At 43.3% G+C, this 71,665-nt stretch overlaps 3 protein-coding genes, 1 long non-coding RNA gene, 1 other non-coding gene and 1 pseudogene across 6 annotated transcripts; 3 read left to right on the forward strand and 3 right to left on the reverse strand.

Moving 5' to 3' along the window:
* The first annotated feature begins 9,590 nt into the window (after nucleotides 1-9,590).
* LOC100281356 (ATP binding protein) lies at nucleotides 9,591-25,792 on the forward strand. Of its 2 annotated transcripts, XM_023300773.2 has the most exons (11): nucleotides 9,591-9,880; nucleotides 22,819-22,935; nucleotides 23,095-23,188; nucleotides 23,281-23,394; nucleotides 23,485-23,580; nucleotides 23,852-23,956; nucleotides 24,076-24,234; nucleotides 24,323-24,391; nucleotides 24,679-24,768; nucleotides 25,049-25,189; nucleotides 25,296-25,775. In XM_023300773.2, the coding sequence occupies exons 1-11, from the start codon at nucleotides 9,696-9,698 to the stop codon at nucleotides 25,584-25,586; spliced, it is 1,461 nt and encodes a 486-aa protein (XP_023156541.1). In that variant the 5' UTR covers nucleotides 9,591-9,695; the 3' UTR covers nucleotides 25,587-25,775. The 2 variants fall into 2 exon arrangements, with proteins under 2 accessions (XP_023156541.1, NP_001147746.1); NM_001154274.2 differs by lacking the exon at nucleotides 22,819-22,935 and having other exon boundaries at nucleotides 9,658-9,880; nucleotides 25,296-25,792.
* On the reverse strand, nucleotides 10,105-16,603 carry LOC111589928 (uncharacterized). The gene is made up of 2 exons (XR_002749013.1): nucleotides 16,491-16,603; nucleotides 10,105-10,395 (listed from the first exon to the last, which is right to left on the reverse strand). It is a non-coding gene; the product is annotated as an uncharacterized lncRNA (long non-coding RNA).
* LOC111590010 (small nucleolar RNA Z247) lies at nucleotides 17,737-17,875 on the forward strand. The gene has a single exon (XR_004852304.1). It is a non-coding gene; the product is annotated as a small nucleolar RNA Z247 (small nucleolar RNA).
* A 431-nt stretch (nucleotides 25,793-26,223) lies between the features above and the next one.
* Nucleotides 26,224-26,551, reverse strand: LOC109941471 (probable isoaspartyl peptidase/L-asparaginase 2; annotated as a pseudogene).
* A 38,435-nt stretch (nucleotides 26,552-64,986) lies between these two features.
* LOC100282841 (bifunctional polymyxin resistance arnA protein) lies at nucleotides 64,987-68,246 on the forward strand. Its single transcript, NM_001155747.1, is given in 9 exon segments — nucleotides 64,987-65,395; nucleotides 65,554-65,646; nucleotides 65,730-65,837; nucleotides 66,838-66,952; nucleotides 67,048-67,181; nucleotides 67,274-67,375; nucleotides 67,485-67,577; nucleotides 67,661-67,796; nucleotides 67,872-68,246. Coding segments are annotated over 9 exon segments (1,191 nt in total). The 5' UTR covers nucleotides 64,987-65,101; the 3' UTR covers nucleotides 67,988-68,246.
* A 1,506-nt stretch (nucleotides 68,247-69,752) lies between these two features.
* LOC103637438 (late embryogenesis abundant protein-related / LEA protein-related) lies at nucleotides 69,753-71,226 on the reverse strand. Its single transcript, XM_008659633.2, has 2 exons — nucleotides 70,747-71,226; nucleotides 69,753-70,644 (listed from the first exon to the last, which is right to left on the reverse strand). The coding sequence occupies exons 1-2, from the start codon at nucleotides 71,006-71,008 to the stop codon at nucleotides 69,908-69,910; spliced, it is 999 nt and encodes a 332-aa protein (XP_008657855.1). The 5' UTR covers nucleotides 71,009-71,226; the 3' UTR covers nucleotides 69,753-69,907.
* Nucleotides 71,227-71,665: the final 439 nt, after the last annotated feature.

A 71,665-nucleotide genomic window follows, 5' to 3' on the forward strand; every position in this document is an offset into this window, starting at 1 on the left:
GATTCTAATGGACATGAGCAATGAGAAAATGATATTTGAATGCACACTTAGTTAATTTTGGTCCAACAGCGAATCTATTCCTCACAAGGGTAGAATATGATAATTTAGATTAAATACTCATAGAGATGGGAACTAAACTTAGTTAAGAAGATGAGTTCCCATACCTTTGCTTTTACCTTTCTTCTTTTGGGTGAAGATCAACCCATGAGGCTTGTGTACTTTCCCTTCTATGCATATTTACAAGTAAGCTCAAGAGATACGTTAGCAACACAAGCACTAGTTTCCATTTAGTAATCATTTTGATAAAGAATGAGAAGTTAGATTAACAAAACATGGAAACTCTATAGCATGAACTAGATTATTCATAGATGATGTTATGCTTAATTTTAACTCATAAAACAAGCATAACTAATCCTTTGAGATTATAGGAATAAATCTAAATCATGATTTGGAAAGCGATAAATGTAGAAGAATCATATCCAATTTAAGCAATAAAACATACAACATACATTATTGGATTGATTTTCCTTGTCATGGTGGATTATGCATTTCCATAGAGAAAATTATCTCTACAAGTGAGACTACTTAAATTATTTAGATAAAAACATTAGTCTCACATTTCTAGCTATAGAGAGAATTTTTCCTTTTATAAGTGTCCTAAGTATTTGAATTCCTTACATGACACCTTATTCTTTTAAGAACATGAAATATCTCTCTATATCTAGAACATGGCAATAATAGAATAGTTAATGCAAGGACATGCCATGTGAACTTGCAACAATTTAAAAACATGTAGATTGTCATAATATAGAATTTGATAAATACGCAATCTACCATATGAGAGGAATTTCTTCAAAGAATGATGACATAATTTTAAAACATCCTTAAGTGCTTTCTATTTCTATGTGACTACACAAGACACATGACAAATTAAGATAATTGCACTTAAGAATATAAATGTTACCATCCCTTGACTTTCCTCCATGTTGTAGGCTTTGATATTCCGCACATGATAATTCTTTAATTCCTACAACATCAATATCTTCCCCGAGATGATATGGGTTTTGAATAACATGTTGAAATAACCTTGGGTCAATCTTGAATATGTAGATTATTTGAAGATTGATAGCTTGAGTTGATAAGAATTGAATTAACTCCCTCAAGCACCCCAAAGGTTCATACCATCTCCTTCTCCTACAAGGCTTGTCAAGCATATTTTGGTACCCATCGCTTGATGGGTCCGTTAAGGTTAGTAAACAAAGATCTAGGAACCCAAAAGTCCTTTGTGTTATCACTAGGTAAACTCATTACCTTTCTAGCACAAGTTGCAATTTTGGGTTGCCTAGTTACATGAAAATTAATTGACAAGCTAGGAGTGGAATTGTTACCAATGGGACAATCCTTGCATTGATGTCCCTTTCTTCGGCATGAGTAGCATAGGCGTTTTTCAAGTTTTGAAGTTTTCTTCTTTCCTTGCTTGTTGCCTGCTACATGGTTAGTAAAAACTTTCTTTTCTAACCCTATGCCTTTTTGTTTTAAATGGGGACAAGATCTAAGCAAGTGTCCCTTCTTAGAGCATTTAAAACAAAGTCTATCATCCTTGTTAATAATCAAGCCATTAATATAGGGACATGACCTAATCAAGTGCCCCATTTCAAAGCATTCACTACACCTCTTAGTGTGAAGTGTGGCTTGATCATTACCTTGGATGTTACCTTTTGTGGAGGCGTGGTTGAGGTTTTTGGAGGAGGTGTTGAATTTCATCTTTTGTTTCCTCCTCATGGCAATCCTCAAATCCTTGACATTTTCTTCAAGGGATGTAGTGCATGCCACGGTTGTTCCCGTCTCAAGCTTCTTCACCATGTGATCACGGTTATCTTGAGAAGGTTGGGCAATGCATTTCCCTTTTAGTTGTGTCAAGCTCTTCTTTAGCCTCTCATTTTCTTCTTTGAGCTTTTGATATGAATCATCATTTGTTCCTGCAGATTCTAGCTCAAAGGAAGATTTGCTTGTTGACAAACAACAAGCATTAGCACATGGTAATATAGTATCAATTTGAATACATGTGCATGAGTGAGGTTGTTGGGATTTTAAATTTTCTATCACAACCTCATGAGCAATGTTTAATATGATATGATCATCTCTAAGATTTTCATGAGAGCATAGGAGCATATCATATTTTTCTTGAAAAGCTAGATTTTCAATTTTTAGCTTTTCCACTTGGTCCTTAAGCAAGGTATTCCTATTTACTAATTGAGCGATACAATGTGAAGCGTTATCTTGCTCAATTGAAATAGTTTCATACCTTTGGACCAAATCAACATGAGAGCACTTTAGCTCCTCATGTTCTTTAGTCAACTCGTCAAAGTGTTGCATCTTTATGGAGAGAATATCTTCTAGCCTTTGACGAGCTTCGCTTTGCTCTCTCGCTCTTTCTAGAAGTTTGAGCATGACCGCCTTATCTTCTTGGCTTAGGCGAGCGTAGAGATGCACAAAGCTTCTTTCTTCCTCCTCATCCTCATTTGTGCTTCCGCTATCATTTTCATTAGCCACACAACACATGTGGGAATCGAAATGGGAAGACAAACCTTTTGGAGAGGTGGATTCATCGTTTGGTCTCCATCGTTCATTTTCTCCTTCTTCCTTGCAAGGGTTAGTATCACAAAAACTAAAGGAAGTAGAGGCATCAAATGAACTATTATGTTTGGACTCATCAAACTTGATTTTAATTCTAGTCCAAATATCATGCGCATCGGGAATGGATTCGTCATAGTTTGATATGAAGGCACGATAATCTTCTTTGCTAAGAGAATTGTTTAAGATGTCAAAAGCTAGGTAGTTTAAGCGATAACATCTTTGATCCTCCTCGGAATTAATTTTTCCATTAAAACTAGAGGGAAAAATACTCTTGTCAATAATTTGTTCTAATTGAGGATGTATGGTTCTAAAGGCATTTATCACACTAGTAGACCATGAATCATAATTAGAACAATCATCACATAATATCTCAAGAGTTACCTCCTTTTGAGTTGCGTTCGTTGGAGGAGTCTTCTTGTTCTTTTGGGATCTTCTACGAGCCATCACTTCGAGTTGTTAGACTCAAGATGAAGTGCCTACCTTTGATACCAATTGAAAGTCGCCTAGAGGGGGGGTGAATAGGCGGAACCTGAAAATTAAAACTTTATCCCCCAACTAGATCCCTTGATTAGTGGTTAGAACAAGATATACAAATATCGGAGAATAGAAACTAAGTTCTTGCTTGAAAGGAGTATTGCTAAATAATGCGGGAGAGATAAATCAATACAACTAATAAGTTATAGAATAACAAAGCAAGAACCCTTAGATGAGAAGAGCACTAGAACAAGTTCTTTCTTGCAACGTGTTGCTTCACTAAATGGAAATTTAACTTGAAGCAATACCAAATGAAATTAGCAAATAATGGTGCAAGAAAACTTAGAGCAAGGGAAAGCAAACAAATCACAAGCAATAAACACAATGGACACGGGTGATTTGTTTTACCGAGGTTCGGCCCTCGAAGGCCTAATCCCCGTTGAGGAGTCCACTTAAGGACGGGTCTTTTTCAACCCTTTCCCTCTCTCCCCCGATCACACAAGGATCGGTGAGCTCTTCTTCTTCTCAAGGATCACTCTCGATCCCACAAGGACCACCACAATCTTTGGTGTCTCTTGCTAGCTTTTACAAGCCTCCAAAACTTTGGAGGAAGTTCAATGGGAGTCAAAACTCCACGCGCAAATGAACACAAAGATGAAGCACACACTATCTCTCGATGAATCTCACAAGGCACTAGTGCTAAACTCAAATGAGTAGCTCTCTTTTGCTTGCTCTCTCTTTTGTGGCACTTGTGTTGGTTGTAGTGGTCTAAATCTTGTGTATAGGATGGATCAATGAATACATGTGGTTGGGAGGGCTTGAGTATGTCAACTAGATGACTTGGAATGTTGCTTGGGCTCCCACACCTTGAAGTGGCCGGTTGGGGTGGTATTTATAGCCCTCAACCATCCATATAGCCGTTGGGGCGCATCTGCCAGGAATTGCACTGGCGGACGGTCCGCGGCTAGGGCCCGGACGGTCCGCGACCCTCCAACGGTCGATTCTGACATCTTCAACGGATACTTCTGACAGATCAACGGCTAGATCAACGGCTATCTGCCTCGGTGACACCACGCGGACGGTCCGCCCTTGGTCCCGGACGGTCCGCGCCAGCTCTTTAATTCCTTTTGCTCAACTTGTCACCTTCGGGCTGAACCAGGTCTTCACATGCGGACTGTCCGCGAATTATAGCCGGACGGTCCGCACGTTGTAGCTGGACGGTCCGCGGTTTAGTCGGACTGTCCCTGATTTGTAGTTCCTGGTCGAAGTCAACTCGGTGTCGCGGACGGTCCGCCGCAAGGGCCCGGACGGTCCGCGTGTGGTCTCAGACGGTGCTTGCTCTTCCATCGGACGGTCCGCAGTAGAGACACATGTTTTTGCATTGGTTCTGTCCGAGGATCATCCTGGTGTCGCGGACGGTCCGCCGCAAGGGCCCGGACGGTCCGCGCTTAGTCTGTTTTTCCAAAAAGCTTCTCCTGTCCGGAATAATCTACGGTATTCCGGACAGTCGATTTAGAATAGTTGTAGATGAACCTTTGACACCTGTAGAACATATGATCTAGAGCAAACTAGTTAGTCCAATTATTTGTGTTGGGCAATTCAACCACCAAAATCATTTAGGAAAAGGTTTGACCCTATTTCCCTTTCAGCACCCGACTGAGCACACGCCAGCCACTTGTCGCAATCACAACTAAATGTATGCCGCACCATGAGCCAAATAATTACAGCCAGCCATATAAAATAATAACACTATTTTACATAGGCGTTATTACATACTAAATAATAATTAGACAAGCTAATTCCTTCTCTCATGATGTTTTTTGCTCATTCTAGTACCAATAATGTATTCTATTCCCTCCTATTGGTAGCCTCATCCACTTATACGTAAATGAAAGGCTAGGGCCTTTAATGCCTAGCGTCATTGCCCTCTAGTGCGATAGCAAGACTACGTGAACCAGCAGCAGCATGTCCCTTTCCCATAACCAGCCCACGTGATCCACTCCCTGCACACGCAAAAGCCTGTCCAGGAACAGCTCGTGCAAGCACGCCATGGCAGCACCAACACCATTTACTCGCATCCGACGGCAGGGACCAGCCCCCCCCCCCCACGCTGCCAGCCGTGAGTAGACACTTCGGGCAGGGAGCAGTCCATCAAGCTGCGTGCAAAGTGACACCTCAAGCAGAGAGGGAGCAACAGCTCGGCCACTCACAGTGCGCCGGCCAAGGTTTTTCCCAGCACGAACCACCTTTCGTCGCCTATAAATTGAGCTGGCGCGCCACCGTGATGCCTTGCACCTTTCTAGCCCATAGCCGCTACGCCACAAATAAGAACTGAGCTCGTCTCCTCCCTTCAGCTGAACAAACGACCCCGTCGATCTTCCTCCGTAGCTCGTCCCCAGCCCGAGTAAACCACAGGTGAGCATACCCCGATGTCACCCGCAGTGCCGCTCGCTGCAGCTTCCACTAAACCAACCCTTGCTCTCAATTAATCATGACCTGTAAAGTTCTGAAATCAGCCCCCAAAATACTAACCCAACAGCCGCGTAACCCCAGATAGCCACTACTCAATTATTTCTATAATTATCCAACCAGTCGACTTAAAAAAATCAATATATTAGCCGTTCCAACTCTGTTTAACCTGTTCCTTTTTCCTAAATTTGTCTAAAATAAAACTATATTTAATACAAATAAATTGTGTGATATACTAATGCATGTTTGTCTTGCGCGCGTCATCGTCAAAGCAAAACCGATTCCGGAGGAGAACCCGGAGGAGCCGGGAGACGAGGAACAAGACGCCGCGGACACGCACGTGAGCGAAGGTAAGTCTCACCGACCCCTTACTTTGATCATGTTTGCTCCTAAGTGAGGAAATAAATAAAACTTACTAGACATAGGCGTTGCATGAGATAACACACCTGATACTGAGCGAATGAGAGAAATCATGGAACTGATGCCTTGATGCATGTTGACTGCATGAATATTAATACCTTGATAATTGATGAAACTGGATCGGAATGAAACCAGAGCAGCATGGTAAGTGTTGGAGCATGCGCTACCGTGGTGGTAGACTTGCGACTGAGTTGCCGTGGTGACATCTCGGGTTTGCTAGTTTTGGTTGGTGGCTGCTCTGGTGAACCATAAGGACTATGTGTTGTGGTGCCATCTCACCTAACTTATTTCCAGTGCGACCACATGAGCTTGTATGGGAAAGCCTTAGCCTAATCCCACTGGTTGGCCTGATAGTCGTCCGAGGTGGATATGTTTTGGGTTGGAGACCTGAGTGGTCAGGACCCGGGGTTTGTGGGCGACTAGGCGAGGTGGAGCCATGGCTGGGTGTCGGCTATGACAGAACCGTCTTGGGATGGTGATGTGCATGTGGGTACAGCGTACAACCTCTGCAGAGTGTATAATCCATTCGAATGGTCCGTGTCCTCGGTATAGGACAGGTTATGGTGTGGACACTTCAACTAGTTGAGCTACCTAACTAATGAGATGGATAACGAGCAAGGATATAGTTCCAATATTGCATTGGTTAATCATGTTTATTGATCATTGCATACTAATCTGTAACTCCCTCCCTGTAAGGGCGAGGTGGGACTTGCTGAGTACCCTTGTGCTCACCCGATGTTTTTACAGAGGATCCTGATTTCGTGCCCGAGGAGTTTTGAGTAGTTCGTGCCCTATACCCAAGTTTGGTGTGGTGCCATTGCTGTAGAAGCCACCATGTGGGAAGAAGAGACTACCCTCATGTTTATCTTATCGACTATAGTTCTTCTAGTTTATGTTATTATTGTAATCAAATGTACTAAATAAAGCTCTATATGACTGTGGCACCACTTGTGTAATGTATTTCACCAGAGACTGTTTTCCTGGTGCTTAAATACATGTTTAGCTTCGGTTGTTTAGACCGGGGCGTTACATTGGGGGAGGTGATGCTGAATTATATGGTTAGAGATGGCAATGGATAAAAACCCACTAGGTATTACTATCCCATACTCATACCCACGATGAAAAAATAGTCCCGTCGGATCACCCATATCCACTGGTGGGTATGGACCCGTTGGGTCACCCGTACCCACAAAGATTAATCATCTACATTATACAAATATCAAGTATATTCATCTAAATACCATTACAAAAATTATAGCATCGTTCAAACATCTATTCAAGAACACCATAGATAATTGGATAAAGTAGCAACATTAGGATAGTAACACATAACACATTACATGTTCCATTATATGGTTATCAAATAGTTGTTAAGCCTTCTATGATATTACTGCCCAAAAGGTTGATAAATAGTCAAAAGAGATGCATGACTTAAGTCCAAGTTCATGGATTGGGGCTAAGTTTATACCGGGTATTTTATATCCACAGGTTAACGAGTATGGATGAGGGCGGAACATTCTAATACTCGTTTATCCATTGGGTGAAGGTTTTTGCCCAATAAGAGAACAATGGGTAGAACATTTAGTCCATATACATACCCTAATAGAGTAAATACCCATCGGGTATGGCGATACCCATTGCCATCTCTATATATGGTGCAGGAGGGAGTGGTGCATGAGGGAGTGGTGCAGGAGATTGGAGGTCCACTGGATGAAATCGGTTCACCCATGCCACACAAGATTCTTACCATGATGCACCTTATTCATAACAGGAGACAATAAACAACCGACGTCGTTCAGTTTCATTTTCCTGTCCAAGATGGAATCCTTAGCTCAAGTAGCTCCAGTTCTTCTAACAATCCGCCTAGACAAGACCCAATCTATAACCCTTATGTATGGCAATGGCAACCAGATTAGGGACCACCAGGCGAAGTATCAACATTGATCATGTATGTGTATGGACATCCTCCATCGCCATATTCAAAGTTGTCACATATGTATCCAGCAGGACCACAATATGGACATGGACAAGTTCCCCATCACTGGTATGCTATTTTTGCTTCATCGATAAGTATTTATTTACCGTTCTTATTTTCTCGCTAATGTATCCCATATCTTTTGTATAGAACTATCACTATAATGGATTGGAACCATATCACGATCCTTCCAATATGTCTGGGTACTATCACTATGACTCGAGTTGAATATGTGAGTATTGTGAAATAAGTCAATCTACGTGTCGTTGGAGAACTATAAAAGAACTTGTATTTGAGTATCGCAAAGTTCGATGGCTATTTGTTGTATGAGAATTGGAGTTTGTGGTTGCATATGTATGTTATTTTGGTAAAGATATGTCGTGTGGATCAATTAATATTTACTGTGCAATGTGAATTGAGCAAATTACAAATAAACCCTATCAAAATTTTCCATTTTTTTGTAAAAAACATCGAAAACCGGTCAATTAATATTTACTGTGCAATGTGAATCGAGAAAATTACGAATTAAAAGTTTGATTTGGTTTGGACAAATCGGTCGATTTACCTGTTTTGCCGGTAAACTGTCGGTTTACGAAAACCAGAGGGGGTAGTTTTTTACCCCTAAGGGCTAGGTTGGGAGTCTAAATACCGGAGAGGATTGGAGGGGCTAAAATCCACTCCTTATTCAATTTTGAATAAGAAGGGGATTTTAACCCCTCCAATCCCCTCCGGTTTTGTGGCTCCCAAACTAGCCCCAAATGGTTTAGTTAACCCTGCTCTCCACATGCATCGTGCTATTGATTGGTGTTATCGGTTGCACCTTCGACTCCGATGGCGCCCTTCGGCTGCATCAGTGGTTCCTAAACTTGTCAAGAAATGACACTTAGGTCCACAAACTTTAAAAATGTTTTTCTAGGTCCTTGAACTTGTTAAGTGACGTGACACACATCCCTAAACTTATAAAATGGTTCATCACATGTCCATTTTTGGACCATACTCACCACTGTGTTGTGCCACTTAACAAGTTTAGAGACCTAGAAATGTATTTTTCAAAGTTTGTGGACCTTAGTAACATCAGTTTAGGGATCGCACATGCATTTAACTCTATTTATAAACACCAGTAAACATTATTATTCTAAATGATTATGTTGATCGTCATGCACTAAAACACTTAATCAAATAGGTCATGGTACATTTTATTTACAACACTTTTAATGTCTATTCGCAATTTGAGAAATCTAGCGATGGGCTTGTTAGTTATGTTGATTCTGATTATGCTGGTGATTTGGATAAGATGAGGTCTCTCGCGTGTTATGTTTTCATCACCGGTGGTTGTGTTGTTAGTTAAAAAGCAAGTTTGCAGGCTATTCTTGCTCTGTCTCTTGATGAATCCAAATATATTATTATGTGTGAAGCTTGTAATAAATAAGCTACTCTATCCTTTCATACATATATGACACTGTTGACTTTTTTTTAAATTTTTTTTGACACTCGTCTTAATAAAAATAATAATGAATTCTCATTTTTTATTTGTTTTATCACTTAAGTTAGTTTAAGCTTCAAGTGGCTATGGCTTATCTCTGCACTAATCACGACGAATCACTCAGACGGAGACGGTGAGCGTCGTCGCCGCCCGATCCTTGTATCTCTTCTTTGTTATCCTCCCCGCTGGTGGACAAAAAGACCGAAGGGACCGACCGTCGGCTGCTCTCTCGTGGCCATGGCCGTGGCGGCGGCGTTCCTCTCCAGCTCCCTCCTCCCCACTACTCCCGGCTCCCACCTCACCCCATTCACTCTGCGCTCCCGTCTCCGCCTCTTCACACGGCGCGCCGTCGTGGTCAACGCCGCCGCCGCCACACTCCGCGAGGTCTGCTCCGGCCGCGTCCCGGACCACGTCCTGCAGAGGTGACCCTCAGAACCAGACCAGTCGTCAGTCATTTATTAGCTCACTCGTCGGCGGAGGCAACACCTCCAGACTCCGTTTTTTTTACAAGAGAATTACTCCATTTCTATTATATCATAACAGAAATACAAAAGTTTTTCTGATGCACATACGGCAAACAGCGACAACACCTAGTCTGGTCAGAGAATCTGATTCAGATTACATGACCAAACCGTGCAAAATGATAGGAGGGGGCAAGAGATAGTTTTCCACAGGATATATGGTCCATGACATGTAGAACAAGAAAGCGACATGCAACAAGGTTCGATGACCACAAAAGATATCTATAACTGTATTTAGATAAAAAACAGACGCTTCACAACCGCCAGCATTCTGAAACGAAGCATACACAAAGCACGTTAGTCATCCATCGCATCACCAGGACCCATGATCTGTCTCCCCACTCCAGAACTTGCAGCCCGCACCAGAAGTCTCGCTCCCTCCTGAAGAAGATCCTGCAGTTCTTTTTTGCTAAGTCCTGCCCAAGACGAGATCAAAGCACCAATGTGACAAATAATCTCATTAGGGGATTTAATCAGAATCTCATCAAAACACATTTTATTTCTGGCTTTCCATATCGCCCAACAGATAGCAGATATTAGCACAACATGCGTAATTTTATTGATCTTAAGATGGTAATGAAGCCATACAAAACATTGATCAATATTTCCAGGAATATAATTCGTGTTAAGGCATTTCGCAACCACACCCCAGATAACCTTAGCAACCGAGCATCTAAAGAAAAGGTGATCAATAGTTTCATCCTGTGAACAAAAACTGCAAGTCTGGTCACCTTTCCACTTTCTTTTAATCATGTTATCTCTGGTTAAAAGGGCTTTGTTTTCAAGTAACCACATGAAAATTTAATTTTTGGGGGGGATTTTGGCTTTCCAGATATGTTGCATGTTAGGGCCAGAGATGTTGTTTGACAAACTGTTATACATTGATTTAACCGTAAAGGTTTTCTTCCCTCCCCATTTCCACTGAACAGTATCAGGAAAATCTTGAAACTCGAAGTTCTCACAATTACCGCAAAGTGATATCCATCGAATCTCATTTTCATTATTTAGCCATCTTCTGAAGGACAGTTGCCAATTTTTTATTCTTGCATCTTTAACTAGAATAAACTTGTCATCACAAATCTCATATAATTCGGGATCAATTGTACATAAAGGCCTCTCATTTACCCAGCTGTCTAGCCAGAATCTGGACTTATCTCCACACTTAGTTGTGATTTGTCTACCTTTCAGGTAGAAAGCTCTGATTTTCATCAAGTCTTTCCATACAGGGGAGTCGAGTTTCTCACTTTTATATTGTATAAGTCTTTTCCATGGAAGTATTTCTTGACAATTGTCTTTTGCCAAAGAATCGATTCATTTTCAATCTTCCACCACCATTTACAAAGAAAGCTTATGTTTAAAGCTTCTAGATTTTTAATACCCAAACCTCCATTTTTCTTTGTGTGACAAACTTTGTTCCAATTTACCAAGTGATACTTTTTTCTCCACCACCTTGCCAAAGAAATCTTCTTCTTTTGGCATCTAGCTTTTTAATAGTGGTTTTTGGAAGAAGATACATGGACATATGATAAATAGGTGAATTAGTCAAGCAAGCATCAATAAGGGTAATTCTCCCAGCCATGGATAGACAATTTCCTTTCCATGTTTCAAGTCTCTTATCAAATTTTTCTTCAAGCCCAATCCAGTCTGCAATGCGAAGTCTACTGGGGCTCACAGGGACACCTAAGTATTTCATAGGCAAAGTACTAATCTGGCATTTGAAAAGATCAGCAAAATTCGTTGTTGTTTCCTCATCACCATTTATTACAAAAATCTCACTCTTGAGAAAGTTTATTTTCAAACCAGACATCAACTCATACATATACCGGAGCAATTTCAGATTTCTAGCTTTTTCAAAGTCATCTCCAATACAAATGATAGTGTCATCAACATATTGTAAAATTATGAGACCATTAGGGATAATGTGACTGCATAAACCAGTAAGAACATTATTCTCTTGTGCCTTAATAAGGATTCTTGCCAAACTGTTAGCAACAAAGTTAAAGAGAATAGGTGAGAGAGGGTCACCCTGTCTCACTCCCTTATGACTTTTAATATAATTACCAACTTTGTCATTGATCTTAACTCTGACAGTGCCATCACTGACAACTTTCTCCATCCAATTCATCCATTTTTCACAGAAACCTCTTTTCTCTAAACAGTGAAACATAAAGTTCCAATTGACTTTATCATAAGCTTTCTCAAAATCTAGTTTTAGAAAGATCTCTGTTTCATTTTTCCTCTTAGTTTCATGCATAACCTCATGGAGTGTCATAATTCCACTCATGATGCTCCGACCTTTTAGAAAAGCAGTCTGATGTTCATTTATAAGTTTCTGGGCAAAAGGTTCCATTCTATTAGTGAGCACCTTAGTGATAAGTCTGTATAGGCAGTTCAGGAGGCATATAGGTCTGAATTGTTGAATCTTTGCAGCATCTCTGATTTTTGGAATGAGTTATAATTCCATAATTTAGACGGCTCACATTCAGTTTTCCTTCATGAAGGTCCTGAAACATCTGCATAACATCTTCTTTTATAGTATCCCAACAACTTTGATAGAATTCAGTTGGAATGCCGTCGGGACCAGCAGCTTTGTTTTTTTTCCATTTGAAATAAGGCTTGAGTAATCTCTTTCATTGAAAAAAACTCACACAGTGTGCGATTCTCACTGTCAGAAATATGCTCAGCATTGTTCCAAATGGAGTCATCCACCTGAAAGAGGTTTCCAGGTGCTGGGCCAAAGAGATCAGCATAATAACTAGTAGCATGTTCAAGCATATGATCTTCTCCTTCAATTCTTGTACCATTGTCTTCAAAGAAGAGGATATCATTTTTCTTTTTTCTTCCACTTGCAATTCTATGGAAGAACTCATTATTTCCATCCCCTTTCAACAACCATTTTTCATGCGATCTTTGTTTCCAATAAGTTTCTTCTTTTATAATCATATCTAAATTTTCTCCCAAAAGAGACATTTTCAATTCCAGTTGGTAAGTATTTAATCCATATTGTTCTTCAAGTTTTTCCAAGTTACCAAGATCAACTTGAATCTGGGCTTTTCTCTTATTTTTCTGCCCCTTCCTGTTCCAATCCCAACCTTTCAGATATTGTTTACAGAGTTCTAATTTTTGCTGAATTTTATCAAGAGCACTCTTGGCTTTGCAAGGTTTACTCCAAATATTGTCAACAATCTTTTTAAAATCAGGATGACTCAGCCAACCCATCTCAAACTTAAAGGAGTGTTTAATATGGACTAGTTCAGGACCAGTCACTAACATAAGAGGATTGTGGTCCGAGAGTTCTCTGGGAAACTTCTTAATCTTAGCTAGAGGAAAGATAATCTCCCAGGCCTTGCTGATAAGAATTCTATCCAGTTTCACAAGTGTTGGATCACTCTGGTTATTGGACCAGGTGAATCCACCTCCAAACATATGTACCTCATGTAACTCATGGTATTGAATAAGGTCATTGAAAGCATCGGTATGTTTATGAACAGGTCCTATTTTGTTCTTTTCGTGAGAATACCGAATAATGTTAAAATCTCCACCGACAACAAATGGTTCATTGTTTTTTGTGCAGAAATGAGATAACTCTTGAAGAAAACTCAACTTATCTCTTTCATGAGCAGGGCCATAAACAATGATTATATTCCATTTGAACATATGGATTTATCCCAGAGATCTAATTGCAGCATATGCTTTCCTTGAAAGAAAGCCCCAACGTCAAACTGGTTGGTTCTAACACCAATTAGACTTCCACCAGATTTCCCAGTAGATGGGGACCATTTCCAAAGAAAATCACCATCAGGGTCAAACTTTTTAAGAACATTCTCATTAATCTCTTCGGTCATAGTCTCCATCAGACCAACAAAGGCAAGTTTATGTTGTGTTATTAAACTTCTTAAGTAAGTAGATAGACCTTTTTTTCCAAGGCCTCTACAGTTTCAAAACAATCCATTCATTGGATGTCTATTCATTTTACACCCTTGCTGGTTTGTTTTTCATTTGTGGCAGGGATTTTCCCAGCACCTTTGGTTTTCTTTCTATTTGGATCAGGATTTTCCTGACCTTTTCCAATAGGAGATATTTTAATGCCAAGTCTTTTCTCTCTCTTTTTCTTTCTAGATTGAACAATAATGAAGCCGTCTGATTCAGACCCTTCCTCATTATATAAGAAATCAGAATTGCTGCCATGATCATCTTGCATATAGGGTGCAGCCTCTTTACCCTTGTCTTTTTCTAGCTCTATTTTTTTTGAGCTAGACATTCATTTGCTATTTCCATTTCCTTAACTAAATCAATACTTTCCAAATTGTCATCTTTTAGTTTGATACCAGCCTTAAATGCTAAGTCAGCAATATCATTAAGAGAAGAAAAATCAACTTTTTGCCGGGTTGCATAGTATTTACCTTCCAAATTCCTTTTAGCAGCTATTCTTCTGTTCTTCTTCTCGATTCTGATTCCCGCGTCCTTCTTAAGTCTTTCACTAACCCTTCTATCCTCTTTTTTAGCACACATCTTTTCTTCAACCTGCTTTTTGTTTTTGGGATTCCTCATATCTTTCTCAGCTTCTTCTTTCTGATCAACCTCTTCTTGTGATCCAAACATGATCCCACTATCCTGAGTGCTTACCAGAATTTCATTCTTTTCTTCTTCGTCTTTAAATTCATCCACTATTTCTTCAATGACCACGTTGCCCTTTTTTGTGGTTTCTTTTTTATCATAAGTTGCCCTCTCATTTGCATCTTCATCCTTTTCACCAGTAGCCCATTTTTTATGTGAATTGTAGAATAGTTAACTGTTGTTGTATTGATGATAATGGGATACAATATATATAGACTCAACCCTAACCCTAATGGGTCGGCAACCCAACAGTGGTGCCGGCCCACACACACTCACACACACAGTCTAACATCCCCCCGCAGTCGCAACGGGGGCACCACACACGATGAGACTGGAGTAGAGGCCGAAGGTAGGAGCCGATGGGTTGAAATCCCCCCGCAGTCGCAGCGTTGTGATGGTACGAATGTTGCGGCTGGAGTAGAGACCGGTGTGTGCTCCAAGAAGACGATAGCCCCTAGATGTCGAGGTAGCCGAAGTCGAGGTGGTCAAGGTCGGAAGACGCGCAACAAAAGCCTGATCTTCGGAAGGGGTTGACGTTCGAGCGTCAACGATCGGCAGGACGACACAACAAAAGGGCACCGACAGGCTGACCTTCCTGCTTCTTCGACTGTCCGGGCGTCAAGGAGCTCCGCCAGGAAGGCCGACAGCAGCGCACGCGTCTACGCCGGTCATGGTGTCCGCGCCCGCGGCAGAATAGAAGAGGAAACGGCAGATCCGGCTAGGAAGGCCACGACAGCGACGGATCCAGCCGGGAAGACGCGATCCAGCCAAAGGGACGGCAGATCGAGCCGAAAAGGTCGCGGCAACGTGGATCTGGCCGGGAAGGCCGCGGCAGCGACGGATCCAGCGAAGGCGATGAAGGGGGTGGGCGGCGAGGCGGGTCCAGCCGGGCAGGGGCCTGCGCCGGACCTGGCAAGGGGTGTGAACGGTGCCGGCGACAGGAGAAGATCGAAGGGTGAGGCGCTGCTGCGCTGATCGCCATGGGAGCCAGGGAGGCCGACAACCATGGGGCAGAGAGCTCCATCCGTCCTACTGCTTGAGGAAGTGAGGGCACCAAGCAAGGCTCTTGCAGGGGAGAAAAGAAAGCAGGGACAGTGGGGAGCACCGTATGAGGAGTAGCTCGGCCAGGCTGTTGCGCCTAGCAGAGAGGAGCAGCGGCGCGCAGCCGAAGCTGGGCGAAGCACAGGAGGCCGACAGCATGCTCCAAGGAGGAAGACGACTGGGTGAAGCAGGCACGCCGACATGAGGGGCCGCGTCGGTGCTGGCCATGGGCGCGCCGGCCTAAGGAGCGGCGCCGTCGCGAGCTGGTGGCCGCGAATCCGGGGCTGGCGGCTGGGATTTGGGGGGGCGCGGAAGCAGGGAGGGGGGGGGGGGCCTGCGCAACGGCGTTGGAGTGGTGTTGGGCACCAGGCACGCAGGAGGGGCGTGCCATGGGAGCAAGGAGCACGCCGGCGCGCGCGCAGGAGGGCGGATGCCACACTAGCTGGTGGAGGGCCACCGACAGCGGATCTAGGCCGCGGCTGGTGGCTCTGCAGGTGGACACAGCCGCGACGCTGGTTGTTGAGCGCGGCCGCAGGCGCGTTGGACAACGTCGGGCTGGTCGGCTGCTGCTGGAGGAGCCGTGCCGCGAAGGAGGTGGCGGGCGTACACAGTGCACCAGTCACTCACCGCGGAGGCGGCCGTGGCGCTGCAGCTCTCGCTGGGCCTGGCGCGCCGCGTCGGGGCCGCCGCGCCAGGGCCGCCCCCGGCCGGAGGAGCCGCGCCATGGCTGCGCCCGAGCCCGCCTGGAGACGCGGCGGCGCCGGTGGCCGCGGACAGGGAGCGACGAGAGATGGTGGCCGGCTGGAGGTTGAAGGCGAACAAGGAGTGGAGCTTGGGCGCTTGCTGTGATTACCGGTGAGGTGGAGCAGGGAGTGTCGGGCTCCATGGCAGGGGCGAGCTGCTGGGCGGCCATGGCTGCTGAGCTGGAGAGGAGAGGGCACTCGACCATGCCGCGTCGATGGGAGGAGAAAGGAAGTCCTTGCATCCATGGAGGGGGCTCTGTTCAGCCACCATGGGAAGGGGTCCGGCTTGGAGGTGGTGGCCGAGGGTGCTGGAGCTCAGGTGTTGTGGCTGTGGAGCTGGGAGGCCGTCCCCGGGAGGGAAGGTAGGGCCTCCCGGGGGCAGCGATGGCAGACGGCGGCTGTGGGGGTGGGAGGGAGCCGCCGGCGGCTGCAGTGGGAGGTGGGAGGAAAACCCTAAACCTAGTCTGATACCATGTAGAATAGTTAACTGTTGTTGTATTGATAATAATGTTAGATAATATTAAGAATGTATCTGTAAAGTAAGGAAAGGGTGATGCGCCTGTGTAAAGATAGGAAAGGATCTGTTCAGTTAGGAAAGGATCTGTTCAGTTATAGATATAATCTGAGGCAATCAATCAGATCTGTTATAGATAGAATCCAATCAATCATAATCTGTTTTGATTGATTTGATTGATTGCTGGCGCCAGCCCCTTTGTAATCTGATGATGGTATTCCATCTCCTATAAATACATACAGGCGGCCTACTACGGTAGGTAACAAACGCTTCCCAACCTGGTGTTCTTTCATGGTAATCAGAGCCACCTCCTTCAAACCCTAGCCACCCCCAGCCCATAGCAGACGCCAGGAGATCTCATGGCAAGCTCATCCTTCATGGCTATACCTACACCTTTGCTAGGGCAAACTATAGCTGAGAAGCTAACCAAGTCGAACTATGCGCTCTGGAAGGCGCAGGTTCTTCCCATCCTTCGTGGCGCACAACTGCAGGGCTACATTGATGGCTCTGCCAAGGCGCCTGAAGAGCAGATCGACGTCAAGAACGGTGACAAGACAGTGAAGGAAAGCAACCCGGAGTACATCCGGTGGGCTGCCTTGGAGCAGCAGGTCCTCGGCTTCCTCATCACCTCCATGTCCAAAGAAGTCATGGGTCAGGTATCATCCTACACCACGCCCCAGGAGGTGTGGAACATGCTGGAACAGACCTATGCAGTGCAGTCCCGGGCAAGAACAGTCAACACCAGGATTGCATTGGCCATGACTCGGAAAGGTAACTTGTCAATTTCTGAGTATGTTACAAAAATGAAGGCACTTGCAGATGAGATGGCATCTGCTCGGAAGCCCATTGATGAAGAAGAACTAGTCTCCTACATCCTTGCGGGACTAGATGAAGAATACAACCCTGTGGTCTCTGCCCTTGTTGCACAGAAGGATTCTGTCTCAGTTGGGGAGGCATACTCGCAACTCCTCAATTTTGAGAGCAGGATGGCTTTGCTGTATGGAGGATCCCAGCCATCGGCTAATGTTGCTGCTCGTCGTGGTCGTGGTGGTTCTGGCCCGCGTGGCCGGGGTCGCAATGGCCGGTTTAATCCTGGTCGCAGCAGCAACAGCAATGCGCCAAGAGGGCGTGGTGGTCCAGGAGGGCACATATCTGATGGGAACACAATAACCTGTCAGGTTTGTGACAGAACTGGGCATTCTGCCCGCAAGTGCTGGTACCGATATGATGAAGACAACTATTCCAACTCAAATTCCAAGAGTGCAGCAGCAGCAATGCACAGCTATGGTGTCGATACAAATTGGTATACCGATACAGCTGCAACGGATCATCTCACGTCTCAGCTGGACAAATTGACCACTCATGAGAAGTACAAGGGGACAGATCAGATTCACACTGCAAGTGGTGCAGGTATGAACATCTGCAATGTTGGTCATGCTGTTATTGATACCCCTACTAAACCCTTGCATCTCAATAATATCTTGCACGTCCCAACAGCACAAAAAAGTCTTGTTTCTGTTCATCGTTTCTCATCTGATAATCATGCCTCACTTGAATACTTTCCAAATCATTTTTTGATTAAGGATCTGGACACGAGGAAGGTTCTTCTTCAAGGTAGATGCAGAGATGGTCTTTATCCCCTTCCATCAGACAGTTCTTGGCGGGGGGCATTTGGCGCCATCAAGTCCTCTCCATCTCTATGGCACAATCGTCTGGGTCATCCATCATTGCAGATCATTCAAAAATTAGCCAATAATAATCAGATCATATGTTCTAGTGAGTCAAGTAGCCCGTCTGTCTGTGACGCTTGTCAACAAGGCAAGAGTCACCAATTACCTTATCCAGTGTCAACAAGTGTCTCTACCAAGCCTTTACAACTCGTTTTCTCGGATGTATGGGGCCCAGCCCCCGAGTCCGTTGGTAGAAAAAAATTCTATGTCAGTTTTATAGATGATTTTAGCAAATTCAGCTGGATTTATTTGCTGAAACATAAGTCTGAAGTGTTCCAAAGATTTACTGAGTTCCAAACCATGGTTGAGCGCCTATTTGACACCAAAATTATTGCTATGCAAACAGACTGGGGAGGCGAATATCAGCGCCTAAATTCTTTCTTTACTAAACTCGGCATCATTCATTATGTGTCCTGCCCACATGCGCATCAGCAAAATGGACCTGCTGAACGCAAACATAGACATATTGTTGAAGTTGGGTTGTCTATCCTTGCTCAAGCATCCATGCCGCTTAAGTTCTGGGATGAGGCTTTTGCCACAGCTGCATACCTCATTAATCGCACCCCCACGAAACTTCTTGATTACTCTACACCTCTTGAGCAGTTGTTCAAACAGTCCCATGACTATAATTTTCTTAAAGTTTTTGGCTGTGCATGCTGGCCAAACCTGCGGCCCTATAATACTCGAAAATTGGCTTTCCGCTCTACAAGATGTGTCTTTCTAGGCTACAGCAATATGCACAAAGGATACAAGTGTCTAGAGGTCTCTACTGGTCGTGTCTACATCTCTAGGGATGTTGTGTTTGATGAGCACATTTTTCCCTTTGCTGAACTTCATGCAAATGCTGGAGCACGTCTTAGAGCACAAATTAATCTCCTGCCTTCTACCTTATTTCCTTCATCCAACCTTGACAATAGGGGCATTTTTAATACAGCTGATCACACTTTGCCTGATGTTACTGAGGCTAATGCAATTGATGATGTTGTTCCTAGTGTGGTCTCTGATGTCAGAATGCAGGAGATAGGTACTGAGCAGCTTCAAGTGCATGAACAAGAGCAGGTTCAGCCCAAGAGTGCAACAAAACAATATATGAAACCACCTATCACTACCACGTACCAGAGAAGAGAGAAGAACATATCAACTCCACCTTCAGCTGCATTACCAGAAACTGCCACAACACCTTTTTCTTCTGCTGTTCCTTCACAGGAACCTACTGCAGCTCCTTCACCATCGTTTCAAAGTGCTTCAGAATCAGAAGAACATGTGTCTCTCATGGAAGGAACTGAAAGTGCTTCAGCTGCAGGTGGTTACATAGATCTGAGACCTCGTACTCGGCTTCAGAATGGTACAATACAGCGCATCAAGTATGACTGTTTGGCTGCCACAAGTGAGCCCCAAAATTTAGCGGAGGCCTTGGGTGATGAAAACTGGAAGCATGCAATGGATGCTGAATTTGAGGCCTTGGCTAAGAACAAGACTTGGCACTTGGTTCCACCAGAAGGAATCAAAAATATTATTGATTGTAGATGGGTGTACAAGGTCAAAAAGAAGGCAGATGGTACTCTGGATAGATACAAGGCTAGATTAGTCGCTAAAGGCTTCAAGCAAAGGTACGGGATTGACTATGAGGACACATTCAGTCCAGTAGTGAAGGCGGCCACTATTCGGGTTATTCTCTCTCTAGCTGTTTCACAAGGGTGGTCACTACGACAACTTGATGTTCAGAATGCGTTTCTTCATGGCATTCTTGAGGAGGATGTATATATGAAGCAACCACCAGGTTACGAAGACAAGCTGCAGCCACACCACATTTGCAAGCTTGACAAGGCCATTTATGGTCTGAAGCAGGCACCTAGAGCCTGGTATTCCAGACTCAGTGACAAACTATTGCAGCTAGGTTTTCAAGCATCCAAAGGAGACACCTCTCTGTTCTTTTACATCAAGGAAGGTATCACCATCTTCTTGCTTGTATATGTCGATGACATAATTGTTGCAAGTTCATCTCAGGATGTTGTCTCAGCTTTGCTCAAGGATCTGAAAACTGATTTTGCACTAAAAGACCTTGGCCCACTACATTATTTTCTTGGAATAGAAGTGCAGAAGGTAGATAATGGTATTCACCTCTCGCAGAGAAAGTATGCCTCAGATGTTCTTAGTCGAGTTGGTATGATAAATTGCAAGCCTACCACTACACCACTCTCTACTTCAGAAAAATTAAGCCTTCACAATGGTGAACCCCTTGGGCCTGAAGATTCAACACGGTATAGAAGCATAGTAGGTGCCCTACAATATCTAACTTTGACTCGTCCGGATCTCAGTTTTGCAGTGAACAAAGTGTGCCAATATTTGCATTCACCTACAACAGATCACTGGACAGCAGTCAAGCGTATCTTAAGGTACCTTCGATACACTCTTCACCATGGGTTGAAGATTTCAAAGTCACCTTCTCTGCTGGTCAGTGCCTTCACTGATGCAGATTGGGCTGGAGATATTGATGACAGGCGCTCTACAGGGGGATTTGCTGTTTTTCTGGGCAGTAATTTGGTATCCTGGAGCGCTCGCAAACAACCAACCGTGTCAAGATCTAGTACTGAGGCTGAATACAAAGCTATTGCAAATGCCACTGCTGAGTTGATGTGGATTCAGTCTCTATTGAAGGAACTGAAAATTTCTTGTCCCTCTACAGCAAGAATCTGGTGTGACAATATTGGAGCTACCTATCTCACAGCCAATCCAGTCTTTCATGGTCGTGTTAAGCATGTTGAAATTGACTTCCATTTTGTGCGTGAAAGAGTGGCAAGGAAGCTCCTGGATGTGAGAGTGATTTCTACAAATGACCAGATAGCAGATGGTTTTACAAAAGCTCTGACAAAGAAGAAGATGGATCTGTTCAGAGACAATCTTAACTTATGCAAGTTATGATTGAGGGGGGATGTTAGATAATATTAAGAATGTATCTGTAAAGTAAGGAAAGGGTGATGCGCCTGTGTAAAGATAGGAAAGGATCTGTTCAGTTAGGAAAGGATCTGTTCAGTTATAGATATAATCTGAGGCAATCAATCAGATCTGTTATAGATAGAATCCAATCAATCATAATCTGTTTTGATTGATTTGATTGATTGCTGGCGCCAGCCCCTTTGTAATCTGATGATGGTATTCCATCTCCTATAAATACATACAGGCGGCCTACTACGGTAGGTAACAAACGCTTCCCAACCTGGTGTTCTTTCAAATAATGGGATACAATATATATAGACTCAACCCTAACCCTAATGGGCCGGCAGCCCAACAGTGGTGCCGGCCCACACACACTCACACACACAGTTTAACATGTATCATACATTCCAATGTTCATACCTGCAGCAAACAATTCCTCCCCTAAAAGGTCACTTGTATCCTCTTCTTCAATGTCTGTAATTTGAACTCTTCCTTCTTTAGTCAAATTCTCTTCAGTTGAGATATCTTGAATGATATCCTTTCCTTTATTCAGATTCCACATGTTTTTCTCAGCTGGTGGAGCAGGGGGAGCCTTCATATATCTATGCTGCATGGGCTGGCCATTTTTTCCTTTTTGCTGATTATTGTTATACCCTTCTTGAGTCTTGCCTTTGTTTTTCCCTTCACTCCAGGGGTTTCCTTCAAACTTTGTTCTCTTAGCATTGTTCTGATCTTGATCATCAATTTTGATGCCACTACCACGATTGTCATGGGGATCCTCTTCCTGAATTTCCCTTTCAAAGTGAAAATCATATATAAAGAGACCCAAAGAACTCTCAACCGTGCATGGAACAACACTGACATCTCTGCAGGCAATCCTTACCCTTACATATTCATTTCTCACACGGGTTTTTTCATCAATTTCAACTACCTTTCCCACTAATCCACCCACTTTAGCAATGGTTTTTATAGATCTCTGCTCAATTGGGATACCTCTGATTCTAAACCAACCTCTTTGTAAACAGCTTTTGGCACTGACAGCTGGAGACCAAGGATCGATAGTTATTTGAGCTTTTGCCGTTCGCATCCCCAGTGGCCTAAAGTATCCCAGGTCTTTAATCATTTTAGGGTCTGGAAACCTCATTAAAAACTTGTTTTCACCAATGGATCTGGCAGTCCACCTCCAAACGTTTTTTCCAACTAGATTTACAAACTCCTGCTCAATCTGTTTTTCCCCAACTGTCCCTTGAACCACAGAGATCACCGCAATACTAGACCGCTCCATTATCATTCTAGTATCAATGCTTTCCTCAATATAAAAGAAACTTTGATCTTCAACTTGAGCCGCACACAATTCAGGACCCAGATTCCAGGGTAAGCATTTTTTACAATCAAAAACAGTATGATCATCACAACCACATGTTTCACATGAAAAACGATGGCGACAATCTCTCGTCAAGTGATTTTTTTAGACTCCGTTTTTTTATATATACAAAAAAAATATTGATTCAAGCATTAGAAATTTGGTTTCAGGGCTGAGGAGATTGGCTATGTCGTGCCCACCGAGATGCAGGAGCAATCCCTGCCGCTTCTGCTGTCCGGCCAGGATTGCATTCTCCACGCGCAGGTGGTCCTTTCTTGCTCGTTTCTTTCCTAGTCCAAGGGTTCGTGTTTGTTCGATACCGCTGGCGTGTCATCGCATTTCACATTTCACTGTAGACAGGCTCCGGGAAGACGCTGGCCTACCTCTTGTCCATCTTCTCCACCATCGACTTCAGCAGGTCCTCGGTGCAAGCGCTGGTTGTCGTCCCCACGAGGGAGCTCGGCATGCAGGTGATTGGCTTTGCCGGCTCGATTGCTTTCTCACTGCACCCCGTCTGTCTGATCTCTGATGTGGTGTCTCTCTAACTGTGGTGCTCCAAGGTTACCAAGGTCGCTAGACTACTCGCAGCCAAGGCGTGCACCGTCATGGCTTTGCTTGATGGCGGTACGCTCAAGAGGCAAAAGAGCTGGGTCAAGGTAATAGCACTGACCCTCTATTGCTGGATTTGTGTCGATGCCTAATTATTTTATTTACTTGGGACCAGTTTGATAGGAAGTGACTATTCAATGGTTAGTTGTTCCAGATCTATCCCATGCCTTCAATGTATATTTATGTTGTTAGGATATTGGCGCTTGTAGCGGAATTCACCTATGACATTGACATCATGTAGAGAGGGTAGTGCTATCTAAGTTTTTCCTTTTCTCCCTTGCCACATGTTTTGTGATAGAATTGTTGATAAATTTACAGGCAGAGCCCCCCGCGATAATTGTAGCTACTGTGGCAAGCTTGTGTCAAATGGTCGAGAGGCGCGCATTCAGTCTTCAATCCATGAGAGTGTTAGTTATTGATGAGGTGAGATCATCACTCCACTTTCTTAAATCTTGAATCAAATTACTGTCAGAGTTTGCTCTGCTCGCTGATGCTCTGTAATTATAATTTGCCAAGGGTGCTAACCATGTTTTTCTCCATAGGTCGATTTTATTTTCGGGTCATCAAAGCAAGTCAGCTCTCTTCGCAAAATATTAACCTCCTATTCAGCAGCTTCCAGTCGTCAAACCATATTTGCAAGCGCATCGATCCCTCAGCACAATCGCTTTCTGCATGATTGCGTACAGCATAAATGGACCAAGGTTGTACGAACTTCTTCTACTGAACAAATTGTTGTTTGTTTTTGTACTTCAAAGAAGGCTAATGCTTTTTCCCCTTATCATGGTATAGGGTGATGTGGTTCATGTTCATGTCCACCCTGTACAGCCCATGCCTTCGCACCTGTGTCACAAATATGTGGTGAGCATATCAAATTCTCATTGTTGTGAAGTATACTAATGTTCTTCTTGATAACTAATTCTGGGTTGCATGGCACTAATTGATAGGCCGCACGTCACATTTCTTCTCAACCAATCCAATGCATATAGAGGAAACCCTCTAATCCAATGCATACAGAGGAAACCCTCTCTGCCCCAGTTTTTCTCTTCTTTCCCAAAATAAGCTCGCGGCCTACCTTCTTTCTCCTGAGAATTCATTTCGATCTCTGTCTGAATATTGGTAACTATGACAACACAATCAATGTGCAGATCTGCACCAAGAAGGAAAGGATGCATGTTTTACTATCGTTGCTTGAGAGGGACGCACCGAAGTCTGCAATCATATTTGTTGCTGGGCAGGTACTGTTGTGCATGATGTTCTTTGATATTTTCAGTTTCCACAGTTGCTGTGCTCTGACTAGTACACCCAATTCATAAGCTTTTAGATGTTGGAAACTTTGACGCTTATAAGTAAAAAAAAAAAAACAAAAAAACAAAACTGTTTTGTTCACTAATAGAGGAGCATCTATCTATTCATCACCTAGTTCTGAGCAGTTATGTTGATGGTGAATGAATCTTTAAGTCGTTAACTGAACCTCATCCTCAACTCTGCATTCTGTTTTGTAACTCCTGAACCTAGTCTGAGAGATCAAAGAAGGCTGGAAATCCTCCTTCAACCATGGTGGTCTCTGATTTCTTGAGAAATGAATACAAGGGAAGCCTTGATGTGATGCTGCTGGAAGAAGATATGAACTTCAATGCTCGAGCTGCCTCGTTCTCCGTAAGACTGAGCTCCTCCGAGGATTCTAGTTCCTTGTCTGAATCACCCCCACAACATACACAACATCTTCATTTCTCTGTATTATTGTCTATGAGGATTCCTGCAGGAAGTGAAGGGAAGAGGATTCCTGCTGGTCTCAACCGACATAGCGAGCAGAGGGTTTGACCTTCCTCAAACCAGCCACGTATACAACCTGGATCTTCCTAAGACGGCAACCGACTATTTGCACCGTGCTGGAAGAACAGGGAGGCAACCATTCTCCAGGTTAGAATTGGAATGCTGCGTGACAACCCTTATAACAGAGGAAGAGCACTTCGTTCTACGGAGATTTCAGAATGAGCTCAAGTTCCACACCCAAGAGGAAGAGCTGCCCCTCATGAATTGCTTTCCAGGATAGAGATACTTGCTTGTTTCATCGTCTCGTCATCCTATGAATGAATTATTCCATCTCTCTAGGTGGGCCGTCGACATTCCCACGTGAATCGCATGCTTGTGTCAGTGTCACGTCTTTTCTCGTGTTGTACAGCAGCCGATGACAAATAAATGAAAATGTTTTGCAACTTTGCGTTGCTTTGCTTTGCTTTGATGTAAGTGTGAACTGAGCTGATTCCTCTATTTTCAGGATGTATTTAAATATCTACTAGTTAGTGCCCGTGCGTTGCGACGGTACACGAACACCGCTGATAAAAGCATTAGTAGTAATTAATTTTAGATCACTTCTAAGGTGTGCTCTCTTGACAGGAGGAAAAGGAGGAAAGATTCATTCATTTTTATTCATCAATTAGAACAAAGTAGAAGAAGCAATTAAACACCATACATGTTCATATATTAAACCCATATATTATCTAATAGCTACACCTGTGGTCAACAAGATGTTATTAATCAATTACGAGACTTCCTATGGATACACGATGTGTCAATACTAATAGGCCATTTTTTCCTCAAAAACAATGATATAGGGATATGCTATTTTGTAAACATTAGTAAAGATTTGTAAATAGTTTATATTGGCTAATTATTGATAATAGTTGTCTTCAGATATTCTGCATCGTGCCCCTGACATAGTAGTCGACGGCCTGCTGCAAGGGTAGGCCTTTGTACTCCATGGCAGTGGCCACGTCCCACTTGAGCGTGCACGACATGGCGCACGCGTCGCATGTGTATGTGCCGAACCTGATCAGCGGTGAATCCCCAATGCGCCTGAGCATCTTGCTCATCAACCGTCTGTGGACATGGCCGCCGCACACCCCAACGTCTCCGATGCGTACACACTGATGGGCAACCCGTTCATCACCATGCCCGCCTTGTGTACGTTGTCGTTGTCCACGCTATTCGCGTTGCACTTGTCCATTCCCATTGGTGGGATGAGGTAGTCGAACTGTGCGAGCGCGAAAAGTAGGAAAAAAAAGAACAACCATGGTTAGTTCACTGTTGAATCGATTCTTCTTTTTTTGGTAAGCATACAACTGAGATGAGAAATAAAAATAGTGATGTATGAGATGAGTGAACAAGAAGAAACCGGGATGTTGCCGCCTGCTGGCCTCCTTGGCGAGCTTGAGCATGCTGAAGGTAGTCGAACTGCAGGAGGGCAAACAGAAGGAAAAAAGAACCATGGTTAGTTCTTTACTGGATCGATTCTTCATTTTTTGGTAAACATACAACTAAGATAAGAAATAAATGGAACAATGTATGAGACGGGTGAACAAGAACGAACCATGATTTAATAAAATAGTTAGTTGCCTCTTGTGTTACTACGTTTCTATATTCACAATACTTATAATATCTATCCTTTATAGAACATACACAGATATGAGCTCTTACAGTTTCAGGATCACTCAAGTCTCCCAAGTGTACACCGGAGAAGTTTGAGAAAAGTCCCGATGATGAAGGTGGAGAGAACTCATAGATTATGCGGTACAGTGACATTGGTGGGACGAACTCCATCAACGTAATTAAGCTCCTGAAGCACAAGAAGAAAAGGAAAATTAAGTCAGTGTAGTTTTATTTTCCAATTTGTACAACCACAACCATCTTAAAAAGTCTTTCTCAATAAAACTGTGGGTGATACCGTCTTACCAACAATGGTGACAAATGTAACCAGCAAGAACACATAAAGTAATGATATGTGAAGGAAGTAGAAATAGATAATATATATTTGGAAACAGCTCGGCCCCATTCGGCAGCATAGGAACAGTTCCAAGCCAGGAACTGTTTCAGGCTTGGATTTAGTGCATCCGGCTCTTTCACTCTTTGTTGTCTAGAATTAATCCAATTGGAACACTTTTTCCTAGAACCTTCTTCTCCTTGTTCGGCAGCCTAGGATTGGAAAAGGTTGGTTGAGAAAAATATGAGTTACAAGCTTACAACTTCAGACATGTGATAGCCAAACCTGAATCAACCAAAAGCATGTATGAACAAATGCAAAGAACCATCTTGATAGCGAACTTACAAACACAAAGAATAATCAACCAAAGGCATGTCTTACTGCTGCTTTATAAGCTTTCTCAAATTACAGTCTTGCTACCAAAATAAGAACCATACATTGTATACAACAAGAAGCTCTAGTAAATGGCAGAGTAGTAGTAGAAGTAGCCAAAGATGGAGAGCGTCCGGAGGTGTGGCAGACCGCGCAGTGAGGCGGGGTCGAGCCTGGCCCCAGGTCTACAGGGCAGGGTGGCGACGTCAGGGCCCAGGTGGAGGCGGGTGGCGCGGAGCACGTGCACGTCGTCGGGCGCGAGCTCGCACTGCAGGCTCGGCCACAACGTGTCGGTGCAGGGCCGCGGGTGGAGCTGCGGCCACGCCGGGTCACCGAGGAGCTCCCGGAAGATGGTCGCCTGCTTTGCCCCTGGCAGCTCCAGCGTCGACGCGTCCCCTCCAGGGATTGCGGGTGACGGGGTCGTAGCTGGGAGGGTGACAAGGGCGCGATGGGGAGCGGAGCAGAGGGGGAGGATGTCGGGGGAGGGGGCAGAATCGTGCACCGTGAATGCCTACACTGTAGTCTTAAGTAGTAGTAGAAATATTGTTTAAAAAGCTTTTAGAAAATAATTAAATTCGATTGAAGCAGGTCACTATCTTGTTTACTAGTATAGTGCTGTAAGCACTTGCTATTTTCTCTATTCTATAGCTGTAATCTATATATTGTGTTTCTATTATGTTGTTAAGTCTAAATTTTCTTATTTTAATGCAATTAGCAACTCTTCTGTCAAACCATATTTATAAAACCTTGTTCGGTGAGTTGCAAATGGGTAATCCGAGTGAGATCCTGGTTCCTTTCGTATGGTCCAAGTGTGGGGTCTGCTAGGGAACCGTCCTCATATTCTTAGGCACCGACTCATATAGTTGTCAATTCCGTTCGATCGAACTCAACGACTCGCTGCCTCTCTCTGCGATAAACCATGAGTCAGACATTCCCAGGTCTCGAACACAAGCTAGTGACGTCCTTCGCGCTTTGCGCATTAAGGTCCTGCCCGCTAGTGTGCCCGTCACTTGCATGCCCCTCGCTCTAGATTTCACTGAGGTGGTCGCGAGCCCTTGCGTCATGGCCTTTCGAACCCCAGAATTCGCAGCAATCATGTTGCAGGGTTTTTGACCCCCCTAAAGGAAATAGTAGGAGTCTGAGCAGGGGTGGACCTAGTCCGAAATCCGAGTGGGGGCCTAAATAGAGACATACTAATTAACGGTCTTTTATAGCTACAGTAAATAAGACAGCAAGTCTACTGAAACTAGAAATTTGAGTGGGGGTTGTGCCCCCACTGGCCGTAACGTCGGTCCACCCCTGAGTCTGAGGCCTTACCAGGATGGACCTTGTGAACACTTGTTCAGCCTCCTTAGGTGGGGTGTTCTGGTCGGTGGCTCAGACAACTTTTTGTTCCCTTTTGTTCTCCAAGGTCCTCGGTTCCATGGACAAGAGAAAAGACAAAGATTTGTTAGCACGATCAAGTTCATAAGAAAGGTGTAGAAGATACAAAAATTAAGGTGCGAAGAGGTTGGCGATCTCCCTTCTTTCTTAGTTTCGTTTGTACAGACCCAGACGATTGTTCTAGGGTCGGGGTTTTAGAATCGGTCTAGGGCGAGAAAACTTCGCCGTGAATCGAGTTGTCCCAGCTATTTGATGTTCTTGGCATCAGTCGATGCTTTTCTCTTCTCATTGCTCAGCTCAATGACCCATAACTTGAGGCGGCGTTCGCCAGCTAACCAGTCCACGGAAGGGGGCGAGTTCTTCGTCAGCTAGCGGTGGTCCCATCCTAGGACTCACGACATTTGTTCGAGCAGGGGATGACAAGCCTGCTACCTCTAACCTTGTATATCACGGTTAGTCATACTGTGTCGTCGATTGGGTCGACGATGGGTAGGGACCGACCTTGCATTGTTCGAGTTTTTGGCGTTCCCTCGAGATGCACTAACCGCGCTTCCTGAATGTCGGCGAGCAATAGGTCCTGGCAAGGCAAAAGGTCCTGTCCCTGCGACCTTTCGTCTTTCCGGGGTTCGGGTCCTCTTCCGGACAGTGTCGTCTTGTGCAGAAATTCTCTGAGTAACTCACAATTCTTATAGGCATGTCATACTAAGCGCTAATGGTTCAAACATGGGGATTCAAGGAGTCTTTCAAAGTGGTCGGGGGTTTCCCCGGTTGAAGGCCCCCTTCCCGTCTGGCTTATCGTAGCCGCTAACACATTGGCGCACTATTGTCGGCCTCTTTTCCCTTCTGTGTCAAAGCGGTTGTCGATGCCTTTGTTCGACCCTTTGTTACGCCCAACCTTCCGTTTGCGATGACCGCATATGGCCCTCACTGCGACATCTCTTGACACATGACCAATTGTGATGCCGAAAAGCCCCTTTGTCGTTCGCGGGGTCTTTTGTCCTAGATTATGCACCATGTGTTTAGTTGGTGGTCCCCAAAACAAAGGCGTCGACAACGTCGGCATCCTCGAGGTTGGCCAGCTGGTTGCATTGCCGCGAAAAGCGCATGATGTAGTCCCTCAAGGCCTCATTCGATTTCTAGCCACAATCGTTAAAGTTCCATGAGTTTCCTTGGTGGACGTACTTGCCTTGGAAATTTCCGACGAAAATCTTTTCTAGGTCCGCCCAGCCCTAGATGCAACCAGGGCTGAGGTTTTCGAGCTAGGTCTGCGCTAAATTTGCTAGATGCATGGATTCTTGACTCGGGGAACTCGCTTAAGAGCGCTGCAGCGACCGCAATGTTCCGACGCGTACGAGGGAACCGCGGTGGTTCGACCATGCCGTAGGTCGGATGGTGTGGGGTGCGAGCTGATTCGATGCACGTTTGCCAAACACCTCGATGCAACTTCCCTATTCGCCATTGAGGCAACAATCATTTCCTAGCGAGGGGAACGCGACTGCTCCGGGCAGGGTCCCATCCTGGCTGCAATCCCTGGCATGGCAGTTCGAGTTGAGATGGGGCTGATGTCGCGGTGCGCACCACGATGTCGGTGAGGGTCCCCTCAAGGTCCCTTGAGAGCAAGGAGGGGTCCCCGATCGATGAGATCATGAGGCATTTCTAGGTCAAAACGTGGGTAGTCCCATTTGTGGGAAAACTAGGTCTACCTCCCGGTCTTGACAGTGGGGAGCTAAACGACTATTTCTGACCGGGGCCTGATGCCACCATTGTCAAGGCGGAGATGGTCGAGGCTTCCAACAAGGTCAAGTGACTCTCCCGTCAGGGGGTCAGGGCTTCCAGGGCCCCATTTGTTTTCTTCGTTGCCTATGGCATCGTCGGAGTTCCTAGAGCGTTCAGTCGCTCTAGGAGCTAGTGTTGTGTCAACGTCGCTTCCAGCCATCCAGAGCTTGGAGAATCTCGTCGTGAAACGTGCAACACCCCTATCTAGCGCGCAACTGTCGGTGTTTCGTACCTTGCCCCGACAAGTAAATTTATTGTGTGTGTTTCGGGCTCCGGAGGATGTGCATGAAGGGCACAATATTTATATTGGTTCGGGTAGAGCGTCCATACTTCCAGTCATCGGTGGCTTACGCTACCAGCACCATTGATGATCAAACTCGTAGTAGGGGTTACAAGCATTCGAGAGAGGGTGGAGAGGCTAAAAGTCGCCTAGAGGGGGGTAAATAGGCAAATCTGAAATTTATAAACTTTAAGCACAACTACAAGCCAGGGTTAGCGTTGAAATATAATCGAGTCCGAAAGAGAGAGCGAAAACAAATCACAAGCAAATAAGAGCGGATGACACAGTGATTTGTTTTACCGAGGTTCGGTTCTTGCAAACCTACTCCCCGTTGAGGTGGTCACAAAGACCGGGTCTCTTTCAACCCTTTCCCTCTCTCAAACGGTCACCTAGACCGAGTGAGCTTTTCTCTTTAATCAAACGGGACACTTAGTCCACTACAAGGACCACCACAACTTGGTGTCTCTTGCTTTGATTACAATTGAGTTGAGAACAGGAAAGGGGAAGAAGAAAAGCGATCCAAGAACAAGAGCTCAAATTAACACGGCAAAACTCTCTCTTCTAGTCACTAATTGCTTTGAGTGGAATTGGGACTTGGAGAGATTTTGATTCACTCTATTTGTGTCTTGTATTAAATGCACTAGCTCTTGTATTGAATGTGTTGGCTGAAAACTTGGATGCCTTGAAGTGTTGGTGGTTGGGGGTATTTATAGCCCCAACCACCAAAGTGGCTGTTGGGGAAGACTGCTGTCGAATGGCGCACCGGACAGTCCGGTGCGCCACCGGACACTGTCCGGTGCACCAGCCACGTCACCCAACCGTTAGGGTTCGATCGTTGGAGCTCTGACAAGTGGGGCCACCGGACAGTCCGGTGGTGCACCGGACATGTCCTGTTCACTGTCCGGTGCGCCATTTGTGCCTGCTCTGACTTCTGCGCGTGCTGTCCGCGCACTATAGCTCACTGTTCACCTTTTGCAGACGACCGTTGGCGCTATAGCCGTTACTCCGCTTGGCACACCGGACAGTCCGGTGAATTATAGCTGAGTGGCAATTTCAGAAACCCGAAGCTAGCAAGTTGGAGTTGATCCACTCTGGTGCACCGGATATTGTCCGGTGCGCCAGACCAGGGCAGCCTTCGGTTTTCTTTGCTCCTTTTTATTTGAACCCTTTCTTGGACTTTTTATTGGTTTGTGTTGAACCTTTGGCACCTGTAGAACGTATATTCTAGAGCAAACTAATTAGTCCAATTATTTGTGTTGGGCAATTCAACCACCAAAATCATTTAGGAAAAGGTTTGACCCAATTTCCCTTTCAATCTCCCCCTTTTGGTGATTGATGCCAACACAAACCAAAGCAAATATATAAGTGCAAAATTGAACTAGTTTGCATAAGATAAGTGCAAAGGTTATTTGAATTAAACCAATATACATTTCATAAGATATGCATGGATTGCTTTTTCTTTAAACATTTTGGACCACACTTGCACCACTTGTTTTGTTTTTGCAAATTCTTTTCAAAGTCTTTTTGCAAATAGTCAAAGGTATATGAATAAGATTTCGAGAAGCATTTTCAAGATTTGAAATTTTCTCCCCCCCGTTTCAAATGCTTTTCCTTTAAACAAAACTCCCCCTTAATGAAATTCTCCTCTTAGTGTTCAAGAGGGTTTTAGATATTAATTTTGAAAGGGGTCATACCAATTTGAAATTATATAAAAAATAAGATACCAATTGAAAAAATTTCTTTAATACAAATTGAAAGACTACATTTTTTAAATTGGTGGTGGTGCGGTCCTTTTTGCTTTGGGCTAATACTTTCTCCCCCTTTGGCATGAATCGCCAAAAATGGATACTTGTGAGTGAAATATAAGCCCTTTTACTTTCTCTCCCCCTTTGGCAAACAATATATGAGTGAAGATTATACCAAATTGGAGAGCGGTGTGGAGTGACGGCGAAGGATGAATAATTCGACGGAGTGGAGTGGAAGCCTTGTCTTCGCCAAAGAACTCCATTTCCCTTTCAATCTATGGCTTAGCATGAAATGCACTTGAAAAACACATTAGTCATAGCAAATGAAAGAGATATGCTCAAAGGTATATAAATGAGCTATGTGTGCAAAATATCAATCAAAATTGCTAGAATCAAGAATATTTAGCTCATGCTTAAGTTTGGTAAAAGTTTTCTCATTTAATGGCTTGGTAAAGATATCAGCTAATTGTTCTTTGGTGCTAACATATGCAATCTCGATATCCCCCCTTTGTTGGTGATCCCTCAAAAAGTGATACCGAATGGCTATGTGCTTAGTGCGGCTGTGTTCAACGGGATTATCCTCCATGCGGATTGCACTCTCATTATCACATAGGAGAGGAACTTTGGTTAATTTGTAACCATAGTCCCTAAGGGTTTGCCTCATCCAAAGCAATTGCGCGCAACAATGGCCTGCGGCAATGTACTCGGCTTCGGCGGTAGAAAGAGCTACGAAATTTTGTTTCTTTGAAGCCCAAGACACCAAGGATCTTCCCAAGAACTGACAAGTCCCTGATGTGCTCTTTCTATCAATCTTGCACCCTTCCCAATCAGCATCTGAATATCCAATTAAATCAAAAGTGGATCCCTTAGGGTACCAAAGACCAAACTTAGGAGTATGAACTAAATATCTCAAGATTTGTTTTATGGCCCTAAGGTGAACTTCCTTAGGATCGGCTTGGAATCTTGCACACATGCATACGGAAAGCATAATATCCGATCAAGATGCACATAAATAAAGTAGAGATCCTATCATCGACCGGTATACCTTTTGATCTACGGATTTACCTCCCGTGTCGAGGTCGAGATGCCCATTGGTTCCCATGGGTGTCTTGATGGGCTTGGCATCCTTCATCCCAAACTTGGTAAGAATGTCTTGAATGTACTTCGTTTGGCTAATGAAGGTGCCCTCTTGGAGTTGCTTGACTTGAAATCCTAGAAAATACTTCAACTCCCCCATCATAGACATCTCAAATTTTTGTACCATTATCCTACTAAACTCTTCACAAGTAGATTTGTTAGTAGACCCAAATATGATATCGTCAACATAAATTTGGCATACAAACAAATTCTTTGCAATAGTTTTAGTAAAGAGAGTAGGATCGGCTTTTCCGACTTTGAAGCCATTGGTGATAAGAAAATCTCTTAGGCATTCATACCATGCTCTTGGGGCTTGCTTGAGCCCATAAAGCGCCTTAGAGAGTTTATAGACATGGTTAGGGTACTCACTATCTTCAAAGCCGGGAGGTTGCTCAACATAGACCTCCTCCTTGATTGGTCCATTGAGGAAGGCACTCTTCACGTCCATTTGATAAAGCTTGAAGCCATGGTAAGTAGCATAGGCAAGTAATATACGAATTGACTCAAGCCTAGCTACGGGTGCATAGGTTTCACCGAAATCCAAACCTTCGACTTGTGAATATCCCTTGGCCACAAGTCGGGCTTTGTTCCTTGTCACCACACCATGCTCATCTTGTTTGTTGCGGAAGACCCACTTGGTTCCTACAACGTTTTGGTTAGGACGTGGAACTAAATGCCATACCTCATTCCTAATGAAGTTGTTGAGTTCCTCTTGCATTGCCAACACCTAGTCTGAATCCCTTAATGTGTCTTCCACCCTGTATGGCTCAATAGAAGAAACAAAGGAGTAATGTTCACAAAATGAGCAACACGAGATCGAGTGGTTACCCCCTTTTGAATATCGCCGAGGATAGTGTTCACGGGGTGATCTCGTTGTATTGCTTGGTGGACTCTTGGGTGTGGCAGTCTTGGACCCTCATCATCTTCCTTGTCTTTATCATTAGCATCTCCCCCTTGATCATTGTCCTCCTCTTGAGGTGGCTCCTCTTGATCTTCATTTTCATCATCTTGAGCTTGATCCTCATATTGAGTTGGTGGAGATGCTTGCATGGAGGAAGATGGTTGATCTTGTGCTTGTGGAGGCTCTTCGGATTCCTTAGGACACACATCCCCAATGGACATGTTCCTTAGTGCGACGCATGGAGCCTTTTCATCATCTAGCTCCTCAAGATCAACTTGCTCTACTTGAGAGCCATTAGTCTCATCAAACACAATGTCACAAGAAACTTCAACTAGTCCAGTGGACTTGTTAAAGACTCTATATGCCCTTGTGTTTGAGTAATAACCAAGTAAAAAACCTTCTACAGCCTTAGGAGCAAATTTAGATTTTCTACCTCTTTTAACAAGAATAAAACATTTGCTACCAAAGACTCTAAAATATGATACATTGGGCTTTTTACCGGTTAGGAGTTCATATGATGTCTTCTTGAGGATTCGATGAAGGTAGAGACAATTGATGGTGTAGCAAGCGGTGTTGATTGCTTCCTCCCAAAACCGGTCCGAAGTCTTGTACTCATCAAGCATGGTCCTCGCCATATCAAGTAGAGTTCTATTCTTCCTCTCCACTACACCATTTGTTGTGGCGTGTAGGGAGAAGAGAACTCATGCTTGATGCCCTCATCCTCAAGAAAGCCTTCTATTTGTGAGTTCTTGAACTCCGTCCCGTTGTCGCTTCTAATCTTTTTGATTCTCAATCCGAACTCATTTTGAGTCCGTCTGAAGAATCCCTTCAATGTTTCTTGGGTTTGTGATTTTTAGTGCAAAAGAACACCCAAGTGAAGCGAGAATAATCATCCACAATAACTAGACAATACTTACTCCCGTCGATGCTTATGTAAGCAATCGGGCCGAATAGGTCCATGTGGAGTAGCTCAAGTGGCCTGTCAGTCATCATGATGTTCTTGTGTGGATGATGAACACCAACTTGCTTCCCTGCTTGACATGCGCTACAAACCCTGTCTTTCTCAAAATGAACATTGGTTAGTCCCAAAATGTGCTCTCCCTTTAGAAGCTTCTGAAGATTCTTCATCCCAACATGGGCTAGTCGGCGATGCCAGAGCCAACCCATGTTAGTCTTAGCAATTAATCAAGTGTCGAGTTCAGCTCTATTAAAATCAACTAAGTATAGCTACTGAATCATCACTTCTTCTAAAGACAGTAACACCTATATCCGTAAAAAGACAATTGTAGCCCATTTTGCATAATTGAGAAACTGAAAGCAAGTTATAATCTAAAGAATCTACAAGAAAAACATTAGAAATAGAATGGTCAGGTGATATAGCAATTTTACCAAGTCCTTTGACCAAACCTTGATTTCCATCCTCGAATGTGATAGCTCGTTGAGAATCATGGTTTTTCTCATAGGCTGAGAACATCCTTTTCTCCCCAGTCATGTGGTTTGTGCACCCGCTATCAACGATCCAACTTGAGCCCCCGGATGCATAAACCTACAAAACAAATTTAGGCCTTGTTCTTAGGTACCCAAACAGTCTTGGGTCCTTTCACATTAGAAACAAGCACCTTGGGTACCCAAAAACAAGTCTTTGAGCCCTTGTGTTTGGCCCCAACATATTTGGCAACTACTTTACCTGATTTGTTAGTTAAAACATATGATGCATCAAAAGTCTTAAATGAAATGTTATGTTCATTTGATGCTATAGGAGATTTCTTTTTAGGCAATTTAACATGGGTTGATTTCCTAGAGCTAGATGCCTCACTCTTATACATAAAAGCATGATGAGAGCCAGAGTGAACTTCCTAGAATGAATTCTCCTAATTTTGTGTTCGAGATAACCGACAGGGTATAAAATGTAACCCTTGTTATCCTGAACCATGGGAGCCTTACCCTTAAAAAATTAGACAATTTCTTAGGGGCATTAAGCTTGACATTGTCTCCCTTTTGGAAGCCAATGCCATCCTTAATACCTGGGCGTCTCCCACTATAGAGCATGCTTCTAGCAAATTTAAATTTTTCATTTTCTAAGTCATGCTCATTAATCTTAGCACTAAGTTGAGCTATGTGATCATTTTGTTGTTTAATTAAGGCTAGGTGATCATGAATAGCATCAACATTAATATCTCTACATCTAGTACAAATAGTAACATGCTCAATGGTAGATGTAGAGGGTTTGCAAACATTTAATTCATCAATCTTAGCATGTAACAACACATTTTCATTTCTAAGATTGGAAATAACATCATTGCAAACATTTAAATCTTTAGCCTTAGCAATTAATTTTTCATTCTCAATTTTAAGACTAGAGAGAGATGCATTCAATTTGTCAATCTTAGTAATCAAACTAGCATTATCATTTCTAAGACTAACAATTGAATCATCACAAACATCTAACTTCTCAACCTTAGCAATTAATTTGGCATTTTCATTTCTAAGGTTTGAGATAACATCATGGCAAGTGCTTAGCTCACTAGTCAATTTTTCACACTTTTCTACTTCCTGAGCATAAGCATTTTTAACCTTAACATGCTTCTTATTTTCTTTAACTAGCTGAATGCCCGTGCGTTGCAACAGGAATATATAATAACAGTATATTACGATAACTTATATACAAAATGTGTGTTATACCGTTATGAGAAAATGTTTCATAATCAATTTGTGATTCTGGCCATACATAAATTTTGTTATTTATAATCTATCTGTTTCACCACTACATTGCAACCATCAGTATCATGCAGACTTCGATATATGTCACGATTTGCATGGTATCATCATTGGAGAGCACGTTCCACACATACCGGAAGAAATTCCCTCATACATCGTTAGTCATCAGGCACGTACCACCATACGCTTTTGCTTAAACAAAAAGGCAAGTGTGTGTTTGTGAAGAGAATTAAAGGCAAGCCGGCACAAAAGCTACCCCAATGGTGGCGAGGATGACGAACTGGTCATTGTTGTTGGTCCTCCTCTACGTCACCTCTGGCGCCAAGATGACGCCACAGTCCTCGATATAGTAGTCGTCGAACGCGCGCGATATACCGAGTACTGATGACTCTTGGCTAGGCTGTAAAACGAAGTGCATCCCGGGCTCATCAGCAAGGTAGTACCCCTGACCGTTGCACCACCGGATGCGCTACTCCTCTACATACATCGTGTTCGAGGACAGTCATACAACGTCAACAACGACCATCATTTCAGTGCACAAGAATTCATGGCCAGTCAGTAGCGACTTACGTGGTAGGTTGGGCTTCAGGTGGACGACGTGATGGCGTCGTCGTCGAATGCGGTGCCCAGAACAACCCGAGAGTCGCCGACGTTGGCGACGACCATGAGGTCCCCCTGCTTGATGATGGATAGCGCGGAGCAGCCGCTCTGCACCACGTCCAAGCGGCGGCTGCGCTAGAGCTTGTCGTACATAGCGGCACATGCGGCCACGTAGGACTGTTTCTAGAGGTCGAACTGACAGTCGCCAAGTTTCTTCTTGTCGTCGATGAGCGACCCCAACGCGAGTGCCTCCTGCTAATGATGTTTGTTCGAGGTTTTCAAGTAAGAAACATGGATTCATGTTTGGCGTTGGTTTATAAAAATGACTCACAAGTCAGATCCATGGAAACATATTATGAAGAATAAATGTCACACATGCAAAAAAGTAATTTAAGTTGAAAACATTATTCAAACAAAAGAAATTGCATGCAAGGCTCTTCTTTAAATACTACTCCCTCCATCCAAAAATATAATTCAAGAATCTCGGTGATACTTATCTACTACTACGCATTGTGCAAGGGTAGCAGGTGGGCTTGGGGAGAGATGTAGTAGATGTGTTTTCTGTGATAGATGCAGACATTAACACACATGTGGTGTAGTGGTAGCTACTGCTAGCATTTGCTTAAGAGGTTGTGGGTTCGAATCCCCTTGGGGCCATGTGTATTTTTTAATTTTAGCTAGGCGTCGTTTGTACGGGGGAATGAGAATGAGAATGAGCTTTGCGGGGAGGGGGAATGAGAATGATAGATATATAGAATGGTGGCAGAATATGGGAATGGACTATGCGCGGGGAGGAGGGAATCGGAAAGACAGAACACGGAATGGGCAGAACATGTGAAAGGGAATTAGGCTTACACCTATTTCCTAATAGATTTTGGTGGTTGAATTGCCCAACACAAATAGTTGGACTAACTAGTTTGCTCTAGTCTATAAGATCTACAGGTGCCAAAAGTTCACAACAAGTCAATAAAAAGACCAAAGTTGGGTTCAAAGATAGAGAGCTAAAGGCATCCTGAAAGGCTCCCTGGTCTGGCGCACCGGACTGTCCGGTGTGCCACCGGACAGTGTCCGGTGCACCAGGGGACTTTAAGCTGAACTCTTCACCTTCGGGAAAATCCAGAGGCGCTCCGCTATAATTCACTGGACTGTCCGGTGTACACTAGACAGTGTCCGGTGCTCCAAGGGAGAGCGTCTCTGAACTCGCTGAATTCGGGAATCCGCTCCGCTAAAATTCACCAGACTGTCCGGTGTGCCAGCGGAGCAACGACTACTTCGCGCCAACGGTCACCTGCAGACGCATTTAATGCGCGCCAGGGCGCGCAGAAGTCAGGCACGCGCGAGCCGGCGCACCGGACACTCTACAGTGCATGTCCGGTGCGCCACCGGACATCCAGGCGGGCCCAGAAGTCAGAGCTCCAACGGACGGAACCCAACGGCCGGGTGACGTGTGTAGGGTCGAGATGGCGGACTAGAGGGGGGGTGAATAGTCCTTTCTAAAACTAATTATAATGGCTAACACAAATAAATACGGAATTAAAACTATTTTGGTTTAGCCAATACTATACTCCTCTAACTATTACAAACACCTGACAAAAGATTCTAATTGAAACAACTAAGGTGCAAAGATAGTGAAAGAGCTCTCCCATACAAATCTAGTTAGCAACGACATATAAATTATGCAAATGTAATTTTAAGCATAACGATAGCTCCTAAACATACTAGTAAGCAAAGAGTACAAAGCACAAGCACTACTAGAGAGAAACAACTACTTAGCTACACAAGCTGAGTAAAACAGATTAGCTACACAAGCTAAGAACAAGTGAGCAACTATTTTATTATAGGTATAACTAGATATACAAGAGCATACACGAGCAACAAATACTCACTAGCATAAGTATATGAACAAGTAAATACAAGCTAGTGAGGAAAGTTGCAAACCAATGGGAAGATGATGACACGTGGCACAATGATTTTTTCCCGTGGTGTCGATGACTTGCCGGTCACCCCTAGTCCACGTTGAGGTAGATTCAAAGCTCCCAACCGCTCCTCTATCAAGTCTCCACTTGATCTCTTGAGCTGGATTGGTCAATGAACCCTCAAACCTCGATTCCACTAGAGTTGCTTTTCACCGCTCCGGCGAGGCAAGCACAACGCCTCTCACAATCACCACCGCGGCCTCTTCACAATCTCCTTTGAAGAGCTCACGGGGAACCACCACCAAGCCGTCTAGGAGGCGGCAACCTCCAAGATTAACAAGCCAACGACCTCACTTGATGATCTCCCTAGTGCCTCAAAGATCAACAACTTGATGCAATGCACTAGATGGCTCTCAATCTCACTAGAATGCAATCCCAACCAATATGAGTGAGAGAGAGGGAGAGGAAGGGCTTCAATATGCTCACAAGTGTTCCAAATGGCCTCCTTTTCCCTTTCAACTCGGGCAACACAAGTATATATAGCCCCCTCTCCAAAACTAGCCGTTATGGGCCAATTTCACCTTTTCTGCGCACATGCAGACGGTCTGCAATACAAGCCCGGACCGTCCGCACAAGAATCCCAACGGTTATAAAAATGTCAGAGCATTCAAAAATGACTTGCGGACGGTCTGCCCCTCAAGGTCGGACGATCCGCGATACATAAAACTGAGCCAAAACGATGTTTTGCTGACTCTGCTCATTTGCTGAAATTTGTACTGTGGACGGTCCGCACCTGGACCCCGGACGGTCCGCAATACAAAATCTTTGTACTGTGGACGGTCCGCACCTGGACCCTGGACGGTCCGCAATACAAAATATTTGTAATGTGGACGGTCCGCACTCAGGCCCCGGACGGTCCGCAGTTCAAAAAATAAAACCAACACAGAACTACTCGAGTTCTGTCCAAACACCAATCCTTCAACTACGGACGGTCCGCCACCTGGGACCAGACGGTCCGCAGTACAAAAACTTCACAAAACACAGAAACTCCGTGTTTCTGTCCATCATCTCAAGTTAGACCTGCGGACGGTCCGCCATGCTGGCCCGGACAGTCCGCGGTACCTCAATTCAGCCCACATTCAAGAAATCGCTTTTGAATAAGTTTTATTACACGAACCAAAGCGTTGTTAGCCCTCATGCAAATGCACCAACTATATGAGCAATGAGGCACTAAAGACATGTCAAGTAAGATAATTGACCCCTCTTGATAGTACGGCTATCTAGCCTACTAACCCGGTCAATTATCAACCTCTAAGCACCTTTTGACCGGTAAAACAAAAACCTATTGTTATACCTTTGCCTTGAGCATTCAATTCCATCTCCTTAAATGATGAATAATGGGCATCCATAAGTATAGCCAACCATGATACCTTTTACCATTTGTCCATAGCATGAAGTTCCTCCACCATCATCATCAAGCTACTTGATCAATAGCCCAGATCAACACATGGCTTGATAATTCTATAATGATATGATCCACTCCATGTTATCACATGGCCTTCTTGGTTCATCAATCTCAACATAGCTTGCTCTTCACCATTGCTTTATGTCCATCGGTGCTAAGTCCTTGCTCTTGCTTCACCGCCACGCGGTCCCTCACACATGAGCCTTTGACTTGCCCTTCACACTAGCCACTTGGTCCATCGAAGCCAAGCCATATCTTTTGATATTCTCCATATAGCCACATGACACCATGTCATGTCTTCATATGCAATGAGATCCTTTATCACACTAGTTGAGCATCTCAATATCACCAAGCCACATCACCACCATGGCTAAAATAACTCACACTAGTGTACCTGTGGACTAATCACCTGTGTATCTCAACATAAACACTTATTAGTCCATATAAGTTGTCAATCAATTACCAAAACCAAACAGGGTCTCACAATCTCCCCCTTTTTGGTAATTGATGACAACTCTACAAAGATTTGTCATTTTTGTTCTTTTTCCAAGCTAGCTTTTCACAGTGTAAATTGCTAGTTTGGCAAAGTTCTTATGTTCCTTATCCAACTTTAAGCTCATTTCTTAAGATTTGGATAAGCACCATAAAAACGGTTTGGTAGTGATATCCTCGCCTACATGTGTGCTTGGATGGTTTGGTTTCAAGCTTACACACATGCAAAGATATGAAAATTGAGGGGACAATATCACTACCATATGATGCTAAAGTATACAAAATAGAAATGTACCTTTGTAGCGTGTTTACTACTTTTCATTTCATCCTTAGCATCATCTTGCTAGAAACAAGTGAAACTAGATACCACATGAGATCATAATAAATAGGGTTCTAGTTACTCCTTTCACACTAAGACTAGGCTTATAAATATCACTAAACCAATCATCATCCATGTCTTAGTTCTAGCAACCACTTACACACAAGTATGTAGGAATATAAGACAAATGTGATGCAAGCATGCAATGTAGTGCACAAACAAATGCATCAAACATATATTCACGAGCTTGCTCCCCCTACTTGTGTGCATCTCTTGTTCAATAAAATATCATACCATTATACTTTGCTCTTGATCCATTCGTATTCATTCTAACTCAATTGATCAAAAGCTCCCCCTGAGTTCATGTCCAATTTTCTCTTGTGCATATTTCCATATCTTTGTTCCAACTTGCACATTTGCATATCTTTGTTCCAACTTCTCCCCCTTTGTCATTAATTACCATAAAAGGGTTGTTCTAAGGCTCTGGGAAAATGTACTTGTGAATATTATACCAACTTGAAAGTACTCAATAAGTTTTTGATGGACACCATATGCATGATAAAATCCTTGACATCACTTGCATGAACTTATTTTAGGAGAGAGTTGCTCTCTTGAGTTGATGATCACTTAAGGTTGTGGATCACTTGAAGTCTTGTACTACTCAAAGGATATCAATTGTATGATTGATCTAGAAACCACTTAGTGAATACCAATTGAAGGAATAATATTGGCCTGGACATTTCTCTATAGATATTGATGCCACTTGAAGGTTTTGATATTCATTTGCATTGGTATCTTCTTCATAAGTCATCCTCATGAGCAGCTCAATATGTGACTTAACCAAATAGATTTGCTTAAGCTTCCAAGTTCGGGTTGAACCCTCTTTAAGCTTCTTCACACGCATTACGCGGTTATCTTATCGAGGTTGTTCTTGTAGCTTGTTGCAATCCAAAATAGATTAAGTACATGGGTTCACTTTGCTCATGAACAAACTCATATGCTACCACTAGTTTCAATCAACAAAAATAACCAATAGTGGTAGAACATGAATTTAAATCTTTTATTTAATATGCATGATACTTATTAAGTATGTACTATATGTACTAACCGCATACTAGTAGGGATGATATGATCATGCACATCACAATGATACCTTTGCTATGTTGGAGTAGAGAATAGTCAGGATTCTTTTGATTTAGCTCTCCAATAGCAATGTGAAATCCAATTGAATAGCTTGGTGAAGACCAATTATTAATAAGAAATCCATTCTTCACTAGTATGAAGTTGAGAACCCATTTAAGATCAAGTGCACAATTTGAATGTTGTAGTTCACATGCATTTGTTCCTTCAATACCACTTGTATGTGAGAGAATTATGAATTTGCACGGAATATAGGAATATCACTTGTAAGGATGATACCACTTGTTGAGATATTGGTCCAAAAAATTCTTTTGTTTATGCAAGACTGCTACTCACGGACGGTCCGCAGTGGGAGCTCGGACGGTCCGTGTCCTGATCTCTCGGACTGTCCGTGGCCTAGGACCGGACGGTTCGAGACCTGGAACTTGCACTCCATTGAGCTGACTGTTAATTTCTCAATAGTTGAATTTTAAAATAGGATCATTGGTCATTTATGAACTTTATGACTGCACCAAGCATTAGCATTCAACCATATATAAATAATTTGCATGAAAGCACATGATTTGAGTATAAGTGATCATGAATTGATGTCAAACCAGAAATACTTGGAAAATACTCAAAATCAATCCATGTTTGAAACATCAATCATATATGCTTGATTTGCCTTTGAATGTGTTGCTTGTTCTCTTTCCTGATCAATCTTTTGATTGCTCCAAATAAGTACCACTTTGCCTCTAGCAATCCTTTTCTTACTTTTTGGTGAGGAGTAACCAATTTGAACATATGGAATCTCTTTTCACTGAATTTCATGAACAAGCTCAAAAGAGATGTCGTTAGTAATACACACACCGCTTTCCCTTTTATAACACTTTGAATATATAAAGTAGGCAGTTACTTAAACAAGGAAACCTTATTATATGAACTAAAATTCTCTTAATCTTCAATGCTTAATTTTAACAAATTAAACATGCATGATAAATTGATTAAGTTCAAAGGCTAATTTTAAATCATATCATGGTGAGTATTTAATGTAGAAGAAATAAATCCAAATGTACAAGAGAGAATACATCACATAGTTTTGGATTGTTCTTCTTTATACGTTTAATTTCATAGTCCATTTGAGAAACTCATTCTCATGCTGTGAAACTACATAGATCACTTAGGTAAAAAAATTAGTTTCACAACTCTAGTCATATAGAGAATTCCCCTTTAGATAAGTGCTTAAGAATTTGAATTTCTTACTTAGCACCTTATTCATTCACGAACACGGGGTTTTTTCCCTTTTATGTCTAGATCATGGCAATAATAGAGTAATCAAATTGAAATGTGCCAAGAAATACTTACAACCAATTTAAGCATTTGGATTGCCATATGTAAGAAAGAAGATTATGCAATCGGTTATATGATAACCTCAACTTTGATCATCTTTGGTCTTGATCTTCAACTTGGAGTACCAAGATAAGTGCCAAAATATTTCTCAACAAATATCCTTGTACCCCTTCACTTTCCATGATTATAGATCAATTCAAAACCAAACTATGGTCTCTCAAACAACTTATGTGATTTATCCTATATGAGAGCCTTCCAATCAAAGTGACTTTCAATATTTCAAATACTTGTCACTTATGACAGATTCTGTATACTCCAAAGAAACATCCATAAATTTTGATGTACAGATCCTATGACCACGAAAATTGGTGAAGATGTGCTTTAATAAGTCTGCTAACAGCTGTAAAAAGTTGAGACTCATTTGACTTCATATGTGCTGCCAGCCACAACATCTCCCACAATAGGTACATGCTGAAAACTGCTGTGTTTGTGCTGACAAGATTGACTTAATCAAGAAGTTTCACTTATCCAATGATTATGAAATTTGCACAGACTTTGCTATCATATGCATAGAGCAAGTAAACTGAATTTCAAGCCAATCCAAATAGATTTGATCACTCAAACATGGTTATGAGCACAGCCTTGTCAGATTTTCAATATTGGCCAGATTTCAGTATATTGAGTTATTCTTCTTCAAGTTGAATCAAATCTGAAATGAACTACTTTCAAAAGACAAGTATCCATTTAAACCACTTACTTAATGAAGTCTCTTGAATTTATTCAACACAAATCAATCCAAACTTGATTATTTAGCAAGTTGTCCATTCAATCATCTTATAACAAGCAACATATGCATATATATCCAATTCAATCAACTCATATGCATTCAAATGAATTTGATCAACAAATATTATACTTTATATACCTCATGATCATCCAATAGCAAGTTTGAACTTAACTTATTTGCAATCCATTCATAATTTAACCAACTTGAATAAAGCACTTGTATTTGGTAGAATTTGGACTTCACTTATTATTGACTTGGCATTGGGATAGAATTTTATTAGTCTTCAACACTTAATTCAACATATGATGATTAAATGAATATTATCGAATCAAGCCTCCAACGCCCAAGGTACCTGTTCATGATCATCCACGTTTTGATGGTACCCAAACTAAGTTGGGTCCTCTTAAGTTAGGAGCAACATACTTAGGCATTGCCTTTGTATGAATAGCGGGATGTTTTGCAATTGCAACAAATGAGGTGCCATTGCCATCCTTTCTAAGCATAATATTCTTATGAATTAAAATAGGCTTCGAATTGTTACCTAAGGGACATGAATTTGCCATGTGTCCCCTTTCCCGACATGTGTAGCAAGTTCTCTTTGTTTGAGCCTTCTCTTTCTTTCTCAAATTTTGCTTCACATTGTCTTGCCTCTTCTCATTTGCTTGAGCCTTCTTCTCAAGATTGTTGGGACACCTTGAGGCAAAGTGACCCATATCATCACACATGTAGCACTTGATTTGAGCCAAATCATCCTTCTTCTTTTGATTTGTGATCATCATGTCATATTGATTATATATTGAATGCCTTCTTCTTTCTCTTCTTGTTTTCCCCACATCACCATTATATTCATGGTTAATCTTGATTTGCTTTTGGGGATTCTTCTTTTGCTCAACTCGTGACTTTGGTTGAGGCTTCACTAGTTTCTTGGTTGGGCACATTGAGGTGAGGTGACCCCAAGTGTGGCACTTGAAGCACTTGTCATGCTTTAGCCTCCATTCTTCCTTCTTCAACTTGAGCTTCCTTTTATTGGGGCATGCCTTTGCAAGATGACCCATCTCATGGCATTTATAGCACATGAAGTGAAATATATTATTTCCTTTTAATTTCAATTTCCTGCCTTTGATATTGCTCTTGTTGAAACCAAGGCCACTCTTGTCATCATATCTTATTTGATTTTTCATTATAAGATCATGACTAACTTTTGATTTATGCCACCTCTCAAACATGTTGCTTGAATTCTTCACTTTGTTTTTGAGCTTATTATTTTCCTTCAAAAGGTTAGTTCCACAAGACAAGGAAGAATAATAATAATCTATAGTTGAAGAACATGACATAGCTAATAAATCATCACAAGAGGTGGATACATGCTTCTTGTCTTCATCACATGGATTAGCAACATTTTTCAATTGATCATATAATTCATGGGATGAATTCTCACTGGTTTTATTTTCTTTACTAGAAAATTCGTTAGTGAGAAAAGCATGCTCTTGTATCAAATTTTCATGAGCAACACTAAGTTCCTCATGACTCAATTTTAGCTCCTCATGTGAACAAGTAACAACATAAAGTAGATGCTTTTGTTGTTCACATGAATACTTTAGAAATGAGTTTTCATTTTCCAAGTTTCTTGTTTTATCTTTCTCAATTTCTAAAGCAATGTTCATGCTTGCAAGTATACCAACAAGCTCATCATATGAATATGAATGATTAGTCACATTAGCATTATATACCTTCGTATTACCTTGTGACATGAAGCAATGTGATGTAATGGATGGGCTTGTAGTAGCAATATCATCATCCGAGCATGAACAATCACCATAATCATCAAGTATGCTTGAGATAGAACAATCATTTGCATTACTTGAGTTTGAGGCAACACAATCATGATTATCAAGTGAACTTGTGGTGTGTCTTTCATCATCATCACTTGACCATAAGGTGGAGCAATCTTTCACAACCACCGTGTTGTGGATGTGCTCAACATCCTCGCTAGAGATCCTCCCATATATGTCATCAAGATATGTCCAAATATCATGAGTGGTCTCCATATACATAATTTCCTTAAACACCTTATCACTTATCCATTGATATAAAATGTTAGTAGCTCGGTGTTCAAGATGTAAGCATTTCTTTTTGGCTTGGGTGAGATCTTTTGTGTTCTCATCAAAGGGTTTATCAAAGCCTACACTTATGATCCACCACAATTTTGCATCAATTGTATGAAAATAATGACTCATGCAAGTTTTCCACTGTGCAAAATGTGTGCCATCAAAAATATGTGGTTCACAAGTAACCTCTAGCCCTTTAGTCGCCATCCAGCTTACTCTCGGGTCGGTTAAGACCACCAAATGAGAGAACCAGGCTCTGATACCACTTGTAGGGTCGAGATGGCGGACTAGAGGGGGGTGAATAGTCCTTTCTAAAACTAATTATAATGGCTAACACAAATAAATACGGAATTAAAACTATTTTGGTTTAGCCAATACTATACTCCTCTAACTATTACAAACACCTGACAAAAGATTCTAATTGAAACAACTAAGGTGCAAAGATAGTGAAAGAGCTCTCCCATACAAATCTAGTTAGCAACGACATATAAATTATGCAAATGTAATTTTAAGCATAACGATAGCTCCTAAACATACTAGTAAGCAAAGAGTACAAAGCACAAGCACTACTAGAGAGAAACAACTACTTAGCTACACAAGCTGAGTAAAACAGATTAGCTACACAAGCTAAGAACAAGTGAGCAACTATTTTATTATAGGTATAACTAGATATACAAGAGCATACACGAGCAACAAATACTCACTAGCATAAGTATATGAACAAGTAAATACAAGCTAGTGAGGAAAGTTGCAAACCAATGGGAAGATGATGACACGTGGCACAATGATTTTTTCCCGTGGTGTCGATGACTTGCCGGTCACCCCTAGTCCACGTTGAGGTAGATTCAAAGCTCCCAACCGCTCCTCTATCAAGTCTCCACTTGATCTCTTGAGCTGGATTGGTCAATGAACCCTCAAACCTCGATTCCACTAGAGTTGCTTTTCACCGCTCCGGCGAGGCAAGCACAACGCCTCTCACAATCACCACCGCGGCCTCTTCACAATCTCCTTTGAAGAGCTCACGGGGAACCACCACCAAGCCGTCTAGGAGGCGGCAACCTCCAAGAGTAACAAGCCAACGACCTCACTTGATGATCTCCCTAGTGCCTCAAAGATCAACAACTTGATGCAATGCACTAGATGGCTCTCAATCTCACTAGAATGCAATCCCAACCAATATGAGTGAGAGAGAGGGAGAGGAAGGGCTTCAATATGCTCACAAGTGTTCCAAATGGCCTCCTTTTCCCTTTCAACTCGGGCAACACAAGTATATATAGCCCCCTCTCCAAAACTAGCCGTTATGGGCCAATTTCACCTTTTCTGCGCACATGCGGACGGTCTGCAATACAAGCCCGGACCGTCCGCACAAGAATCCCAACGGCTATAAACGGTTATAAAAATGTCAGAGCATTCAAAAATGACTTGCGGACGGTCTGCCCCTCAAGGTCGGACGGTCCGCGATACATAAAACTGAGCCAAAACGATGTTTTGCTGACTCTGCTCATTTGCTGAAATTTGTACTGTGGACGGTCCGCACCTGGACCCCGGACGGTCCGCAATACAAAATCTTTGTACTGTGGACGGTCCGCACCTGGACCCTGGACGGTCCGCAATACAAAATATTTGTAATGTGGACGGTCCGCACTCAGGCCCCGGACGGTCCGCAGTTCAAAAAATAAAACCAACACAGAACTACTCGAGTTCTGTCCAAACACCAATCCTTCAACTACGGACGGTCCGCCACCTGGGACCAGACGGTCCGCAGTACAAAAACTTCACAAAACACAGAAACTCCGTGTTTCTGTCCATCATCTCAAGTTAGACCTGCGGACGGTCCGCCATGCTGGCCCGAACAGTCCGCGGTACCTCAATTCAGCCCACATTCAAGAAATCGCTTTTGAATAAGTTTTATTACACGAACCAAAGCGTTGTTAGCCCTCATGCAAATGCACCAACTATATGAGCAATGAGGCACTAAAGACATGTCAAGTAAGATAATTGACCCCTCTTGATAGTACGGCTATCTAGCCTACTAACCCGGTCAATTATCAACCTCTAAGCACCTTTTGACCGGTAAAACAAAAACCTATTGTTATACCTTTGCCTTGAGCATTCAATTCCATCTCCTTAAATGATGAATAATGGGCATCCATAAGTATAGCCAACCATGATACCTTTTACCATTTGTCCATAGCATGAAGTTCCTCCACCATCATCATCAAGCTACTTGATCAATAGCCCAGATCAACACATGGCTTGATAATTCTATAATGATATGATCCACTCCATGTTATCACATGGCCTTCTTGGTTCATCAATCTCAACATAGCTTGCTCTTCACCATTGCTTTATGTCCATCGGTGCTAAGTCCTTGCTCTTGCTTCACCGCCACGCGGTCCCTCACACATGAGCCTTTGACTTGCCCTTCACACTAGCCACTTGGTCCATCAAAGCCAAGCCATATCTTTTGATATTTTCCATATAGCCACATGACACCATGTCATGTCTTCATATGCAATGAGATCCTTTATCACACTAGTTGAGCATCTCAATATCACCAAGCCACATCACCACCATGGCTAAAATAACTCACACTAGTGTACCTGTGGACTAATCACCTGTGTATCTCAACATAAACACTTATTAGTCCATATAAGTTGTCAATCAATTACCAAAACCAAACAGGGTCTCACAACGTGGCTGGCGCACCGGACAGTGTCCGGTGTGCACCGGACTGTCCGGTGCACCATAGGCCAGTAGACTTCTCCAACGGCCATATTTTGATTGATGGCTATAAATACCACCCCAACCGGCCACTTCAAGGTGTGGGAGTCCAAGCAACATTCCAAGTCATCTAGTTGACATACTCAAGCCCTCCCAACCACATATATTCATTGATCCATCCTATACACAAGATTTAGACCACTACAACCAACACAAGTGCCACAAAAGAGAGAGCTAGCAAGAGAGAGCTACTCATTCGAGTTTAGCACTAGTGCCTTGTGAGATTCATTGAGAGATAGTGTGTGCTACATCTTTGTGTTCATTTGCGCGTGGAGTTTTGACTCCCATCGAACTTCCTCCAAAGTTTTGGAGGCTTGTAAAAGCTAGCAAGAGACACCAAAGAGTGTGGTGGTCCTTGCGGGATCGAGAGTGATCCTTGAGAAGAAGAAGAGCTCGCCGATCCTTGGGTGATCGGTGGAGAGAGGGAAAGGGTTGAAAAAGACTCGTCCTTAAGTGGACTCCTCAACGGGGACTAGGCCTTCGAGGGCCGAACCTCGGTAAAACAAATCACCCGTGTCATTTGTGTTTATTGCTTGTGATTTGTTTGTTTTCCCTTCTCTACGTTTTCTTGCGCTATTCTTTACTAATATCATTTTGTGTTGCTTCAAGTTAAATTCTCATTTAGTGAAGCAACACTTCGCAAGAAAGAAACTTGACTCATTGCTCTTCTCATCTAAGCCTTCTTGCTTTACTATCCTTATATCTAGTAGTTGTATTGATTATCAATTCAGCATTATTTCAAAGCAACATTCTTTACAAGCAAAGGACTTAGCTTTTGTACTCCAATAATTGTTTATCTTGTTCTAACCACTAATCAAGGGATCTAGTTGGGGGATAAAGTTTTAATTTCAGGTCTCGCCTATCCACCCCCCCTCTAGGCGACTTTCAATTGGTATCAGAGCTAGACACTTCATCTTGAGTCTAACAACTCGAAGTGATGGCTCGTAGAAGATCCCAAAAGAACAAGAAGACCCAAGAGAACTCAACTCGGAAGGAGGTAACTCTTGAGATTTTATTTGATGATTGTTCTAACTATGATTCATGGTCATCTAGTGTACTAAATGCTTTTAGAACTCTAGATCCTCGATTAGAACAAATTATAAACAAGAGTATCATTCCCTCTGATTATGATGCTTCCGAGGAAGATCAAAGATGTATACGTTTAAACCATCTAGCTATTGACATCTTAGGTAATTCTCTTAGCGAAGAAGATTATCATGCCTTCATTACAAATTATGATGAACATATTCCTGATGCGCATGATATTTGGACTAGAATTAAAAATAAATTTGATGAGTCCAAATATGATAGTTCATGTAGTACTTCTACTTCCTTTGGTATTTGTGATACTAACCCTTGCAAGGAAGAAGAAGAAAATGAACGATGGAGACCAAACGATGAATCCACCTCTCCAAAAGGTTTGTCTTCCCATTTCGATTCCCACATGTGTTGTGTGGCTAATGAAAATGATAGCGGAAGCACAAACGAGGGTGAGGAGGAAGAAGGAAGCTCCGTGCAACTCTACGCTCGCCTAAGCCAAGAAGATAAGGCGGTCATGCTTAAACTCCTAGAAAGAGCGAAAGAGGAAAGCAAAGCTCATCAAATGTTAGAAGATATTCTCTCCATCAAAATGCAACACTTTGACGAGTTGACTAAAGAACATGAGGAGCTAAAGTGCTCTCATGTTGATTTGGTCCAAAGGTATCAAACTATTTCAATTGAGCAAGATAACTCTTTACATTGTATTGCTCAATTAGTAAATAGGAATGCCTTGCTTAAGGACCAAGTAGAAAAGCTAAAAGTTGAAAATCTAGCTTTTCAAGAAAAATATGATATGCTCCTATGCTCTCATGAAAATCTTATGGATGATCATATCATATTAAATATTGCTCATGAGGTTGTGATAGAAAACTTAAAATCCCAACAACCTCAATCATGCACATGTATTCAAATAGAAACTATATTACCATGTGCTAAGGCTTGTTGTCCGTCGACAAGCAAATCTTCCTTTGAGCTAGAATTTGCAGGAACAAATGATGATACATATCAAAAGCTCAAAGAAGAAAATGAGAGGCTAAAGATGAGCTTGACACAACTTAAAGGGAAGTGCATTGCTCAACCTTCTCAAGATAACCGTGATCACATGGTGAAGAAGCTTGAGATAGGAACAACCGTGGCATGCATTAAATCCCTTAAAGAAAATGTCAAGAACTTGAGGATTGCCAAGGAGAGGAAGGAACAAAGAAAGGAAATCAACACCTCCTCGAAAAGCCTCAACCATGCCTCCATGAAAGGTAACATCCAAGGTAATGATCAAGCCACACTTCACACTAAGAAAAATAAGAAGTGTAGTGAATGCTTTGAAGAGGGACACTTGATTAGATCATGTCCCTATATTAAAAATGGCTTGATTATTAACAAGGATGATAAACTTTGCTTTATATGCTCAAAGAAGGGACACTTAGTTAAATCTTATCCCTATTTAAAGCAAAAAGGCATGATGTTAGAAAAGAAAGTTTTCACTAACCAAGTAGCAGGCAACAAACAAGGAAAGAAGAAATCTTCAAAACTTGAAAAGCGCCTATGCTACACATGCCGAAAGAAGGGACATCAATGCAAGGATTGTCCCAATGGTAACAATCTCACTCCTAACTTGTCAATTGATTCTCATGTAACTGGGCAACCCAAAATTGCAACCTGTGCTAGAAAGGTAATGAGTTTACCAAGCGCTAAGGACTTTTGGGTTCCTAGATCTTTGTTTACTAACCTTAACGGACCCATCAAGCGATGGGTACCAAAACGTGCTTGACAAGCTTTGTAGGAGGAGGAGATGATATGAAGCCTTGGGGTGCTTGAGGGAGTTAATTCAATTCTTATTAACTCAAGCTATCAATCTTCAAATGATCTATATATTCAAGATTGACCCAAAGTTATTTCAATTTATTATATTCAAAACTCATATCATCTCGGGAAGATATTAAGGTTGTAGGAAATAAAGAATCATCATGTGCGGAAAATCAAGGCCTACAACATGGAGGAATGTCAAAGGATGGTGACACTTATGCTTTTAAGTGCAAGTATCTTAAATTATCATTTCTTATGTGTCTTATGTAGTCACATAGAAAAAGGAAGCACTTAAGGTCTTTTTAATTATGTCACCATTCTTTGAAGAAATTCCTCTCATATGGTAGATTGCATATTCATCATTTCTATATTATGGCAATCTACATGCTTTAAATTGTTGCAAGTTCCCATAGCATTTTTTTTACTTTAATTATCCTATTATTGCCATGATCTAGATATAGAAAAAGATTCCATGTTCTTAAAAGAATAAGGTGTCATATAAGGAATTCAAATCCTAAGGACACTTAAAAAAGGGAATCTTTCTTTATGTCTAGAATAGTGAGACTAATGTTTTTATCTAAGTAACCTAAGTAGTCTCACATTTAGAGAATAAGTTTCTCTATGGAAATATGTAATCCATCATGACAAGGAAAATCAATCCAATAATTTATGTTGTATGTCTTATTGCTTAAATTGGATATGATTCTTCTACATTTATCACTCTCCATGTTATGGATTAGATTTATTCCCATAGTCTCAAGAATTTAACCATGCTTGTTTTATGAGTTAAAACTAAGCATACTTATTGGAATAATCTAGTTCATATTATAAAGTTTCCATGCTTTAGTAATCCACTTTTCATTCTTTATTAAAAATAATTGCAAAGAGGGAAACTAGTGCTTGTGTTACTAATAACATATCTCTTGAGCATATTTATGAAAATCTACAAGATAGTATGCTCAACTCATTAAAAGACACAAGCATCAATGGGTATTACTCCTTGCCCAAAAGAAGAAAGGTAAAAAGCAAAGGTATGGGAACTCATCCTCTTAATCAAATATAGTTCCCTTCGATGGTTATTTACTCTAAATTATCATTTTTTAGAATAGATTCTTTATTGGACTAAATTTGTCTAGATGCGCATTAAATCACATTCTCATAAATGCACTTGTCCATTAAAATCTAATCCATGCCTTTGCTATATTAGTTTTCATATTGATATGACTCTAAGTTATGATATTAAAATTCAATATGAAGAAATAAACTTCCTATGATTAATCAAAAATGTTTAAAAGGTGCATATTCCTCTTTTCTAATGATGTGCACTAATAATAAGGATTTTACTTCATGTCTGTGTGACTTGTGGATGATGAATTGTGTATATTAATTATCTAAATAAATCATCCTTCATCATATACTCCCTCGCGCTATTAACATCTCTCTTGAGTATTTTCAATAAGTTTGGAAGGAAAAAGAGACAACTACAAAGGGAGGACACTCAAATGAAAAGGGAAGAACATCAAGGACAACAACACCTACTTGGACAATAAGGTCTTCACAACAATCAATGGTGTGGTTGTAAGCATTATAAATCCTTTTTATTATGAGATTATCAGGCTTAAGTTGTTTATTGCAAATTTTATAAGCCTCGATCAAGGTGTATAATGGGTCTCCCTTTATGTCTTTAAAAGTGAATGCATCGAAATCAATTCTTTCAATTACTTGACGCATATCTTTAGGGGGAGTCCATTCTTATATTTTGATTATGTTGAGACTATTGCTTTATCCTAGTAATTTCATATAGTCTCTTGTATGAGAATAATGTTTCTCATATAGTATGCTACTACACATCAATCCAACTTGTTAAAACATTGTCGCTTTTATCAAGGATTGTTGCTTTCATTGCTAAAGTAGCATGCTTACTGGATTCTCCTATAATAAGCTTATTTGTTAATCTAATGCTCATATTGTTCTTTTGATCACATCTGTTATTTGTTTGATCATTGAATAACTTCTATTAACACTTATACTTCTTAGTGCCTTATATAAAATCAATCAATATCTCTTGATATGCACTAAGTTGAAAGGAGAATTCATGTTGCCATTATACAATTTGTGATCCATTTAATTTAATCTAACATTAACTTGGAAAAGGATCACTAGTTGTAGAACTCTCTCTTGTGCAAAATATTTCCATATATTGTCTTGAGTATAGGTCTTAAGCAACTAAGACTAAGGACAATGCACAATGAAGAGAGCGTCTCTATGTGAAGGTACAAAAGGGTAAAACTACTTCCTTTCATTCAAACTTGTACCTAAATCTTCCTTTTCTATACTTTCTTTACATGTCTTGTATAAAAGGAAGAGAAAGCATGTTCATGCATTTTTCCCTGCTTCATACCTAGTTTAACCTCTCAAACATTTCATTCCTGCATTTATGCATCTTTGTTAAAACTGGATGAAGTAATCTTATTGTCAAAGAGCTTAAAGCTTAACCTTGTAACGAGGATAAGCTGCCTTTGTTCCAAAGGTGGATGGTCCTTAAGCCTCTTTGAAATCCTTAAGGGAAAATGCTTAAGATGTTTATAACATGCTTTCATAAGTGCATAAACTGTCATGAGCATCACACTTATACTAGGACACAATGCACTTCACATTCTGTATGGTATAGATATGTTCTCATTAACCTCATTATGTGCAATTGGCATTTCAAGGCCAAAATATGTATTCCTGTCAAGGCACATATTTAGGGGGAGCAATCTATATTATATAGAACTATGATCATGCTTAATTGATATATCTCCTGATCATATCTCTTTATGACTACGATTAATGTGCTTTCAAGTGATCTTTATGCTAAGTCGTAGATTGAAAGGGAAATGGAGTCTTCGGCGAAGACAAGGCTTCCACTCAACTCTATCGGTACTATTTATCCTTCGCCATCACTCCACACTAGCTCTCCACATTGGTATAATCTTTCACTCATATATTATTTGCCAAAGGGGGAGTCAACTTATAGAACAAGGGCTTGCTTTTCACTCAAAATATCCGTTTTTGGCGATTCATGCCAAAGGGAGAGAAAGTATTAGCCCAAAGCAAAAGGACCGCACCACCACCAATTTTCAAAATTTAGAAGGTCTTGAAATGATGAATTTTCAATTGGTATAGTCTTTCAATTTGGTTTTAAAGAAGTATTTTCAAATTGGTATCTTACTTGTGATATAATTTCAAATTGGTATACCCTCTTCAAAATTAATATCAAAACCCTCTTGAACACTAAGAGGAGGATTTCATTAAGGGGGAGTTTTGTTTAGTCAAAGAAAAAGCATTTGAAACAGGGGGAGAAAATTTCAAATCTAGTAAATGCTTCTCAAAATTCTTATTCATTTATCTTTGACTATTTGCAAAAGAACTTTGAAAAGATTTTCCAAAACTTTGCAAAAACAAAACATGTGGTGCAAGCGTGGTCCAAAATAGTGAAAATATAAAGAAACAATCCATGCATATCTTATAAAAATATTTATTGGCTCAATTCTAAGTAACCTTTGCACTAATATTATGCAAACTAGTTCAATTATGCACTTCTATACTTGCTTTGGTTTGTGTTGGCATCAATCACCAAAAAGGAGGAGATTGAAAGGGAATTAGGCTTACACCTATTTCCTAATAGATTTTGGTGGTTGAATTGCCCAACACAAATAATTGGACTAAATAGTTTGCTCTAGTCTATAAGATCTACAGGTGCCAAAAGTTCACAACAAGTCAATAAAAAAGACCAAAGTTGGGTTCAAAGATAGAGAGCTAAAGGCATCCTGAAAGGCTCCCTGGTCTGGCGCACCAGACAGTGTCCGGTGCACCACCGAACAGTGTCCGGTGCACCAGGGGACTTCAAGCTGAACTCTTCACCTTCGGAAAAATCCAGAGGCACTCCGCTATAATTCACCGGACTGTCCGGTGTACACCGGACAGTGTCCGGTGCTCCAAGGGAGAGCGTCTCTGAACTCGCTGGCTTCGGGAATCCGCTCCGCTAAAATTCACTGGACTGTCCGGTGTGCCAGCGGAGCAACGACTACTTCGCGCCAACGGTCACCTGCAGACGCATTTAATGCGCGCCAGGGCGCGCAGAAGTCAGGCACGCGCGAGCCGGCGCACCGGACACTCTACAGTGCATGTCCGGTGCGCCACCGGACATCCAGGCGGGCCCAGAAGTCAGAGCTCCAACGGTCGGAACCCAACGGCCGGGTGACGTGGCTGGCGCACCGGACAGTGTCCGGTGTGCACCGGACTGTCCGGTGCACCATACGCCAGTAGACTTCTCCAACGGCCATATTTTGATTGATGGCTATAAATACCACCCCAACCGGCCACTTCAAGGTGTGGGAGTCCAAGCAACATTCCAAGTCATCTAGTTGACATACTCAAGCCCTCCCAACCACATATATTCATTGATCCATCCTATACACAAGATTTAGACCACTACAACCAACACAAGTGCCACAAAAGAGAGAGCTAGCAAGAGAGAGCTACTCATTCGAGTTTAGCACTAGTGCCTTGTGAGATTCATTGAGAGATAGTGTGTGCTACATCTTTGTGTTCATTTGCGCGTGGAGTTTTGACTCCCATCGAACTTCCTCCAAAGTTTTGGAGGCTTGTAAAAGCTAGCAAGAGACACCAAAGAGTGTGGTGGTCCTTGCGGGATCGAGAGTGATCCTTGAGAAGAAGAAGAGCTCGCCGATCCTTGGGTGATCGGTGGAGAGAGGGAAAGGGTTGAAAAAGACCCGTCCTTAAGTGGACTCCTCAACGGGGACTAGGCCTTCGAGGGCCGAACCTCGGTAAAACAAATCACCCGTGTCATTTGTGTTTATTGCTTGTGATTTGTTTGTTTTCCCTTCTCTACGTTTTCTTGCGCTATTCTTTGCTAATATCATTTTGTGTTGCTTCAAGTTAAATTCTCATTTAGTGAAGCAACACTTCGCAAGAAAGAAACTTGACTCATTGCTCTTCTCATCTAAGCCTTCTTGCTTTACTATCCTTATATCTAGTAGTTGTATTGATTATCAATTCAGCATTATTTCAAAGCAACATTCTTTACAAGCAAAGGACTTAGCTTTTGTACTCCAATAATTGTTTATCTTGTTCTAACCACTAATCAAGGGATCTAGTTGGGGGATAAAGTTTTAATTTCAGGTTTCGCCTATCCACCCCCCCTCTAGGCGACTTTCAACAGGGAATGGCAGAACGCGGAATGGCCGACTACTATTACAGCCTTAATAAGTAGTACAGATTAGGAAGTCCTCTTGGCTATCCAAAACTTCATCCTTCTCATGAATAGCTCCTATTAATTCATTTTTTTCTTTTTTGTTGCATGTTTAGGTTGGCAAAAAGAGCAAGCAAATTATCCTCATCATAACTAGAGTTATCCTCATCACTAAATGTTGCATATTTAGTGGAGGCTCTAGATTTTACCTTCTTTTTGTCGTCCCTTGCCATGAGGCACTTGTGGCCGACGTTGGGGAAGAGGAGACCTTTGTTGATGGTGATGTTGGCGGCGTCCTCGTTGGAGGAGGAGTCGGTGGAGCTCTCATCGGAGTCCCACTCCCGACAAACATGGGCATCGCCGCCCTTCTTCTTGTAATACTTCTTCTTCTCCTTCCTTCTTCCCTTCTTGTCGTCGCCCCTGTCACTATCACTTGATAATGGACATTTTGCTATAAAGTGACCGGGCTTACCACACTTGTAGCAAACATTCTTGGAGCGAGGCTTGTAGTCCTTCCCCCTCCTTTGCTTGAGGATTTAGCGAAAGCTTTTGATGATTAAAGTCATCTCCTCATTGTCGAGCTTGGAGGCGTCGATGGGGAGCCTACTTGATGTAGACTCTTCTTTCTTCTCCGTCGCTTTGAATGCGACGGGTTGCACCTCGGGTGTGGAGGTGGCGCCTCGCTCAATGATTTGTTTGGAGTCTTTGATCATCAATTCAAAGCTCACAAACTTTCCTATCACTTCCTCAGGAGACATTAGTTTATATCTAGGATCACCACGAATTAATTGAACTTGAGTAGGGTTAAGAAAAACGAGTGATCTAAGAATAACCTTGACCATTTCATGGTCATCCCATTTGGTGCTCTCGAGGTTGCGCACTTGGTTCACCAAGGTCTTGAGCCGGTTGTACATCGCTTGTGGCTCCTCCCCTTGATGAAGCATGAAGCGACCAAGCTCCCCCTCGATCGTTTCCCGCTTGGTGATTTTGGTCACCTCATCTCCTTCGTGCGAGGTCTTGAGCACGTCCCAAATTTCTTTGGCACTCTTCAACCCTTGCACCTTATTATACTCCTCTCGACTTAGAGAGGCGAGGAGTATAGTAGTGGCTTGGGAGTTGAAGTGCCGGATTTGGGCTACCTCGTCCGAGTCATAGCCTTCATCCCCTACGGATGGTTCCTGCGCACTAAATTCAACAATGTCCCAAATGCTAGCGTGGAGTGAGGTTAGATGGTGCCTCATTTTATCACTCCACATACAATAATCTTCACCGTAAAAAACCGGTGGTTTGCTTAGTGGGACGGAAAGTAAAGGAGTGCGTTTGGAAATGCGAGGATAGCGTAAGGGGATCTTACTAAACTTCTTGCGCTCATGGCGCTTAGAAGTGACGGACAGCGTGTCGGAGCCGGAGGTGGAAGGTGATGAAGAATCAGTCTCGTAGTAGACCACTTTCTTCATTTTCTTTTTCTTGTCGCCACTCCGGTGCGACTTGACACGGGGAGGTGATTTCTCCCTCTTCTTGTTGCCGGACTCCCCCGATGGAGCCTTCCCGTGGCTTCTGGTGGGCTTGTCGCTGGTCACCATCTCCTTCTTGGCGTGAGCTCCCAACATCACTTCGAGCGGTTAGGCTCTTAATGAAGCACCGGGCTCTGATACCAATTGAAAGTCGCCTAGAGGGGGTGAATAGGCAAATCTGAAATTTATAAACTTTAAGCACAACTACAAGTCAGGGTTAGCGTTAGAAATATAATCGAGTCCGAAAGAGAGGGTGAAAACAAATCACAAGCAACTAAGAGCGGATGACACGGTGATTTGTTTTACCGAGGTTCGGTTCTTGCAAACCTACTCCTCGTTGAGGTGGTCACAAAGACTGGGTCTCTTTCAACCCTTTCGCTCTCTCAAACGGTCACCTAGACCGAGTGAGCTTTTCTCTTCAATCAAACGGGACACTTAGTCCACTACAAGGACCACCACAACTTGGTGTCTCTTGCTTTGATTACAACTGAGTTGAGAACAGGAAAGGGGAAGAAGAAAAGCGATCCAAGAACAAGAGCTCAAATTAACACGGCAAAACTCTCTCTTCTAGTCACTAATTGCTTTGAGTGGAGTTGGGACTTGGAGAGATTTTGATTCACTCTATTTGTGTCTTGTATTGAATGCACTAGCTCTTGTATTGAATGTGTTGGCTGAAAACTTGGATGCCTTGAAGTTATAGGTGTACATTTGGGCCGGGCCTGATGGGCCGACCCAAAGCACGGAAAAAAAGCACGACCCAGGCACGGCACGGCCCGAAATAATTTAGTGCCGGGCCGGCACGGCCCGTTATATCGGGCCGGGTTTGGGCCGAGGTCACGACCCATGGGCGGGCACGAGCACGGCCCGTTTAAGGCAGGCACGAAAAGGCCCATATAGAGGCACGAAAAAGGCCCATATATTTATTAAAACCACACTTCATTCCACACTTTCATATACTTGATAAAGAACACAAAGCTAGAGATAATGCTAGTTAGATGTTTTTTTATATCTTTGAATTAGAGTGTGTTATGTAATTTTACTTTTGTTATGAACATTAGACAATAAACTGAACTTACAAACTTTGTATAGAGCTGATTATACTCTTTTTCCTTCTAACAAAATAATTTATAAACGAGGTAGTCATTGCATAGCTGTGGTAACTTTAATACAAATATTAAGTTTGATTTTGTTCAAATTTATTTGTCTTATCTTTTATTTGTTTTATTATTTTTTTGAATTTAGGGCTCTAATGTGAATTTCGGGCCAAAAAATGAATTTCGAGCCCTAATGTGAATTTTGGGCCAAAAATTGAATTTCGGGCTTTTATAATTTCGGGCCGCCCAAAATAAGCCCGGCACGTTTAAGCAATTACGGGCCGGGCCGTGGGCCGAGGGCTAGGCCCATGGGCCGGCCCGGCACGGCCCGAAATTCAAACAATACGGGCCTTTTCGGGCTTGGGCCGGGTCGGGCCGGGCGGCCCGAATGTACGCCTATACTTGAAGTGTTGGTGGTTGGGGTATTTATAGCCCCAACCACCAAAGTGGCCGTTGGGGAAGGCTGCTGTCCGGTGCGCCAGCCACGTCATCCAACCGTTAGGGTTCGACCGTTGGAGCTCTGACAAGTGGGGCCACCGGACAATCTGGTGGTGCACCGAACAGGTCATGTTCACTGTCCGGTGCGCCATCTGCGCCTGCTCTGACTTCTGCGCGCGCTGTCCGCGCACTGTAGCTCACTGTTCACCTTTTGCAGACGACCGTTGGCGCTGTAGCCGTTACTCCGCTTGGCACACCGGACAGTCCGGTGCTACACCGGACAGTTCGATGAATTATAGCGGAGTGGCAATTTCAGAAACCCGAAGCTAGCAAGTTGGAGTTGATCCACCCTGGTGCACCGGACACTGTCCGGTGCGCCGGACCAGGGCAGCCTTTGGTTTTCTTTGCTCCTTTTTATTTGAACCCTTTCTTGAACTTTTTATTGGTTTGTGTTGAACCTTTGACACCTGTAGAACTTATATTCTAGAGCGAACTAGTTAGTCCAATTATTTGTGTTGGGCAATTCAACCACCAAAATCATTTAGGAAAAGGTTTGACCCAATTTCCCTTTCAGAGGCTCCCAAGTCTCTTTATCGGGGTGGAAGTGGAGCTTAGAAGCTACTGGGTGGAGTCCTAGCTAAGTCTTGGCATGGTGGGGCTCCGGTCTCATGGTGCTCATCGGTGTGCCTCCTCCCGTTCGTCCTTGTAGGTTCGTGTCCACCTGAAGGCGCTCGATTATCTAAGATCTCTCTCCTTTCGATCATGTCTGATCCCTCCTCTTTTGCCCTAAGGCAAGCCTCCCCTTTTGTAGGCTGGGAGAAAGATTGGCTAGCGGTGGCTTCCATGGGAAGGAGTCGCAAGGCAAGGGTAAAACCAGTGTTTTACCCTAGGTGGAGTCACGCGTACTCGTGGGGCCTGGGGCTGCCTAGTTGTCTCGTATTTGCCATCGTGGACGACGTGGGGTGGCGATGGTCCCATGCATCATCATTATGGCTATACCGACCCCTGGCCTCTGTAGCATGGGGCTTGCGTAGCCCGTCGTGTAGTGCCCTACAGGAGGTCTGCGTACTCAGGCCTAATCCGATAGGCCATAAGTGCACCAACAGACCGACGATGCAGGGGCCATTAATGCATCACGTTCCAAGGGCTTCGTAGGTCATGAATGCTATGCGGCCCGAGGTGCTCGTAGGTCATGAGTGGGAAGTGGACGGGCGCTGCGTTGTGGCTCGGTGCCAGGTGTGGTTAAGTGCGGTCGACTAATTATGGCGAGTCAGTCTGCGAGCGGACGTGGAATCCACTCGAGTAGTTCCCTTCCGAGAGTTGAAGTCGGAAACTAAGTTTTCATAATCTAAAAATGTTCGTTGTGATTTCAGTGAACAAATTAAGTAAAACTATTATTATTCATACATATTTTAAATAATTTTTGTTAGAAATTTTAATTTTTCTAAAATTACTCATCATTTTTTTTGTAAAAACAACGAAATAAAAAAGAGCATGATATTTTTTTGCCAAAAAATCAGTTTTTTTTTTAAAAATAAAATTCTATCTTGGCCCAAAAATAAATTTCGCTAAAAAAATCTAAAATTACTCATCACTTTTTTTTGTAAAAGCAACGAAATCCAAAAAAGAACATGATTTTTTTTGCCAAAAAATCAGTTTTTTTTAAAAATGAAATTCTATCTTGGCCCAAAAATATAATTCGCTAGAAAAATCCGTTTCGATGATTAAGTGATAGTTTGGAATCTCCAATTTTTCGTGAGATTTCTATTTTACTAATAAAAAGGACTATTTTTGGAAAATAAAAATTCCTTAAACGGGTCCCGAATCTTTACACTCTACTATACTTAAAACACCAGTTTTAATAGTCGTCTTGCGTCATCTTTTTACAAAAAAGTCTCTATATTTCTTCTAAATCAACTCAGCGTAAAATATTAAAAAGCGGTGCAGGAAGTGGGGTTCAAACCCACACCCTGGTGGAAGACACTGGGCGAAGCTATCTAACTAGTAGAACATAATGCTCACGTGTTTATAATATTGAATATAAATTGTACATATGTATATATGATTTTTTTATAAAATAAAAAATAATCGTGTCGGGCCGGACCGAGGCTACAGCCCAAGCACCACACGACGCTCATACCGGGTTGACCTAGGCACTATTAAATGGGTCGTGCCTTGGACCGGCTCGCCACACACGACTCATTTGGCCATCTATACATCCGCATGATAATGATGATCCTCGGCTCAGTTGTCACCACCTCGTTCGTCATTCTATTTCTTTTCTCTCTCCCCTCATGCCTCCACCTCCGCGCGTCACCCCATTCTCGGCAAAGGGCGTATGAGCAGGCGCCTCCTCCCGTATTCGCCCGACACTAGCCCCGACACCGACGCGCGCAGTGGCTATTGCACGTCCACGAGGACGTTTCACATCATGCGCGCACCATCGTTTTCACCGTCGCCGGACGTCCCATTCGTCTTCTCGGCCTTCGCCCTGTTCTTCCTCCCCAACGTGCTGCCCCCTCCTACGGTCGTAGCCGCGAGCCGACCGACGCTCGTCAACGTGGATACGAGGCGAGTCGGTCATGCTCCTGGCCTTTCTTTGTGCGTGCCGTCGAGGATGACATGGTGGCGCCTGCCACACTTAGGTTATTTTAGCGATGAGAAGTTCAGGTCTGAGATATTGGACAACTAAGGCCCATAACGTGGCAGCAGTCGGCATATGCTACGGAGTTGGTGGTGGTGTTGTGTCGCTTCGGCGAGTCCAGGCTGGGAAGACACTCGCATTCTCTCGTCTTTCTCGACTGACGTCTGGTGTGGGTGCCTCTTGGTTTGGAGCTTCTCCGGCTGGTCTTATTTCTCCGCTTGCGTGCTCTCTCCCTATATATCTAGCGGTATATGCTTAGGTCTTCGTCGTGTCTTTCTCCGGCAACGAATAGGTATGTCCGCCTCTTCCCTTCCCCTGCTGCTCTACGAAACCTTGGAAGTGGGGGAGGCGAGGTACGAGGGTATCTGATTTACTGCCTGTGGTACCCATGCGTTTAGAGACAACCAATAAAAAATCTTGATATTTTTTGGTAGATAATTTACGTAGTTATTGTTGTGACCCGTCGTAACGTACGGTTAACCAACTAATTAGCCAAAAAAAAGATTAACGCTGGTGAGAAGGCTGTGATTGATTGGAGATACCAATCTTGTAGATATATAAACCAGCTACAACAGACATCAGATTCCTTTCTCCGGGCACACCATACTGTTCTTGCTACTTCTAGATAGAGGAACAAGAGAGAGAAGGCCACCGACATCGCCTCTTAACCCGACAAGCCCCATTGCCCAGGAGAACCCCGTGCCGGGGAGCGAGCCGCGCGCATTCCCCGTCCCGTGCCACCGGACCAGGGGAAGGAGGACACACATGTCGTCGTCTCTCTCTCCAGCGGCGGCAGCCGCGCCCCTGGATCTGGACGGCAACTCCGTCGCGCCCCTCACCATCTGCATGATTGGTGCCGGCGGCTTCATCGGCTCCCACCTCTGCGAGAAGCTCATGGCCGAGACGCGCCATGTCGTCCTCGCCGTCGACGTATACTGCGATAAGATCCGCCACCTCGTCGACCCCGCGCCGCCGCACCTCGCGGGGCGCATCTCCTTCCACCGCCTCAACATCAAGAATGACTCCAGGCTCGAGGGCCTCATCAAGATGGCCGATCTGGTGAGAGCCTGCTGCCACCATATTTCGGGACCCAGATTTCATCTCATCAGTTATACTAGTATAATTCAATATGCACTTGGTACCCAAAAAGTTCTGCTCCCACTCAAGAATTCCTTCCCTTCCCATCTCCTGCTGCTGCTTGGGTGGTGGATCTGAAGACCATCAACCTGGCGGCTATCTGCACGCCGGCGGACTACAACACGCGCCCCCTCGACACCATCTACAGCAACTTCATCGATGCACTCCCAGTGGTCGGCCCTTGATCTTTTTTTTTCGCATTTCCTACTACAGCTGACATGGCTGATGACCGTTTCCTTCCTTCCCTTCTTTTCAGGTCAAGTACTGCTCCGAGAACAGCAAGCGTCTCATCCACTTCTCCACGTGCGAGGTCTATGGCAAGACCATCGGCAGCTTCCTCCCCAAAGACCACCCGCTCCGCAAGGTGACGTGATTTTTCTTTCTATCCACTCAACCCCCCTCCAAAGTCACATTCTGGCCACGCTTGTCAGACCGTTCTTTTTAGTTTTGGTTTTCATCGGTCAGTCATTAAACAAAAAGGATTGCAGATACGGTGCAAATTGTGCTGTTTAACTATAATAATTGTGCCTGTCCTTACAGTACGGCTCTCCTGTAGTACGGTCCTTGTCTCAAGATTGGGATAGGTTTGGTGTTAGTTGGGGAGGGATTTTCTAATCAAGCCTCCTTTGGTTGATGGCATGCTCTTGTCATGCTCAGTTATTGTCATGATTATTATAACACACTATGGCTCGACTGCATATGCTAGTTCAGGAGGCCTTGTGTTGCTATTCCCTCCAACTCTGTAGATTGTCCAGTACCGTTTATTTTTCTTTCCACCTTCCAGATGTTCGTATATTGTTCAAAGTTTCAAGCTATGCCATGCTTATGCGTGTTGGTCTGTTGCTGCACGTCCCCTTGCAAATATAATTAGGAAAAAAACATACCGTCTTCAGGAACTATCCTTCCCGATTAGAATTTTCTAAACAGTAAGCTGCTTCTGTAGTTCTGTTGATGCCGCATCATTTATGAATGGCAACCCTCAAGGGTCAGTGTTTGTTTAGCTGCCACCTGCCAGCTTTGTTTTGATTCTGATTATTTTCCCAGTAAGGAGTCCGCTCTCTGCATTCAGTTATATGGGAATGGTTTAGTTGGCACTCTATGGTGTTCATCTGCTTTTCTTAAGACTATTGATTGTACCCATCTGATTACTAATTGGAACTGTAATGCATCATCAATGTTGGATAAAAGGATGGATTCTGAACCTTTCCACAACTTCGTGTGGTATGCTGTAGAAGAAACAATCGTTTTAAACCATTTTGCAGTGCTTTACAGCAGGATAAGATATTGATGTTTTTAGGCATGCCAGAATTATTTGGCGACATTTGTCCAGTGCTGATGTTTGTGTCTTTTTATCTTTCAAACAGGAACCTGAATTTTATGTTCTGAAAGAAGATGAGTCACCCTGTATTTTTGGTCCAATCGTGAAACAACGATGGTCCTATGCTTGCGCGAAGCAACTTATTGAGAGACTTATATTTGGTCAGTAGAGTAAAATTTTGCACTGTGCCGCTGATGGCCTTCTTGTTCTAACACTTCTTTTATGTTTTTGTCATTTTGATTTGAGTATCTGCCAGCTGAGGGTGCAGAAAATGGCCTTGAATTCACAATCGTGAGACCTTTTAATTGGATTGGGCCAAGGATGGATTTCATTCCTGGTGTCGATGGTCCTAGTGAGGGTGTACCCCGGGTGCTGGCTTGCTTCAGTAACGTATGTGCACTTGTTTTTTTATTTATTTTCTGAGTATGGTTGGCTTAATTTTGCACCATAGCATTCTTCTGAGAAGATGCATGGTTTTGCAGAATCTGCTCCGCCGAGAGCCTTTGAAGCTTGTCGATGGGGGCCAGTCTCAGAGAACCTTTGTATACATCAAGGATGCCATCGAAGCTGTTGTGCTGATGATTGTATGTTACTGCCTGCCTTTTTATCATCTCTGCCTCCTTGTTCTCATATGCCCCTGATTCATCGAGGCTGAAATCGTGTTTTTTCTGTCTGTTGTGAACTGCGGAAAAGGAAAATCCTGCTCGAGCCAATGGTCACATCTTCAATGTTGGGAATCCTGACAATGAGGTTACGGTTAGGGAGTTGGCCCAAATGATGACAGAGGTATTGCCATTAGATTTATATGACATGACGCCGTCAAGTAATGGTCGGGTGTTACCAGTTTCTGTTGTTTTTGTGCCGCGCAGGTCTATGCAAACGTCTCAGGAGAGGCGCCGCTGGATGAGCCTATGATCGACGTGAGTTCGAGTCAGTTCTACGGTGAAGGATACGATGACAGTGATAAGAGAATTCCTGACATGACTATAATCAACAAGCAGCTAGGTATGATGTGCATGGTGGTCTGTGGGTATGCTTGTTTTCCCTAACTAATGGTCAGATGCCTACTGGATTATGTAGGTTGGAACCCAAAGACACCTCTCAAGGATCTGCTGGAGACAACATTGACGTACCAGCACAAGACATACAAAGAAGCTGTGAAGAGGCAAATGTCGCAGGCTTCAGCAACAAGTTAAGTTGGCGCTGGCTGGGGACGGCTCCTCGTTTAGAGCCCTAGTCGCAGCAGCTGTTTCGCAAGTCAGAATACATATACGCCGGTAATCGTTCTGTTTGAGGCCCTAGACGCGCCCATGTTTTGTCTGCTACCAAGGGATGTTATCCTATTGTGATATAACTACTACCTGTGTTTGGTTGCTCCTAGTTTTTTTTCTTGCAATTATATGTATTTATATTGAAAAACTATATATTATTTAAAATACAATTAAAAACAAACAAGCAATATATATTGTGTACAAAGAATGAACAACCAATATAAACCTTGCTTGCAATCTGAACAGGGCGAGAGGAAACAAAATAAAGAAATGCTGGCTGTGGGGTTCGAAACCCACGCGCAGGTTGGACTGCAGAGGATAGACTAGCTCCAGCAAGAGACCCTAAAAGGTTCTGGACCCTAAATATAGAGGATCAAATGATTTTCTATGCTCTTCAGCAGCGTTCTCTAAACGGTTCTCTAAATTTAGAGGACACTACTGAATTCTTTATATATAGAGTTTCTTTAAACGGTCCTCTATCTATTTGAATACTTTAAATAACCGGTTTAGCAAAACTAAAACATGTACAATATATTTGAGAGTATGACAAATATGTATGTACAAAAAATAAAAATAAAAAATGACTCTAATATAGATATTTGAGTATAGAGGACGTGATTTAGAGGACGTTGTTGGAGAGAAAGAAGATATAGAGGATTCAATCTTTTAGAGGTGATTATAAAAGATGGATATAGAGGACTATCAGCACGATATACAGGGTTTTCCTCGGGCAAACCAGCTGCATTTTGGTTTTCTCGGATCTGTACTATCAGCACGATATACAGGTAAGAGGTTGTCAGGTGGACGCTCAGCCTGCCCTCTGAGTTCCCTGGCAACCTTTTCATATAGGAGCATGAACATGAGGATTGCAACACATTTTTTTTAATAAACATATTTAGTGGCCACATGCATGCTAAGTATGTCCACTACATGGGACCAACATACTTAATTTTAAGTACATCGGCCTCGACATACTAATTTGCTTAAGAACGCCGAACTTAATTTGTCCGTTAGGAACTGACATATTTAAATTAAAACATCGGTCTATTAAAGTAAAACGTCGACGCTCTGTGTACGTATTCCTGTAGTGCAATAGCATTTGAGATAGTGCAGAAGTGAGCATGGGTCTTCACTTGCAATCTATGGGCATGTTTGGTTGTTGCCTCACTTGCAATATTTTGCCACGACTAAATTTAGACAGTTTTGACTGACTTTGGCACATGTTTGATTTGTAGCCACAGTAGTTGTTGGCAAGATTTTTCTCCTATTACATATGTCCCACTCATCAATCACTTATAAATGTACGGTAAAATTTTCTTAGACATGTCAAAATGTGGCACTTAAGGTTTGTTTGGTTTGTGACTAACTATGCTTCACTTTGTCTAAGATTAGTCGTTCGAATTAAATAACTAACATTCGACAGAAAAGTTAGACAAAGTATGACAAATTAGGTATCAAACCAAACTTACCCTCTTAATTTGAACGTATAACCTTGGCATACGTGGCAAAAGTGTGCTGCATTTTTTTGGCACCTGAAGTATATACCAAACAGACCCTATAAGTTGCATGTAATCGAGAAGCTAGATTGAAGAATAAGAGAAGTAACACATGTGATTAAGAGACCTACCCTATACGTACAGAGCAGCAGCATCTGATTAATTGTCAAACAAATTCGACTGTAATTTTGATGAATGTGTAAGTTGTAAAAGCATGATATTGAGTCGATTGTTATGATAAAACTGAAAACTACTATGCTGACAGAAAACAAATACAAAATGTATATATTATTGTCATATAAGCGCGTCGTACGTGTGACGGTGCTCGTTGCATCGACGCCGACTAACTTTAATAGGCCCCGGCAGAGGCGAGCATGGAGATGCCGGCACGACGGTCGTCGCCGAACTTTGCGACGGTGCAGTCGGTGGCGAAGATATCCGAGGAGAGGTACTCGGCCGCGCCGCCCATGACAGGAATCTTAGAGCTCACGCTGAGGCGGCTGACGTAGTCGGAGCGGTAGGTCTGCCCGAGCACGCCGTGCACGTCGTCGGTGAGCCCGAAGAACCTGAACCCCAGGTCCAGGTGCGCGAGCCTGTCGTCCTCCGTCACGCCGTAGGCGTGGATGCGGGAGTCCTCCTCGCTGACGGGCACGACGTTGGCCACGACGTCCAGCACCCCCTCCAGACGCACCCTCACGCCGTTGGCTGCGGCCGTCCTCGTGACGGTGAGCGCAGGCGCCGCGGCGGGCCGCCACGCGGCGCCGGTGTGCGCCGGAATGGCCACGGCCTCGCCGTCGAAGGCCAGCTCGAGGCGATCGACGTCGCTGTCCCACCTGGCGGTCGTCTTCTGGGCGCCCACGTAGAGGCGGTGGTCGGCGAGGAAGCGGATGCCCAGCGCCTGGATCCAGGTGAAGTCGCGGCTCGTGGCCGGGTTGTGGTTGCCGATGAAGTGCGCGTTGATGTGGAGGCCAGCGTCGGTGAAGACGCAGAAGTCCCGGTCCCTGCTGCCGTGGAAGTAGAAGGTGTTGCCGTCGCCGCCCGTGAAGCGCGGGTCGCCGCACGACATGCCAGGGTAGAAGTCGCAAACTTGCATGCATCGGAAATGGATGGAAACAAAGCAAAGCGGCTAGCTGTTTCACTTTGGACTTGAATCTGGACGGCGCGTGTATGTGTGTGTAGGTCACGTACTGCAGTAGGTCTTGCAGCCGGGGCAGACGACGATGCACTGGTCGGGGCAGCGGGACTCGCACTTCACCATGCAGCCTGGCTGCTTCGTCCTGGGGTCCGGGCACGTCAGCTCCTGGTTCCTCTTGTACCTTCCCTGGGTGAGCACGCGGTAGTTGGATGGCAGCGGGCGCAAGCCGCGCGCCGCAGGATCAGCTTTCTGGGTGGCCGCCGCCGCCGCGCACATAGCAGCCAGCAACTGCAGAAGCAGACGGGCAGGAGCCATGGCGTCCGTCGACGTACGAGGAGGTAGCTGTGCAGGGCAGGGTTGCTGTATTTATGTAGCTACCACCACTACGCGCGCGGCAGCAGCACTGCCGCCGCCGGCCAGATAACAAAAACGGCCGGGTCAACTGGGCGAGATGGTATATAGAAATGGAGGGAGTCCCGGCGGATCAGTGGACGCCGCCGGGGTCGTCGTGGTGGACGCGTGGCACGCAGACACAGCTGCGGCTGCGAGACGAAACGACGAGTCGACGCGGCGTGCAGGAACGAAATGATAGATAGATAGGCGACCGGCAGGGTCTTTGCCGTGATAGCTCGCCACCATAGCGCGAGTCCGGCGCCGCCGCCGCCGCCGTGCGCGGCGCGCCCGTTGTGGGTCGGTCGGCACCGTACTTGGCAGCATACGTGTAGGGAGCTTGCAATAACGTCGTCTCATGGCGAATTGTCGATGACGCAAAGCGCCGCGCGGGCATATTGTATGTGCGAGTTGGGCATATATATAGTACGTTGCGTAGCATGCCGCCCTTGGCACCCGCGACGCGCACCGCAAGGCAAGGATGAGTCCCCCTCGGCCACCGCCAGCGCTGACGTCGCATACCCCTTTGGGCCGGCGGAGGTCGACGTCGGCGAACTGATTCTGCACTGCGCCAGTCGACTT

The sequence above is a fragment of the Zea mays genome, chromosome 8 (assembly GCF_902167145.1).
Source record: "Zea mays cultivar B73 chromosome 8, Zm-B73-REFERENCE-NAM-5.0, whole genome shotgun sequence".
Classification (NCBI taxonomy): Eukaryota; Viridiplantae; Streptophyta; class Magnoliopsida; order Poales; family Poaceae; genus Zea; species Zea mays.

Bases quoted from the DNA above. Each gene is read 5' to 3' on its own strand.
- LOC100281356 (XM_023300773.2), top strand. From the start codon at position 9,696: ATGGCCGTGGCGGCGGCGTTCCTCTCCAGCTCCCTCCTCCCCACTACT. The intron at 23,395-23,484 runs GTGATTGGCTTT...TGGTGCTCCAAG, and splicing joins CGAGGGAGCTCGGCATGCAG to GTTACCAAGGTCGCTAGACT. The intron at 25,190-25,295 runs GTAAGACTGAGC...GGATTCCTGCAG, and splicing joins CTCGAGCTGCCTCGTTCTCC to GAAGTGAAGGGAAGAGGATT.
- LOC103637438 (XM_008659633.2), bottom strand. From the start codon at position 71,008: ATGGCTCCTGCCCGTCTGCTTCTGCAGTTGCTGGCTGCTATGTGCGCG. The intron at 70,645-70,746 runs GTACGTGACCTA...GATGCATGCAAG, and splicing joins CGGCTGCAAGACCTACTGCA to TTTGCGACTTCTACCCTGGC.